The 70210-nt window shown below is 46.4% G+C and overlaps 1 protein-coding gene across 1 annotated transcript; it reads left to right on the plus strand.

Annotated features, from left to right (window-relative positions):
- The first annotated feature begins 26376 nt into the window (after nt 1–26376).
- LOC134575044 (dual specificity protein phosphatase 13A-like) lies at nt 26377–49099 on the plus strand. The gene is made up of 4 exons (XM_063434181.1): nt 26377–26421; nt 45620–45758; nt 46007–46224; nt 48835–49099. Exons 3-4 carry the CDS (start codon nt 46140–46142, stop codon nt 49092–49094), a joined length of 345 nt encoding a protein of 114 aa, XP_063290251.1. The 5' UTR covers nt 26377–26421; nt 45620–45758; nt 46007–46139; the 3' UTR covers nt 49095–49099.
- The last annotated feature ends 21111 nt before the right edge of the window (nt 49100–70210 follow it).

Below are 70210 nucleotides of genomic sequence, written 5' to 3' on the forward strand. Positions count from 1 at the left end.
AATCATCTGCAAAGGCAGAAACTTTGTATTCCCGGTCGGCTATTTGTATGCCCTGGATATTCGGGTTGTTTCTGATCCCCTGAAGGAAGGGTTCTAGTGTTAGGATGAAAAGCAGGGGGGACAGAGGACATCCTTGTCTCGTGCCATTAGAGATATGGACTGTGTCTGAGAGTTGGCCATTGACCCTTATTTTTGCACCCGGCTTAGAGTAAATAGCTGAGAGCCACGACAGCCAATTGGGGCCGAAGCCCATGGCCTGCATTGTGGCTGTTAGCAGAGACCAGTCCACCCTGTCAAACGCCTTTTCGGCGTCGATTGTGAGGATAAGGCTCGGGTCCCCCTTCGTCTGTGCATGGTATATAAGGTTCAACACTTTGGTGGTATTATTTTTGGCTTCTCGCCCTGGCACGAACCCAGCTTGGTCGGGGTGAACTAGTCCCTGCAAGTATGGTTTGAGGCGGATAGCTAGTATCTTTGTAAAAATTTTAAGGTCAATATTTATTAGTGAAATGGGCCTGTAGCTGCCACATTCCGTTAGGTCCTTGCCTGGTTTGGGGATAAGTGTAATATGCGCTTCTAGTGTTTCTCGAGGCAGAGTGTGCCCATGGTTTAAGGAATTGAACGCCGCTAGGAACGGTTTGTTCAGGGTCTTGGAGAAAGTTTTGAAGTATTTGGCTGTAAAACCATCTGGCCCGGGACTCTTTCCTAGTGGTAGTTGTCTTATAATCATGGAGACTTCTTCTGATGTGAGTGGAGAGTCTAGTATTTGCCTAGCGTTTGGAGGGATTGTCTGGGCTAGTCTTTTTGCGAGGAAATTTTGGATGGCTTCCTGATCTGGTGGTTGGGATCTTAGGTTATATAGGTTTGAGTAATAGGAGTGGAATTCTCTCATTATGTCTGGCAGTAAGTGGGTTATTGTCCCTGAGGATTTTTTAATGTGGGTTATGTACGTTAGTTGCCTCTCTTTTTGTATCGCCCTGGCCAACATGCGGCCGCATTTTCCGCTTTGGGTGTAGTACTTGTGTCTAGTATATAGGAGCGACCGTTGAATTTTCGTATTCAGAAGTGTTTGGAGGGTGGAGCGCTTGTCTATGAGTTCTTTATATGTATCTAGGATCGTGTGCCTTTTGTGAGCATTTTCTAAGCGTCTAATGTCCTCCGTGAGAGAGGTAATTTGGGCCTCCCTCGCTTTCTTGTGCCTGGATGCAAGGGCAATTATGTGTCCCCGTACAACGGCTTTATGGGCCTCCCAGATTACTGTGGGTGAAACCGAAGGTGTGCTGTTCTCTTCAAAGTAGTTATTGAGCGTCTCCTGTATTTGGGCAACATGTATTGGGTCGTTGAGTAATGAGTCGTTAAGTTTCCATTGTGATCTAGATGGGAACAGGTTAGGTATCTGGACAGACATAGATAAGGGACCATGGTCGGACCACGTAATGGGGCCGTACTCGCAGGAACGTATGAGGTGTAGGTGTCTGTGTTGCAGGAAGAACATGTCTAGTCTTGAGTATGTGTGCTGAACCGCTGAGAAGAAGGAGTAGTCCCGGGAGGTGGGGTGTGTTATTCGCCAACAGTCAAAAAGGTGACAATTGTCTAGGATTTGAACGATTCTAGATCTGGAGGTCGCATTGTATTTAGTGGACTTGGAAGTTGTGTCTAAGTCAGAATCTAGGGAGATGTTGAAGTCTCCCCCCAGTATGAGGATCCCTTCCGTGGTTTTGTCCACTGCGTTCAGATATTTGCGTGTATGTTTGCATTGTTTGCTATTAGGAAGGTATAAGTTGGCAAGTGTCACTACGGTGTTCCCTATCTTACCTTTGACTATCAAAAGCCTACCTTCTGAGACTGAGTGGTGTGATAGGTACGTGAAGGGTACGTGTTTCCCTATCAGAATGGCTACCCCTTTAGATTTGGAGCTTTCATAATTGCTAAAATATCCTGTTGGGTAGTGTTTATTGCGAAGGGTTGGGGCTGAGTTAGCTTTAAAATGCGTTTCTTATAATATCCCCTTTAATGTTCTTCCCCGATGCAGAACTCACCATAATTAGAAACAATTTATTAACTTGCCAACATTTATGCATACGACCAAACTGTTCAGGAAGGCTAGGATTTCTTTTTAAAGAAATTAAAAGTGTCTCATTCACATGGATGCATTAAACTAATAATGCAATGACTATTTGCAAAATAGGATTTCAAGATTTACAAAGTGTGGTTCCAATGAAATTTGGAACCGTATGCATCTGGCAGGATGCACATTCACACATAATCATTCACTTGCTTTCATGAAAGTGAATGGTAATTTAAAGTACTATTTGCCCGCTGACAGCGCTAGCAGTGTGACGGAGCTCCAGTACTCCGACCGAGTACGTAGTTATCAGGGACCCTGGAGCACTTCAGATCCAGTCGCCGAGGTTTGACTGGGATCCCTGAGGGCCTTTTCCAACCTGAACCAGGCTATTGTGTATATAGCCCTGGACACACTTTCCATCAGCAAATTTCCCAAACACTAGATGTCACTTGGTGAAGGTTAAAAAAGCAACTAACTTTACTAGACATAGCACACATATCTTAAACCCCCAACAGCCTCATTTACATACACTAGGGTTCATAGAGCACTATAGTACAAGGAAGAGTGGGGTCAGACAATAGCATTCCTGATGGGAGATTGAGGAGGGACAAAGCAGCTAGTTTAAACTGGTCTGACAGTGTCCCTGGGACAACGCCCTGCTGGGAAAACAATGGGACAGGAAAAAGGGGGCGGGGGAGAGGCACAGACAAGCAATACATTAAACATACATATGCTGCACTAATACTGGGAACAGGGTGACCAAAACACAAGAGGAATCTGGGGACCTACATATAGTGTCTGTCTTCCATCCCCAGTGACGGTGACTACCGTCATGAGCAGCTAGCAGGCAAATAGTTAAATAAATTTAAAAAAAAACTTGTTATCCAGAGGGTTAATTTGCTAACAGCCGCCACATTTAAAAGTAAAAATTATTTCTAACAAAAATGTATAAATATAACTCCTACAGGCTCACACAGACCCCCATATTATTGTAAGGAAGGTTTCAAATCTCTATATGCCCCACTTGCCATGCGGTGGGTGGAAGCATATTTCATATTAATTTAAAACTAGCGTCTTGGTGAGTGCCGTTAGAAAGGCCCAATGGGGGCCTGTAAACTTACTGGGTAGGGGCGATATGGTCCCCCAATATCCACACCTGTGGGGCTAATTTATAAAATAATGGGAGGACATGGTTAAGACCCCCACCCCATGGTTAGCGGGAGCTATTATAATATTCATCTAGTGTCCCCCCCAGTTCCCCACCCATAATGGCGGGTTGGGGCCCTAGTATTAATAGTAATTGGGGAAGACCTAATTGCAATGCCAATTCCTAACCCAGAACCTGAGAGTGAGAGTGGTACATGTGGACTGCACCTGTCAAGGGTGTAGACCAGACACTAAAACCAACAGATTACCGGGGATCAACTTTTCCCCTTCACTGACCCAAAGTAAGGAAGATGAAGCGGTAATAAACACCACACCAATGTCCCAATCCCACTGCATTACACCTCTACGTCCCATACTACACCTCCAACTACCCAACTACAGCGCCTATTCTCTATACTCCAGTACCTATCCCCCTACACTACAGTCCCTATCCATCTTCAATGCAGTACCGACCCTTCCCTCTACCCTACAATGCCCGTGCTCCTTTACAATACAGTTCCTATCCCACCTACACTACAGATTCTATACCTCTACACTATCCATCTACGATGCAGTACCTATTTTCCCCCTCAATTCCTGTCCTCCTCTAAAATACAGCTCCTATCCAACCTACACTACAGATCCATCCTCCCGTGCCACAGCCTCTATCCCCCACACCTATCCCCCCTATCTTATTCAATGATTCATCCCATATCCCCCTCTACCTATACATCTCTTCCTCCCGAGTCCTCACACTGTAGATGTATCCTCCCACACAGCATCCCCTATCTCTGCACACTACAGCCAGGGCCGGCCTTAGGGGTGTGCGAGCTGTGCGGCCGCACAGGGCGCCATGGTGCAGGGGGCGCCCTGCGGCCGCATAGCTCACACGGCATGTCTGTTAGCCGCAATGCTAACAAGACATTTGCCTTGGGCGGCATTTTCAAATGCCCAAGGCAAATGTCTTGTTAGCCTTGCGGCTAACAGACATGCCTGGCTGCTGGGCGGTCGGGCGGCGCTGGCGGGCGGCTGGCGAGGGAGCACTTCCTCTGAGCTGTATGCTCAGCTCCCTCGCGCGCCGCAGAGTGAGGCTGGGAGCCGGAATATGACATCATATTCCGGCTCCCAGCCTCACTCTGCAGCGCGCGAGGGAGCTGAGCATACAGCTCAGAGGAAGTGCTCCCTCGCCAGCCGCCCGACCGCCCAGCAGCCACTGGACCACCATGGAAGGAAGAGACCCCCCCCCCCCCAGCATTCCCAAAGGTAAGGAGGCTGGGGGGGGTCTAAATAAATGTTAAAAAATGTGTTAATGTGGGTGAGTGTGTGTGTCTGTTAGTGTGTGTGTGTGTATGTTAGTGTGTGTGAGTCTGTTAGTGTGTGTGTGTGTGTATGTTAGTGTGTGTCTGTGTCTGTTAGTGTGTGTCTGTGAGTGTGTTTGTCTGTTAGTGAGTGTGTGTGTGGCTGTCTGCCTGTGTGTGTCTGTTTGGCTGTGTGTGTGTGTGAGACTGTCTGCGCGTGTGTGTGTGTGACTGCGCGTGTGTGTGTGTGACTGTCTGCGCGTGTGTGACTGTCTGCGTGTGTGTGTGACTGTCTGCGCGCGTGTGTGTGTGACTGTCTGCGCGCGTGTGTGTGTGACTGTCTGCGTGCGTGTGTGTGTGACAGGGTGTGTGGGAAGGGGTAAGGAGTGGGGGAGGGGGGACGGGAAGGGGGGGCGCTGTGAAGATTTTTTGCACAGGGCGCCCAAATGCCTAAGGCCGGCCCTGACTACAGCCCTCCCTATCTCTGCACACTACAACCCCTAAACCTCCATACACTACAGCTCCATTCTCCCACATAACACACAAACTATAGTCCACATCCCAACTCATGCATACACTCAATCCCTTTTTCAAATATTTCCTTGAGATGCCCACTTTGGAAGAGGCATGCATGTCATTGGTGATGACAAAATGCATTTAAAGTGAATTTCAAATTTAAAACCAAAGTTGCCAAACTGAAACATAGCCGACTTAGAGAATATTTAAAGTGTGGCTCTTTTGGTCTTAAATTTTAAATTAAAGGACCATCAAACAATCAGGGATATAGACTGGGGGCTTATCTCTTGACACCTCAGGGTCTTGCTCTGCCTCTGCTGCCACTTACTGCCTGTCGCACACCCAACTTCTATCTCATTGCTTAAGAAGCATATCAGCACCTTCTCCATTGCACTTGCACAAATACGTGTTTTTTTTTTTAATGCCAGCTGAAAGGAGGCATTGAAAAAGGAGTGAAAGGAGAGATGGGTGTCACTCCATTGATCTAATCTTCTAGTTAACTACAAGCTTACCATAGTAAAAAGGCAAACAGGAGAACGCCAGGGTTAGGGTTCTCCTGCTTTTCACCTGCCACTCATTCACACTTCTTTGGTATGCATTGTACAACACTGGATAAGCAACAAAAATGTAACTTTCAATGTTTTATTTTCAATGTATTTATATAAAAATTTAATATAAACCCATGTGGTCTAATGTAAATATACTTTGTTTTAAAGTTCTGTTAGCAATAAAAACATAAATATATATTTAACACCATAAGAGCATGTGTATTCTCATCTTTCCTAGGATGATTTATATGAATTCTGAAAGGGTAGGATCCAAGATGTATGACATGAAGTGTGTCCCAGAGTGGGCAAATATGCTCAAGGCATGGTCTGGGGGTACCAAGGAGAAGTCAGTGTTACTTCCTAGTCAGGGCCGGTGCAATGATTTTTGCCGCCCTTGGTAAAATAAAGATTTGCCGCCCCCCCCAATTTGCGCTGCCCACCATGTGACATCACAATGCCCCACCCATATGATCTGTCATATGAACCAACGCCAGTGCTGCACACAGTGTGTGTTTACATTAAAAAGCCTGCAGGGACAGGCTATAGACACCAGAACCACTACATTAAGCCGCAATGGTTCTGTGAACAATACTGTGAGGTAAATTAGAAATTAGTGTCACTAATAATATACTAGATTGCCTACTTACAACCAGATGAGGATGATGGTGGGCTCTGGCCGCAGTCTGGCTCCACTGGTCTAGTGTAGAACAGGCTCTCTGGCTCTCTATGGTCACAAAAATCAATGTTCTGGGGGAACGGGAAGCAGCTTTTTTAGGTCCCTTTATACAGCTCAAGATCTGGGCCCCCATGGCCTTACGGTAAATATGCCCATAAGGCCCTCCCATAGATGATCTAATGTGTGTGCTTATGGAATGTAGAGTATAGGGATACCAGTTTGTGTAGGCAACGCAGTGTGTGTGTGAAGTGGATGCAGTGTGTTTTTGTGTAAAGGATAGAAAGCAGTGTGTGTTTGTGTGTAAGGGATGCATTGTGTAAATCTGTTTATGTGTAAGGGAAGCATGGTGTGTTTCTGTGTGTGTATAGGGATGCATTGTGTGTGTGTGTATTGTGAAAGAGAGTTTGTGGGGTAGGACAGGGGCTGAGAGGGGAGCAGAATAAATATATATTTTTTTTTGGGGGGGGGGGTTGCGTCTTACATCTCCCTTTAGTGTATCTCTTGCAAGCCCCTTGTTTGTCTCTTATCCCCCCTCTTGTATGTCTCCTCCCAACTTCTTTGTGTGTCTTACTCCCCCCAGCCCATTTGTGTGTCTCTTTCTCCCCTACCAGCACTTTTGTGCTTCTCTTTCCCCCTTTCCATAGCCTCTCTGTGTGTCTTCCACTCCCCTGTCCCTTAATAATCTCTTTCACTCCCACCCATCCCTTGGTGGTCTCCTCTTTTCCCCTGTCCCTTAGAGCTTTCCCCTCTTGTCCCTTACTGGTCTTCCCTCCTGTCCTCTAGTGCTCTCTCCTACCCTTTTCTTTTCTTTCCCCGCTTGGTGGTCTCTCCTCTCCTCACCTGTCCGTTAGGGGTCTCTTCTCTCCCCCACCACATTGGTGGTCTCTCCTCTCCCCTCTCCCCCCCTTGGTGGTCTCTCCTCTCCCCCCCCCCCCACCCCTAGTGGTCTCTCCTCTCCCCCCCCCCTCGTGGTCTCACCTCTCCCTCACCCACCCCAGGTGTTCTCTCCCTTCCCCCTCTCCTGGTGCTCTCTCCTCTCCCTCCCCTGGTGGTCTCTCCTTCACCCCTCCTCCCCTGGTGGACTCTCCACTCTCCCCCCCCTCCCCAGGTGGTCTCTCCCCTCCCCCTCCCAGGTGGTCTCTCCTTCCCTCTCTCACGCTACCCTTAGGAACTGGCAGGAGGGAGCGCTGTGCGCTTCCCTCCTGCTGATCCCTCATATATTGCGCTCCCAGGCAGTGCTCTATAGAGCGCTCAGGTGGCTGCAGCATGAGGGAAACTGGCGCTCCTGGCGGTGCCCCTTCCCTTCGCCTACCATGTGTCTTGCGAGAAATTATCAATCAGAGCGTTGCCACGGGTTACCACGGCAACACTCAGACTGAGTCTGGCAAGATTCATGGTCTGACACTCTGCGGAGCTGCAGACCGGATATTGTGGCCACCGGACCACCAGGGAGCCCACCGGACCACCAGGGAGCCCACCAGACCACCAGGGAGCCCACTAGACCACCAGGGAATTAAGGTATTTAGTCCGTCCTGGCCCCCCCCTCCATCCCTCACACTATCACCCCCCTCCCCATCACCTCCTCGCACCATTACCCCCTTTCACATCATCAACCCCTCCCTAGCACCATCACCCCCCTCCCTCACACCATTATCTACTATACAAGCACACACACTGCATCCACTATACAAACACACACAGGTATATGTGTATCTGTATGTGTCAGTGTGTGTATGTGTATCTGTTTGTGTGTCTGTGTTTGCATCAGTGTGTCTGTATGTGTGTGTCTCTATCTGTATGTGTATCTCTGTCTGTGTGTCTGTATGTGTCAGTGTTTGTCTATATATGTGTATGACTGTATTTCTATGTAACTGCATGTGTGTACCTATGTGTCTGTGTATGTGTGCCAGTGTGTGTATATGTGAGTATATGTGTATTTGTGTATGTATTTCAGCATTTTGCCTACATTACACACAAATACAACCCTGCATTCAAATGTCAACACTACATAAAAGAGTGCCAAATATAGGATCTGCCAAATGCTCCAGGTACGCCCCTGGTAGGATCAATAAAGATGTAGAATTCTCTACTCAAAGAGACTGTCTTATCAGATTCTACTGGTAATTTAAGAAAAAAAGGCCTGGATGGGTTTTTTTTGGGCAACAACAGAATATTCAAGGGTATAATTAATATGTACTTTCCCCTTTTTGTAGCTAATAGGAAATTGCTTCAATTTGTTTTTGTTTGCCTTCTTTTGGATCAGCAGCACAGGAATGGGTTTTAAAATTCAACTTTTTTTTTTCATAGTGTGTTCAATTGTTTATTCTTTAGTGCCAATATTACAATATTACATATAAGGCATTGGAGGAAGTTTAGAGACAGACTGTGCAATAGAAAAAAATATGTTTATACTGGAGAAGAGGCCCCTGGAAAGAGTTATGATAACTATATACAAAAAATAGTTAAGGTCAAAGTGTTCCCTCAGAATCTGTTTAACACAGCTTCATGGAGGACATAAGGTTCTCACCTGAGAATTAAAGGGACACTATAGTGACCAGAGCAACTACATCTTATTGAATTTGTTCTGGTGAGTAGAATCATTCATTTCAGGCTTTTTGCTGCAAATACTTTCTTTTCAGAGAAAATGCAGTGTTTACATTACAGCCTAGTGATAACTCCACTGGTCACTCTTCAGATAGCTGCTAGAGAAGCTTCCTAAGGCAGTGCTGCACAGTGACTTGTTTGACTTGTGCTGGCTCTGCACCTGATCTGCCTTCTTGACTGTCTCAGCCAATCCAATGTGGAAGCATTGTGATTGGCACCGCCTACCACTTCTGATGATGTCAACAGACAGGGGCAGCAGCTGTAGACTTGAATACAAATAAGACTTTACCTTGTTTAGGGAGGCAAAAGGGGGACAGGGGGGCTAGATGGTGGTTTGAACACTATCGGGCCAGGAATACCTGTTTGTGTTCCTGACCCTATAGTGTTCCTTTAAGAAAAAAAAGATTTTAATTTAAATGAAAGAGGTTGATATATAAACGCAGAATTATAATTTTATATAATTTAAAGCTTAACCCCTTAAGGATCAAACTTCTGGAATAAAAGGGAATCCTGACATGTCACACATGTCATGTGTCCTTAAGGAGTTAAACAGACACTCTAAGCACCAAACAACTTTAGCTTAATAAAGCAGTTTTGGTGTATAGATCATGACCCTGCAGTCTCACTGCTCGATTCTCTGCCATTTAGGTTAAATCACTTTTGTTTCATTAATGCAGCCCTCCCATCTGTGTCTTATTGAGGGTTATGGGTGCCCAAGGCTCGGTGGTGCAAGTGGGAAGTCAGGGCTAGCCCATCGTAAAACTGGTCATGTTAGAAAGTGTCAGAATACACAGTGCATCGCAGTTTGCTGCATAGCCTAAGCTCCGTCAGAGTGTCCATGATGACCCCTGTCCACCACCAAAAACGCCTTTAATGTGGACTTAAGCATCAGAACTGGATCATGGAGCAATGGAAGAAGGTTGCTTGGTCTGATGCATGTTTTCTTTTAGATCAGGTTGATGGCCGTGTGCATGTGCATCGTTTACCTGGGATGCATGATGGGAAGATGGCAGCCCGTAGGAGGCAGTGTTGTGTTCTGGGCAATGTTCTGCTGGGAAACCTTGGGTCCTGGCATTCATGTGAATGTCACTTTGACACGAACCACCTACTTAGAGATTGTTGCAGACCACATACAGCTCTTCACGGCAATGGTGTTCCTTAATTGCAGTGACCTCTTTCAGCAGGATAATGCACCATGCCACATTGCAAACATTGCTCAAGAATGGTTTAAGGAATGTGACAAAGAGTTCAAGGTCTTGCCTCAGCCTCCAAATTCCCCAGATCTCAATCCAATTGAGCCTCTGTGGGATGTGCTGGAACATCAAATCCGATCCAAGGAGGCCCCACCTCGCAACTTGTAAGACTTAACGGATCTGCTGCTAATGTCTTGGTGTGTCTTAGAGTGGCCTTTTATTGTGGCCAGCCTAAGGCACACCTGTGCAATAATCATGCTGTTTAATCAGCATCTTGATATGCCACACCTGTGAGGTGGATGGATTATCTCGGCAAAGGAGAAGTGCTTACTAACACAGATTTAGACAGATTTGTGAACAAAATTTGAGAGAAATAGGCTTTTGTGTACATAGAAAAAGTCTCAGATCTTTGAGTTCAACTCATGAAAAATGATGGCAAAAACAAAAGTGTTGCGTTTATAATTTAGTTTAGTGTAAATTAACCTGGTCACAAACCCCTGTTTTTCAAGCAGACAACCTGGTTACTTCCTGGTAAGGTAAGTTCAGTGGCCTTGCAAAGCCTTCTTAGTGAGCTGCCTTGGGAAATCTGTGATTGGAGAGCCACAGGAAGACTGGGCAGGGTTAGAAGGGGAGGGCTTGTAAAGGCTGCAGATAAGAAAACTACAGGTTTTGCAAATTGTTTTTAGATGTACCGCCGATTAAATTTCTTACTCCAAATACATAATAATCAAATTTTTTCAACATAGTCATTGCAAAAACAGCTGATACTGTGAAGCCATTAGGTCAGGCAGTGTTGTAGCCATATCAGCACAGTCATAGTCCTTAGTCATAGCCATCAGCAAGGTTCAGCTGAACCCAAAAGTGATAGGGAATAAAGTCTGTGGACCCGAAAAAATTTGTATTATTTTTTTTTTAAATTCTGCTTTGGTATTTAAAAATGTTAATGTATCACCCTGCACAAGTCTAGAAATAATGCAGAACGGGAAATGAGACTCATAGATGAAAAAGTGGACAGACATACACAGGGAAAGAAAAAACGGGTCGCAAGAGTATTCTGAGAACGGACAGCAACTGAAATAGCCTGCCCTTCGGTAGGTCCCCGCTCAGAACTCAAGCTGGTTTTAGCTCATCTTGTGCCATTACAGAGAGAACATATCTGAAGCATATCAGACTGGTCCCACCCATACGGGTAGTCCAGATCCGAATTGCCAGCAAGTTCTCTCTGCACGAGAGATACAGCAACCCCAGACGATCGTTTCAGCCTTGTTAGGCATCATCAGTGAGGCATAGCTAATATCTCTCTAGGCACCGTGAGCAAGGGGTCCACGTCTGGATTACCCTTTAAACTTATGGAGAGAAAAAACGGGTCGCAAGAGTATTCTGAGAACGGACAGCAACTGAAATAGCCTGCCCTTCGGTAGGTCCCCGCTCAGAACTCAAGCTGGTTTTAGCTCATCTTGTGCCATTACAGAGAGAACATATCTGAAGCATATCAGACTGGTCCCACCCATACGGGTAGTCCAGATCCGAAATGCCAGCAAGTTCTCTCTGCACGAGAGATACAGCAACCCCAGACGATCGTTTCAGCCTTGTTAGGCATCATCAGTGAGGCATAGCTAATATCTCTCTAGGCACCGTGAGCAAGGGGTCCACGTCTGGATTACCCTTTAAACTTATGGAGAGAAAAAACGGGTCGCAAGAGTATTCTGAGAACGGACAGCAACTGAAATAGCCTGCCCTTCGGTAGGTCCCCGCTCAGAACTCAAGCTGGTTTTAGCTCATCTTGTGCCATTACAGAGAGAACCTATCTGAAGCATATCAGACTGGTCCCACCCATACGGGTAGTCCAGATCCGAAATGCCAGCAAGTTCTCTCTGCACGAGAGATACAGCAACCCCAGACGATCGTTTCAGCCTTGTTAGGCATCATCAGTGAGGCATAGCTAATATCTCTCTAGGCACCGTGAGCAAGGGGTCCACGTCTGGATTACCCTTTAAACTTATGGAGAGAAAAAACGGGTCGCAAGAGTATTCTGAGAACGGACAGCAACTGAAATAGCCTGCCCTTCGGTAGGTCCCCGCTCAGAACTCAAGCTGGTTTTAGCTCATCTTGTGCCATTACAGAGAGAACATATCTGAAGCATATCAGACTGGTCCCACCCATACGGGTAGTCCAGATCCGAAATGCCAGCAAGTTCTCTCTGCACGAGAGATACAGCAACCCCAGACGATCGTTTCAGCCTTGTTAGGCATCATCAGTGAGGCATAGCTAATATCTCTCTAGGCACCGTGAGCAAGGGGTCCACGTCTGGATTACCCTTTAAACTTATGGAGAGAATAAACGGGTCGCAAGAGTATTCTGAGAACGGACAGCAACTGAAATAGCCTGCCCTTCGGTAGGTCCCCGCTCAGAACTCAAGCTGGTTTTAGCTCATCTTGTGCCATTACAGAGAGAACATATCTGAAGCATATCAGACTGGTCCCACCCATACGGGTAGTCCAGATCCGAAATGCCAGCAAGTTCTCTCTGCACGAGAGATACAGCAACCCCAGACGATCGTTTCAGCCTTGTTAGGCATCATCAGTGAGGCATAGCTAATATCTCTCTAGGCACCGTGAGCAAGGGGTCCACGTCTGGATTACCCTTTAAACTTATGGAGAGAAAAAACGGGTCGCAAGAGTATTCTGAGAACGGACAGCAACTGAAATAGCCTGCCCTTCGGTAGGTCCCCGCTCAGAACTCAAGCTGGTTTTAGCTCATCTTGCGCCATTACAGAGAGAACATATCTGAAGCATATCAGACTGGTCCCACCCATACGGGTAGTCCAGATCCGAAATGCCAGCAAGTTCTCTCTGCACGAGAGATACAGCAACCCCAGACGATCGTTTCAGCCTTGTTAGGCATCATCAGTGAGGCATAGCTAATATCTCTCTAGGCACCGTGAGCAAGGGGTCCACGTCTGGATTACCCTTTAAACTTATGGAGAGAAAAAACGGGTCGCAAGAGTATTCTGAGAACGGACAGCAACTGAAATAGCCTGCCCTTCGGTAGGTCCCCGCTCAGAACTCAAGCTGGTTTTAGCTCATCTTGTGCCATTACAGAGAGAACATATTTGAAGCATATCAGACTGGTCCCACCCATACGGGTAGTCCAGATCCGAAATGCCAGCAAGTTCTCTCTGCACGAGAGATACAGCAACCCCAGACGATCGTTTCAGCCTTGTTAGGCATCACAGGGAATGATTAAGGGAATACTCCAGTTTCCATAACAACCTCATCTAAATTAAGTTGTTATGGTGCTAGGAAGTCCCCAGCACACGCTTACCTTAAGGGGTTAAACTGTTCTCGAACAGTTTAACCCCAAAATGGCTTCTGTGCCGTTCTGGTACCCCAGACGGCATTCAGCTTCTGGAACACGGAATACTGCCAGGCAAGGGTGCCGCTGATTAGCTAGATCTTTCAGCTGACGCTCTAATCAGTAGTTCCTCATTTATATAAAAAGTACTTTTCTTGTCTTGACTGTCTGGGCTATTCACTAATGTCCAAATGTCCCCAGTTTAAATTATCATAATAATCTGAAACTATCTGGGGGCATTCAGACACCAAAGTTCAGACATTCTTTTCTAGATCTCTCAAAACATTCTCCGAATTAGATTGTAACCCTATGGAACAAGCGCAGCTTAGTGGAATATGGGCTTGACAGAGCTAGGAGGCGGGAATGGGGGCAAGGCCCCATTTTAGAAGCAGGCACTTTTAATCTGCTTACCTAGCCTACGTTGTGTGCAATTTCAGCCTGCAGCTTGGGCCTGGTAGGTTTTATGCCTTCTTTTGCTGCAAGTTAAATGCCCAGAGGATGGATCCAGTGGAGCAGCTTCTGGCTGAAGTGAGAGCAGCAGCGCGAGATCGTGGAGCAGTATGGGTGCAGGAGCGCCTTGGACCGGCCCTGGCGAGGATCCGTAACGGCGGCTGGACCGGCCGCCTGGCGCGGAGGAGAAGACCGCCACAGAGGCTTAGCCTGGGCCGAGATGTCAGGCCCACCGGCGGAGATGGTGCAGTGGCGGCAGATCGGAGCCGCAAGGTCGGAGGCCCGCGCATGGGACGTGGAAGCACGCGGCCGGGGGAAGCCGGGTGAGACACTGGCTCTGCTGCGACCGGCAGGGGGAGCCCAGGACTGCTGATCACGGGGCCGCGCTTCAGAGGTACAGGGTGGCAACGAAGGGTCCCTGGCAAGGCCGGTGGGCCGGGCTGGTCGCACTTTTGGGAGCAAGGAGGTACGGCCCGGGAGGTGTGAACGGCGTGGTAGACGCCAGTCTCAGAGGAAGGCGGGCTTGTCCAGGGAAGTGTGGCCCCCAGCAGATCCAGGAGCATGAGGGGGAGCCCGGCGAGCTCTGAGGTAGACAGCCTGGGGTCGGTTGGCAGCAGTGCCCCATGTGATTCCCACTCGCGGTCTGGACACCGGTCAGACGCTGCTGAATCTTCCGGGGGCTGTTTGGCAAGTTCATGGTCGGAGTCCTGCGGGAGTTTCCATAGTTATACGATCCGAAGTCGTAGCCTCAGGGGTGGATTCGGCGGAGCCTCAGGTGTTTGCAGCGGGGTGGCCAGGAGAGAGGGCGGGGTGGCCAGGAGAGAGGGCGGGATGCCTCGGGGCCCGGCAGCCGATCCCAAGGTCACGGCAGGGGGGTCTCTGGTGAACGGTGCACCCTGCCCAGGAATGTCTCTTCTCATTGCAGGTCACGGAGCCGATCTTCTTCGCGGCGATCAAGACATCAGGTGGATTGCCTGGTTGGCGGAGTGTATGCACGGGTGGTAAGCCCTGGCCCCGTCGGATCCGGTAAGGCAGCGAGTTGATGAGTTAGACACTACACAGCACTCACATGGTTTTATTGAATCACTACAATCTTTAATTGACTCCTGGGGCCAGTGTGGATCTACAAAAGGAGATGTAGCTAAGGTGTGGGCTCCGGGTTCTGGTTTGTCGGGTGCGGGGAGCTCCGGCGGGCGCTCCGAGTCGAGTGCTGGGGCGACAGCAACAGCAAGGGTAGAGGTGGCAGCTGAGACGACTGCGGTAGCCTCGGAATTCGGTATTGAGAGGGCAGAACTGTCCAGCGGCATTCCTGATGCAGGGCGGCAGCAAGCATACGCATCCTTCGCGGGCCCGTTGAAGGTGCATTTGAAGCTGAAGGTGAAGGAGAAAATATGGAAAGGTAAGTTGTGCAAAATCTTCTCGCTCATGCCGCTGGAGGACTGCTTGGACCTCAAGGAGGAGGACAAGAAGGACGCAAAGAAGGAGGAGGAGGAAAAACGTAAGCGCTATCGGAAGATACCTAATTCCTTCGGGAACTGGCTGCGTGCTTTCTGCATCTTAGCCAGTGTTATTGGGGAGAAGTCGCAGGGTCTGTGTTCCTCGTTATTCTGCTACCTGGATGGGGTGTGGGAGGCTTACCGTACGTACGGTGGCCTGGCGTAGTGGAAATACGACAAGCAATTCTGGCAGCGACTTGCGGCGATTCCTGGGATGCAATGGGACCAGATGGACCTGCCGTTATGGATGAAGCTTTTGATGGCGCAGAAGTCGACACCCTTTCAGTCGGCAGCCAGCACTGGAAGTCAGTCCTCTTCGTCGGCCGCGTTCAAGCAAGGTGTTTGCTGGATCTTTAATGAAGGCCAGCGCAAGTGGGGCACTGGGTGCAGGTTTAAGCATGAGTGCTCGGGCTGCGCAGGAGCCCATGGCCTCAATAGATGCTTTAAGCGAAGTGAGTCTGGGGTGTCCTCCGGTGCGGGTTCTGGCGGGGCTGTTCGGTTGGTGGTCCACTACGCGTAAGGTAATGATGCGGCAGCTCCAATCGCTCATGGGCAAGTTGAATTTTGCTTGCAGGGTGGTTCAGATGGGGAAGGTTTTCAGTAGAAGTCTGGCCAGGCCCACGGTCGGAATCCGTTTGCCTCATCACTTTGTTAGGATTACCTCCGCAATGAAGGCTGACTTGGAGGTCTGGGATGTGTTCCTATGGGGGTTTCACGGGATGGTGATTTTTCGGCAGGCAGGGGTTACAGCCGTGGATCTGGAGCTGTTCATGGACGCTTCGGGTAGCATGGGCTTCGGGGCGTACTTCTGAGGACGGTGGTTTCTCGAGCCATTTCTGCTTCTAGTGGCGATGTTGCTTTGGGGTCACTAGCCGAAAGATAGGAAGGTGGTTTTTCACACGTACAACATGTCCGTGGTACATGCGGTCAACTGGTTGTCGGCGGCGGTGGTGCGGCTTTTGCAAAAATCTGTCCTTATGTGTATGTCTCACAATGTGGTCTTCAGCGCACAATATGTCCCTGGTTACTTGAACATTGTGGCTGACACTTTGTCTCGCTTTCAGTGGTCACGGTTCCGAACGGCGATGCCCGGAGTGCTGGAAAAGAGGAAAGATTGCCTGGAAGAGACGTGGTAGCTCAGAATAGACTGTTTGGGGGACTTATGAAGGCTTATTTGGCTCCTGGCACGTGGACGGCATACTGTAAGATTTGGGAGTTATGGGAGACTTCGTGGGCCTGGCTGGAGCTGGAGACATGCGGGGAGGCGTGCATTGATGCCCTATTGTGGTTCACGTTTGAGCTCATGGCTAGGGGTGCTTCCCCGGCAGTAGTGGACAGGAACATGGCGGCACTCGCATTTTGGTTCAAGCTGCGTGGTTGGGGGGGACTTGACAAAGCATTTTGTGATACAGCAAGCATTACAGGGTTTCCAGAGGAGGCGCACGGTTCCTCATGTGCTGCGACCAGTATCCATCAATGTTCTGGAGAGCCTGGTAGGTGTGCCGCCCGAGATTTGCTTCTCGGGCTTTGAGGCTGGCCTGCTTGGCGCGGCGTTTGTTTTGCCCTTTTTCGGGGCTTTTCGTATTGGGGAACTGGTCAATGCGAACAAGCAAGGTCGGGGCGCCATTCAGGCGTCAGATGTCTCTACGGGGGTGGATAGAGTGGTGATCCACTTATCTAGGTCGAAGACAGATGTGTGGGGGAAAGGGACAGATGTGGTGTTGCACGCTCTCCCAGGCTCACGGTTGTGCCCAGTTACCAGCTTGGCACAGTATCTGGCGTTGCGACCAGTGGGTGAGGGCGCCTTTTTCCTACATGAGGATGGTTCGGCACTGTCGTGCTTCCAGTTTGAGCAGGTTTTTCGCTTGGGGCTTTGAAGGTTGGGCCTGAGGCCAGAACAATTCGGGACGCACTCCTTCCGGATTGTGGCAGCTACGGAAGCCACACGATTGGGAGGTGGGCAGGTGGGAATCTGCTCGGTTTCGCTCCTATGTGCGACTGGGGATGCTGGTGTGATTCAATTAAGGGATTTCGGGAGTCTCTGCTTGGGTCTCTCGGCTGATGGTTATGTTTTGTTTCCACAGGTCAGGTAGCTTGGATCATGGGACATTCATTCATGTTCGGGGCTAAGAGGAGGGCTGCAGCTCGTATACAAGGATAGCAGCTTGGCTTTCCAATCGACCAGATCGCAATAAAGTGGTTTGGTTACTGTGGAGCTAGTTGGGAAGATGTTATTGGGGTAGTGTTTAGGCTCGTGGAAAGGGGGAAGGTCTCCTGATTTCCTGCTATTACATGCTGGGGGGCAACGATTTGTGCTTGGTGTCCCAAAGACGATTGGTAAAGTGGATGAAACAGGACATTAACCGGCTATGGGACTTGGTCCCTGGGGTTTTGGCCGTCTGGTCCAAAATGGTCTCCCGACTTCAGTGGCATCATGCCAGGGATACGACCGCTATCAAGCACTGCCAGGATAAAGTGAATAGCCTGATGGCCAGTTTTGTTAGAAAGGTCGGGGGGTGGTGATTCGACACAAAGAGCTTGAGGACAGGTTGCCTGGGTATTTTAGGCAGGATGGGGTCCACCTCATGGACGTGGGGTGGGATCTCTTGAATCTGGGGTTCCAAGAAGAATTGAGTAGGGCCTTGTTACTTAGGGGTGGCGGAGCTCAGACTGCTTAAGGGATCAAGGCCTGCAAGAAACACAGATAGACCTAATTACGCCACCACCTACGCAGAGGTAGTACGCAGAAAAACACCATCAAGAGGGAGAATCAATTCTAAAACTCTAGCATCACCTAGAGATCACTATAAAAGTCATAATAGAAATCAAACGACTAACCGCCTGCCCTTAAAAAATAAAGAAATGGGAAATCAACAAATAAGAGATAAGGAAAGATCCCCTATCCTCACGAGAAATAGGAAAGAATTAAATGATAGACACCTACCACTACAGAATAGATTTGAAGGCCTTTCAGATAGAGAGGATTTTTTTCAAGAAGGAAGGAAAAGGGGGAAATTCAAAGCTACCCAATTTCAAGAACTGACGCATGACAGAACTTTATATCAAAGATCACCTTTGAAAAGATGGAAAGATATAGAAGTAGAGGAAAGAGAGGAGGGAAAAAGATGAGAGAGAAATAGAATAAAATGAAAGAGGCACCAACTAAACCAATTATTTTTAATTTAACAGGAACGTCATTAACTAATATAGAAGAAAAAATATTAAGTAAGGGTTTACAATTTGTCCCAACTAAACCAATGGATCGTTTTGAAGTCTTTATAGACCTAAATAAATTTAAACGAGTTATGTTTAAAGAAATGCTTCCTAAGAAAGGATAATTATCCAACTCAGTTGCCTCAATCAAATTATGTTCACACTGAATTAAAAGACAAGTCTACCTTTTTTCCCAATAATTTTATCTCCAATGAGATGATTTCCTTTGAGAAATCAGTCATGCAAGACATAAATAATATTAAAACAAATAAAAGGCAGATGAACTTAAACAAATCAGAATGGCTAGCCCTTAAAAAACTCCAAAAAGATCAGAGTAAGGTAATAAAACCAGCAGATAAGGGGTGGGGGGGGAGGGGTGGGGGTATAGTAGTCATGGACGCTGCTAAATATATTCAAGAAGGCCTAAGACTAGTTGAGGACCCAGATACATATTGTAAATTGACAGGTGACCCAACTAAAGATATTCTAACAACATTTGAAGAATTATTCACACAGGGAAAGGAAATGGAGATTTTAAATGATAATGAATATAAATATTTAAACATTAAAAAACCTAAAATTCCAGTACTATACCACCTCCCTAAAATACATAAGGATCTTAATAACCCCCCCCAGGTAGGCCAATAGTCTCGGGGATAGATTCAATCTCCAGTAGATTATCGGAGTACCTGGATCGTTGTCTCCAACCGACAGTTCAGAGTACATCCAGCTATCTGAAGGATACTTTAAATGTCATTCAGATTTTGAAAGAAATACAATGGGAATCTAATTTAATCATAGTCACGGCAGACGTAGGATCACTATATACCATCATCTCACATGAGAAAGGTATGGAGGCCATGGATTTCTTTTTGAAACAAGCTAAAGTTTACCCAGAGGAACAGATAGCATTTATATTACGAGGGATCGATTTGATTCTTCGGAACAATTACTTTTGGTTCCAAAATGACTTCTACTTACAGAAGTGTGGTAGCGCTATGGGAACAAGGTTCGCACCCAGCTATGCTAATCTTTTTATGGCATTTTGGGAACACAAGTTCATTTTATCCAGTGCCAGCTGGAGTGCGAACCTTGTTACCTATAAGCGGTACATAGACAATATATTTTTTATTTGGAGGGGGACGGAGGATGATTTGAAAGATTTCCTCTGTTTCCTGAATGACAATCAATGGGGAATAGTACGTACTACCAACTACAGCCCATTACAAGTCAACTTCTTGGATTTGACCATCTATGTAGAAGATGAATGTATTAAAACCAAGACCTACTTTAAAAGTGTAGATGTTAACAACTATATACTTTTAAATAGTTGCCATTTCTTGCCGTGGCTGAAAAACATCCCAAGGTCCCAATTCATGCGTATACGCAGGAATTGCACTGATGTTAGCAGCTTTCAAGAACAAGCCCATAGGATTAAAAACCAATTTTTAGAAAAGGGTTACGATGATGGAATATTATCAAGCACCTTAAATGAAATAGACATTTTGGATAGAGAATCTCTCTTAAAATATAAACAGAAAAAAGAAAAAGACAATGAAGGAGTACCCTTTATCTGTAACTATAACCAGGAAGAAAAAAGAATAAGAAAAATAATTAATAGACAGTAGCCGACTCTAAGAAGTGACCCTCTATTATATAATATACTGACAGAAAAACCACAGATTATATATAGGGGAGCACCTAATCTAAAACAATTATTAACCCATAATTACATAAAAGAGGAAAAACCTAATCCGTTTTTCCAAAAAGCGGGTTTCTTTGGATGTGGCCAGTGCTTGGCTTGCAGAAGCACTAACAGTAACAAAAGGCATGTTACTTCATTCATAGACCCTCAAAACAAAAGAGAATACAAAATTAAACAAATGATAACATGTTTCTCAAAGAAGGTAATTTATGTTCTGAGATGCCCATGCCAATTGTACTATGTGGGGAGAACCAAGCGTCCCCTCCACGTAAGAATAAATGAGCCTGTTAGAAACATTAGGAAAGGCTATGAGAAGCACCACGTATCTCTGCACTTTAAAACATTACATAATAGTGAACCAAGTATATTAGAATTTTTTGCTATCCAAAGGGTTAATTTAAGTTGGAGAGGAGATGATGAAATTAAAATACTGGGCAAAACGGAGATGAAATGGATTTTCAATCTTAATACCCTTACTCCATTTAGCTTAACCCCTTAAGACCGCAGGACGTTCTATGCCGTCCTTATTTAGATGGCTCTAAAATCCGTAGGACGGCATAGAACGTCCTGCGGTCTTATGTACTTACCCGGTCGCCGGCGATCCCACGCCGGCGATCGCGGTATGGGGGACTTACCTGGGAGCCCAGGGAGTCCGCCTCCGTCCTCTTCGGCCCCCCAGGGCCATGTGATCGCGAGGTCCTTGCGAGGACCCCGCGATCACATGGATGGCATAGCCGTCCAAGGCAGTGCCAGCAGGGGGAGTGCCTGTAATGACAGGTACTCCCCCTGCTGTCTGAAATTCAAGTAAAATCCGTTAAAACAGTGTAAAAATAAGATTATATATACTTAGATCATATATATATTTATTATATATATGATCTAAGTATATATATATACACATATACACATATACACATAAATATACATACACTGTCTACATGTATTTTAATATTAATATATACATAATTATATATATATATATTAATATCAAAATACACGTACAATGATATTGATTAAATATATATATAATTTTTATTATATATATATTTATATACAATAAAAAATAAATAAATATATCAATACGTTAAAAAATAAAATAAAAAAATAATACAAAATAAATAGATAAAAAATATATAAACATGCGAAATTTCGTTCTAACTGTATTTTAAAATTAATATATATATATTGATATCAAAATACATGTAGAACGAAATAATATATATATCTCTATACATAAGTATATACGTATATATCACTAAATATATACCTATATATAAATAAAAATAATAAAAAAATTATATACATATATATGCACACATATATATATACACACCTATATATATAATAATTCTACGCATATATTTATGTAATAATTTTACATAATTAGGTCATTTTATTAATTACAATTAGCGGGACCTGCCTGACAACCCATGCTGAAACTATAGGGAATTTAATTTGCTAGCACTATATTTAACCCTGTAACTTTCCAAGACACCATAAAACCTGTACATGGGGGGTACTGTTTTACTCGGAAGACTTCGCTGAACACAAATATTAGTGTTTCAAAACAGTAAAATATATTACAACGACGATATCGTCAGTGACAGTGACATTTTTTGCATTTTTCATACACAAATGGCACTTACACTGACGATATAATTGTTGTGATACGTTTTACTGTTTTGAAACACTAATATTTGTGTTCAGCGAAGTCTCCTGAGTATAACAGTACCCCTCATGTACAGGTTTTATGGTGTTTTCAAAAGTTACAGAGTCAAATATAAGGTTTGCATTTCAGTTTTTTCACATTAAAATTCGCCAGGTTGCCTTTGAGACCGTATGGTAGCCCAGGAATGAAAATTATCTCCATGATGGCATACCATTTGCAATAGTAGACAACCCAGGGTATTGCAAATAGGGTATGGTTGTTTTTTTTTAGTAGCCACTTAGTCACAAACACTGGCCAAAATTTGCGTTCAAATTAGTTTTTTGCATTTTCAAATATTAACACTAACTTTGGCCAGTGTTTGTGACCAAGTGGCTACTAAAAAAGACTGGACATACTCCATTTGCAATACCTTGGGTTGTCTACTTTTGCAAATGGTATGCCATCATGGGGGTAATTCTTATTTCTGGGCTACCATATGGTCTCAAAGGCAACGTAACCAATCTGGCGAATTTCAATGTGAAAAAACTGAAATATGTAACATGCTATATTTGACCCTGTAACTTCCCAAAACACCATAAAACCTGTACATAGGGGGTACTGTTTTACACGCGAGACATCGCTGAATACAAATATGTGTATTGTATTGCAGTAAAAGCAAACAGTATTATGACATTCACAGTTAGAATGTCACGTAGAACTAAAAAAATGTAAAAAAAATCTTATTTTCTCTCATTTTTGTAATATTTTTTTCATATTAAATTATGTTCCATACCTAAATATTTGATGTTAAACGAAAGCCCTGTTTCCCCTGAATAAAATGATATATAATAAGTGTGGGTGCATTTAATATGAAAGAGGTGAATTACGGTTGGACAGACATGTAGCGCAAATGCCAGGTTTTGTTTACGTTTTTTTTGGATCACAACTTGTACATTTGCCTGCGGTCTTAAGGGGTTAAATGCAGATTTTGAGTTATATCACTTTTTATAAAATCTTTTTTATAATAATTTTTTATTACAAATATATATATGACTTTTACAATATATTTTTTAATTATTCAATAAAAAAATATAATAAACTAGTTTCCTTACATATATTATACTTTTTTATATATGTTTCTATTTTTTCAAGATTGACATAATATTAAAACACATTTGAATATACTATGCTAGATAAAAATATGCATTCTTTTAATGCTATTTTAAAATACCAGTATATTAAAAACAGCATTATTAATGTTTCCTACTTTAGACTATATTTGTAGAATCACTACTTTTAAATTGATATATATACATAAGTTTAATATATTCCCGTCCGGAAAATGATGCTTTTCCCTCTCTCTTCCTATCCCCATAAATACACCCCTGTGTCTTTACGAGTCACTTCACACTCGTTGAGGTGGAGTGAACTTTGAACTTTTAACGCCGCCAGAACTACAGAGAAGAGACTTTTTGGGTAATGTAGTTCCGGAAGGCGAACCGGAAGTGACGTAAACGGCAATTAAAAGCCGCAACTAAGATCACCTGATATCGGATGAACGATTGGACGCAGAGAGGAAGGGCGGGAGAAACAATTTCTTTTTAAAACCGGAAAGCAGGACATCAACAGAATACCAATTGAGAAAGCCGACGGAGAAGGCGAAACGCGTCTTGGTATAACAGGAGAGGAAGGACTTCGTCACATATTGTATTTATTTATATTTTTTATCACTATTTGATATTTTAACTATCTTTTATTTTACTTGATATAATAAATTTTGTGTTTGAATATACTTACCTCTATCTTGAATTCCTGGATCCGGTTAAGGGTAGTGTCACCCCTAATATTAGACACATATACTATCTATACTTAGAGCCAGTTACTAAAAGGCTCTTAAAAAGGTGAGCACGTTCTTCTTTTCACCTTTAAGAGATATTGCACTGCATGTTAAGGGTAAAACAATCTGCACCCAGAAGTCTGTTTTTTCTCTTTTATTCCATCTTGTTTGGAGTCTTCACCTTGACTGAAAGGAGGGAGGAAAAAGCAAGCTGAATCAATACGGTCTCGCTGCCTACCTTAAAGGCACGGATACTTAAGTGTTTAGAGCCTATATCCATATAAAAGGCTCTAATAAATGTGAGTTTATCTGTATACATTTAAATCCACTTCAATATAGGCTTTACGTTATCACCCTATGTATGTTTTCTGTGTTTTTTTCCTTTTTATGTCTACATTTTGGTATTACTTTGAGTGGTAAGTGTATATTTGTATTCTTGAGCACTTTGTAAATACACTTATTAGCGCTACACTCTTACCAACAGTGGGAAGGTGTTTACACTGACCCATTTGAGGTTTATTGTTCGTTTTTTGCTTAACCCCTTAAGGACACATGACATGTGTGACATGTCATGATTCCCTTTTATTCCAGAAATTTGGTCCTTAAGGGGTTAAGGGATCAAGGTCTGAGCTTGTGACGGGGCTAGAGAGAGAAAAGTTAGGGGACAAACAGGCTTTTGGGGTAGTGTAAATAGAATAGGGCAGTTAGACTGCTGGTGAAGAGTTTGTTTAAATGGTTTGTTATAAACTTTGGTAGGTTTTCGAGCTCGTTGGTGGCTCAGAACCTGGTGTGTGGTAGGGGTATCCGGGTATGCCCCTACTATGGTTATTTAACAAAGTTTGGCACTTATATTATGTTTATGATGTTTGTTATTAATGTTGTTGATGTTATTTATATTTAGAGAAAGAATGGGTCATTGTCTTTTGTTTTGGGGACATATGATGTTATATGGCAGGATGGGGGATGGGCAATGACTTTAATTTGTTGTTATCAATATTTTTTTTTTTTTTTTGACAGTTTATATGGTACACAGACAGTATATACAATTTACACTTTCAGCATTGTGCAGAGTTGTGTCTAAGCATATACATCTGATAGTTGATTTCGTGATATTTATATCCTTTATTCTTGTGGTATATTTCAAGTCCATAATACCTCATGTCATTCTTATGGTCGGTATTGGGAGTTTCAACTCTGTCGGGTTTGTTGTTTTCTCACTGTCAGTTTGTACCAATTTTATATTGTATAGTCATGCTATAGGGGTAACTTAGGATAAATGGTTAGACGGGGAAGGGTTGGCGAGGAGGGAAGGAGGGGGGAAACTTGGAAGGGGGGGGGTCTGTTGTTCCTATTGGTTTAGCCTTGTCTCTATTGTTGTTGTTGGGCGAGCTTTAGGGTGTTGTGGTTTATCTCTCACTGCCCACGCTTTGGCCTCCGGTCTGGAGAGTCTTGTAGTTGTCCCATAATTCCCACGCTTCCATGTTGTTATCAATATTAATAATGCTGAGGATATATTGGCCCATACATCAGTGTCAGTGTGTTTTTGGGGTAAGTTTTTTGGGGGGGGAATTCCACCTGCCCATATGGCGACAATGCGCCTGTCATGAATGCAATCCATTTTAAGTCTGCCTGTACTAAAATGAATGAAGGGAGCCTCGCTTGATAAAGGCAATTCTGCTGAAATGTTGGGGGCTTCTTATTTATTTTCGCCCTCTTCTCACTACGTTTGGTATTTTTCTATTGATGGTATGTATTATTTGTTGGGTAGCTTTTTCCTTGTATCTATATGATTTTGTTTTTGAAATAGTATTATTGCCTTTTCTAGCTATTTATCATGTAAATATGTAACTGTGATAAATTGTGTATATTTTCTGTATTATCATTGTGGCATTATTGCTAAGGTTGCTTTTGACTTGCATCTTGGGATACCTGTTATATTGGACCCAATTAATAAAGTGTGTTGTATATCTACGGTTGTGCTCCTCATTCAGTATTACTTGTAGATTACTTAGGGCCTTGGGGAGATAGGTCCTTTGAGTGAGCACCCTATTTTGGTTACTTTGTTTTTGCTAATACACTCATACGTATGTCATTTGACTAGTGTGCTCACCTTTCCCTAAATAATTTGTAATTAACTGAATGTCTGACTGAAATCTGTAACCAAATAATGGAAATGCACAACTGCTTAGATTCAACAGAATGTGCCACTATGTGCCTGGAAATTAATTTATATTAACAGAATTTGGGTAAACTGAATTTGCAGGCTGATAGTGACTATTTCCAGGATAATTGCAAAAATATGTCATTCACTTTATTTCAGTAATTAACTTTTAGGGATAAATGGTCTCATCAAAGCATTGAACCAGTGGTAGAAAGTATTTTGCACATTAATACAATGTATTATATCATTTTATGAGGTCATTCCCAGGACTCAAGAACTGTCTGTTGTAAAAAGTTCCCCTGGCAACTAAACAGAAAATTATGGCTATATGTCATTATCTAAGCATACTAAGTGCTCAACAAACCCAACACATACAGACATCATGTTTACTTGTCCTGTAAGGACTGACATCACAATAAAACCACAGAGCTCATCATGTCCTTACTTAGGTGAGGGTGTCATTTGTCCTGTGCAGCCCTGCTGAAGGAGAGTATTTTCAACACTGCCAGTGAGTAGACTTTCTATTATTAATTTAATTAATTTATGGAGTAAATGATTCTGTACATTATTCTGTAGTTGTGCTTTCAGTGATGGACAGGATCAATAAAGGGAAATGACCCACCTCTACTACCTGTCATTGCTCTGCTGGTCAATAATCACCCTTGATGAAGTACTTTCACAGTATCAAAATAGCTGAAGTAAAAGTGAACTATGGGTGACAAGAGGCCAGTTTTTTTGTTAAATCACTCAAAAATTGGGGAGGGTGGGCAGCACCATACCTTGCAACAATTCAAACAGACAAAGAGAAACACTTTACTGTTAGGCGAGTGAGTGGAGGTATGGGCATGGTTGGGGCTGTTCTGAGAAATTGCAGGTGTCTTACTAATAACAATGTATGCTACTAAAATAAAACAAAAATAATGTATCTTATGTACACATACTGAATGCTAACATATAAATTATAGCTTAAAAGCACATTACTGTGAGTATTATTACTGTGAAACTCTGTTATAAACTCAGACAGGCCAACAATATGGAGCTACTAGAAAAGAAACATTAGAATAGAAAAGATGGACAGAGGGGAATGGGCACTTAATAGGACTGTCCCAACTAAATAGGGGCATTGTAGAGGTATGCTGTACCCATAGATTTATAGCTTCACAACCACTACAATGAACTCCAGAGGTTATGGGCGATGCTTAGGATACATCAATTTCGTCTGTTTTCATATTTTGTTGCTATCACAAAATTGCTTTCTCATACCTGTTAAAGGTCAACTATTTTTTAAATAATTTTTTATTGAGGTACATGTGTGAAACACAAGGTAGATAATACCATGAGAAATCAAATAAAATAAAAATAGTATTGCCAGTACAGGTAATGGAGAAATGTACAATCAGGGCAAAACAAAACAGAGCAATACACTATTCATTAGTATAAAAGAGTGTAAGACACCTAAAAAAAAAAAAGAAATTAAAGGCCTATAAAGGCCTAAAGAAGGGTCAGGAAACTGCATTCGGAATGTAGTTGGCCAATTTACAGACTGGGTAGAGGTAACACAAATCCACAAAGTCCAGGTGGTAGAGCGCAGTGGTGGAGCAGAGAAAATACACCATACTAGCCCCAGGATTGACAAGGAGACACCACTGTAACACCACCAGGCACCCAAGGGGCATGTGTGGTGACTTCTGGAACAGACTACAGCATTCCCGTTGTATCCCTTGACTGGCCCTCCAAATATGTGGGTGGTGTAAAGGGGACAAATCCTGAAAGGCTTCAAGCTCAGGTGGACATGTTTGTGAGGAAACTGATTGAAATGGCGGCTATGGTTACTCCAACCCTTTTTTTTTGTCAATCTTTCTTTTATTAAAGGCATATAAGATGGGGTACAGAAGATAAATTGGAGGAAACGGTTGAGGGATTTACAGTATTGGGTTGATACATCAGTACACAAAAGTAGATTACATTTCCAGAAGTACGATGCCTCATTTTTTAAATTTTTTGTTGTTAAACGTCAGTTGAAAATACAAGCTATGGACCATAAGATCCGGATGGTAACTCGCTAAATTATGATAGTCAGACATCTGGTGACACATGGGTAAATAGTAAGTTAGCAATTTAAAGAAACACAAGAGTCAAAGAAAAAAAACGGGTAAAGTTTTAGGCAAAAGCATTAGACTAAGTAAGATTGAATGGGAACAGGCGATCTGAACACATGCCTAATGAATGCTGCAGAGGGTTAGAGAGCATAACCGTACAATATAAAGAGCTTTGTTTTTGTTTTAACATGAAAATAACCAAGATGTAAACAGGCTATGGGACATCTGCATTTTGCAATAAACACGCCAGGCTACGTTTGTACACTGCAAAAATATTCTCGCTTAGTGGTATGGTTAGGTGTGCAGCCCTGTAAATTACATGCCCTAGGTCTGCATTATAGCAAGTTAGGTTCTCGCTGTATTAAGTATGTGTGTCGCGTTAAGTCTCGCTGCTATGTGGTTGCTTGTTTGCGTGTTGCTTGCGATGTAGTGAGACCTTTGTGGGTGCATGTTCTTGTGTGCTGTGCAGATTTTGAGTAGGTATGGTCACTGTATGGTGCGTCTAGCAAACTCAGTGTAAACAAATCATAGGACCTTGGAGGAGAACGTCAGAGCAATATTACAGTGAAATAATAACGCTTTTATGCTGTTATATTATTATGCCGCTGAGCCAGCAGTCTTGAAACAAAATAGTAAAACATATGCTGCTATAGTATAACAATGTTGAGTGTGTGAGAGGGAACAGCAGATTATGGCTCTGACTTATCTGGTGTCCCCTTGTGCTTGTTCTGCTCACGAAAGGAGGCATGCAATAAGTTCTATAGATCAGTTCGGCATAAGGTTAGTCTCTGCGGTTTGGGCTGGGTTGTTGATTGCAGGGCGGGGCCTGTATAAGTCCAGCTTGCCTCACCCTATGCCCGTTCTGATAGCTCTTTTAGTGCGATCGGGCGCGTGTCGGCCGTTCGGGATCTCTCTGGTCCTGGATTCCGGAATAGATTTCAGGTGGGACAGCGGGGAGTGGAGGTGATTGCGGCAGGGGGCTTCTCCCTCTTTCCTGGCAGCAAGTGGGGAAAGCACCATGTGGCCACAGACTCGGTTGCCACTCGGGGCCGGGTTTTTCCCATGACGGGTGCTGCGGAGGGCCCAGGTGGTAGACCGCCGCCAGCGGCGGGTGTCTCTCCTGCGGTGTGGCCGGTGTATAGTAGGGGGTCTCCTTCTGTTCCCCTTCCTGGTTGGGTGGGCCGTCTGTCGGTGCACAGTGGCTGTTCTCGAGGTCAGCCCGCCCTGCCTCTCTGTCTGAGACCGTCTCACCTCTTCTCCGTGTTGCGGGGTTAGATGTGCCATCCGGCTGTTCAGCTTCTCCCAGAATCGGCGGAACAGTGCGTCCAGTCGCTCATTTAGAGGCTGAGTGGGAACGTGCTCTGCAGCATGGCCTGTGGTCGCCATTTTATGTGCGTATGCTTGTCCTTGTGTCTCGTGCGTTTGGCAGCTTACTTTTGTTGCAGCTCAGTTTGGATTAAGGCAATTGCTTGAATGGACCAGGATATCCCCCACTGGTCCCAGGGGGGGGGGGGGTAGAGGGGCCCGATGCTGCGGGTGCCGCTTGATTTGGTAGGTTGGGAGAGCGGCCGTCTCTCCCCACCACCGTGCGTTGTAGGCCCCAAGGTCTCAGCCCAGATTCCCAGCGGGTTAGTGAGTCTTTAAAGTGCCCCTCCGTACCCCAGTTGTCACAGTGCCAGTTGAGGTGTGTTGAGGGTCCAGATTGGGTGGGTTTCCCCTCGTTTTCCGCCGAAAATCGGGCCCAGTCTCGGGAGCTCTCGAAAAGCGTGTCTGCTCGGCTCCCCGGTCAGGCCCCGCCCCCCCAACCCTTTTTTAATGCTATTATTAAGTTATTAACTAACCTGGAATTTACCTCTGAGGTGAAGCTCCCGGCATGATTTTGCACACCTCTTTTTGACGTCAGGGCAGCCACGCAGGGTACCTGGGGATATAGAAAAGCCCTTGACTTGACCGTTTAGCCTGTGCTAGCTCATTTAGCGCGTGCACACTGTGAGCCGACGAGGGGAGCCATAGAGGGAGGGTGGAAATATAAAAAGTAATGGAGGGAGGAGGGACATACACTTTCCCAATCACTTTCCCTGGCAAGGGAGGGTGGGGAGCCAGAGAGGGAGCACAAGAATATAAAAAAAAAAAAAAAAAAGAACAGAGGGAAGGGAAAAGCTGATTACACTTGTCAACGGCTCACAACAAGTGCTACAAGAGGCAGGGCCGGTGCAAGGATTTTGGGCTTCACAGGCGAATATTAATGTTGCCGCCCCCCCCCCCCCCACACACACACACAATAAGATGTATCTTTAGTGGTGTCTCATATCCAGGCTTTTGAAATCCCCATGTAGTGTATTGTACCCCCCTTTAATGTGTCTTACACCCCCTTGTATGTCTCTTACAACCCCCATATGTATCTCCTTTCCCCCCCAGCCCCTTTGTGTGTGTGTCTTTCTTTCCCACAGCCCTTTTCTGTTGGTCTCTCCCTTCAGCCTGTTTTTTGTGTGTCTTTCTACCCCTCAGGCCCCTTTGTGTAACTTTTCCCTCCCAAGCCATATAGACATAGATATATAGCTACACACACATACAGGCACAGTCACAGAAATATGCAGGCACACAATCAATCAAACACAGCCATACAGGCACACAGTCATACAATCAACACATACAGGTACACAGACATACAGTCATACAGACACACACACAGAGACATGCAGACACTGGCATATAGATAAATAAAGACAGTTATACAAACACAGACATACAGAGACATAAAGATGCAGGCATACAGAGATATACAGAACAAGGCATACAGATACATACAGGCATGCAGAGACATACTTACACAGGCATGCAGGGACATATATACACAGACAGTCACACGAAGATATACAGAACAAGGCAAACAGAGACATATGGATACGGTCATACAGAGACATACAGACACAGGCATACAGTGACATTCAGAAACACACGGACACAGTCATATAGAGACATACAGACACAGACATACATACACTTTCATAAACAGACATACATAGTCATACAGAGACATGCAGACAGGTATACAGAGCAGGGGCAGATCCAGAACCTAATCTTGAGTGGGGGGGGGGTGGTAGTGAGTTTTAGTGGGGTAATAGGGGCTCTAATTGAGGAGTTAGGGGATGTAGTAGGGGGACAGGGGCTGTAGTTGAGAGTTAGGGGCTGTAATTGGGGGCTTAGGAAATGTAGTGGGGAATTGGGGCTGTAGTAGAGGGTTAGGGACTGAAGTAGGTTGATGGCTGCAAGTGGGAACAGGGGCTGTAGTGTGGGGGATATGGGCAGCAATTGTGGGAGAGGGGCTGTAGTGTGGGTAATGACTGTAGTAAGGGAATAGGGGCTGTACTGGAGTTATGGGGTGTAAAAGGGAGTGGAAGGGATGTGAAGTAAGGGAGTTAGGGGCTGTATAAGGGAGTATAGGGGATGTGGTGGGAGCAAAGGGGCAATGTGGTTGGAAACGGGCAGTATGGTGGGAAACGGGCAGTAGAGGGGGACACAGGGGCAGTATGGTGTGGGCACAGGCTGTAACGAGGGACACTGAAGCATTAAAGTGGTGTCGCAGGGACAGTATGGTGGGGGTAAATGGGAAGTAGAGGGGAGGACAGGGGCTGTAGAGGCGGGTAGGGGAAGTAGAGGGGGGAGACAGGGGCAGTAGAGGCGTGTGAAAGGAGGGCAGAGGCAGGGGGCACAGGGTATAAAGAGGGGGGCACAAAAGCAATAGAGGGGGGGCATTGGCAGTATAGTGGGGACAGGGGCTGTAGAGGGAAAGAGGGGCTGTAGAGGGGGGGCATGGGCTGTATAGGATGCGCATGGGCAGTATGGTGGGGCAGAGGCCTTAGAGGGAAATAGAGGAGCTGTACACAGGGCAGGGGCTGTAGAGGGAAATAGAGGAGCTGTAGAGGGGCAGTATGGTGGGGCAGGGGTTATGGAGGTAAATAGAGGTGCTGTAGAGTGGCACATGGGGCAGTAGAGGAGGACAGGGTCAGTATGGTGGGGGCAGGGGCTATAGAGGGAAATAGAAGTGCTGTAGAGGGGCACATGGGGCAGTATGGTGGGGCAGGGGCTATAGAGGGACGTAGAGGGGACATGGGCAGTATGGTGGGGGCAGGGTCTATAGAGGGAAATAGAAGTGCTGGAGAGGGGCACATGGAGCAGTAGAGGGGGGCTGGGGCAGTATGGTGGGGCAGTATGGTGGGGACAGAGGCTATAGAGGGGTTGTTAAGGGGCAGGGGTAGTATGGTGGGGCAGGGGCTGCAGAGGGGGCAGGGGTAGTATGGTGGGGCAGGGGGTATAGAGGGGACAGGGGCAGTATAGTGGGGCAGGGGCATAGAGGGGCTGTAGAGGGGGCAGGGGCAGTATGGTGGGGCAGGGGCTATAGAGGGACATAGAGGGGCGGGGGCTATAGAGGGGGCAATGTGGTGGGGGCAGGGGCTATAGAGGGAAATAAAGTGCTGTAGAGGTGCACATGGGGCAGTAGAGGGGGCAGGGGCACTATGGTGGGGGCAGAGGCTATAGAGGGGCTGTAAAGGGGGCAGTATGGTGGGGGCAGGGGCTATAGAGGGGTTGTTAAGGGGCAGGGGTAGTATGGTGGGGCAGGGGCTGCAGAGGGGGCAGGGGTAGTATGGTGGGGCAGGGGGTATAGAGGGGACAGGGGCAGTATAGTGTGGGCAAGGGCATAGAGGGGCTGTAGAGGGGGCAGGGGCAGTATGGTGGGGCAGGGGCTATAGAGGGACATAGAGGGGCGGGGGCTATAGGGGGGGCAGTGTGGTGGGGCAGGGGCTATAGAGGGAAATAGAAGTGCTGTAGAGGGGCACATGGGGCAGTAGAGGGGGCAGGGGCACTATGGTGGGGGCAGAGGCTATAGAGGGGCTGTAAAGGGGGCAGTATGGTGGGGGCAGGGGCTATAGAGGGACATAGAGGGGCAGGGGCTATAGAGGAGCTGTAAAGGGGGCAGTATGGTGGGGCAGGGGCTATAGAGGGAAATAGAAGTGCTGAAGAGGGGCACATGGGGCAGTAGAGTGGGCAGGGACACTATGGTGGGGCAGGGGCTATAGATGGGCTTTAAAGGGGGCAGGGGTAGTATGGTGGGGCAGTAGAGGGAGCAGGGGCAGTATGGTGGGGCAGGGGCTATAGAGGTGGCAGGGGAGTATGGTGGAGGCAGGGGGAGTATGGTGGGGGCAGGGGGAGTATGGTGGGGGCAGGGGGAGTATGGTGGGGGCAGGGGGAGTATGGTGGAGGCAGGGGGAGTATGGTGGAGGCAGGGGGAGAATAGTGGGTGCAGGGGTTGTAGAAAGGGGCTGCAAAAAAACGTTTTGATTTAAAAAAAAATAACAATTTCTTCCCCCACCCCCTTCCCCTCCCCCTCCCAGAGGCTTACCTTGGGCCAGGGAGGGAGAGCCTTACCCCTGGTGGTCGGCTGGGACAGGCTGCACTGGAGGCTGGAGCCGCAATCAGGACCGCTGGGGACTGGAGTCTGGGAGCAGTAGAAGTCCCGCCCTCTTCTGACATCATCAGAGGAGGACGGCTGACTTCACTGCCCTGCTCCTGCTGTGTGCTGGCTGCAGGGAGAGAGGTGAGTTTAAAAATCCGAGTCTCCAGCCAGAGGCAGGGGATTCGGATTTTTGCGCCCCCCTGCTCTGGCGCCCTAAGGCGGCCGCCTGTGCCGCCTTATGGACGCGCCAGCCCTGACAAGAGGCGTCATTTTTGCATACAACTGATATTCAATTCAATGGGTAATTAGCGCCCAGCACAAAAGTGGAGATTACTCTGTATGTGCAGTCTTTCAACAAGTAATATCTAAATCAGGGCTTCCCAAACTTTTATGGGCCGAGACCCACTTTTCAAAATGGTAATTTTTCGAGACCCACTTGCTTTTAATGCGTATTTTAAAAAGTGAACACCATGGCAATCCGCTTCAGAGGCATACGATTGGCACACCATGGCAAACCGCTTTAGAGGCATACAATTGGCAAACTATAGCAACCTGCTTTAGATGCATACAATTGGCACACCGTGGAAATCCGCTTTAGATGCATACAATTTGCACACCATGGCAATCCGCTTTAGATGCATACAATTGGCATACCATTGCAATCAGCTTTAGATGCATAAAATTGGTACACCATGGCAATCAGCTTCAGAGGCATACAATTGGCACACCATGGCAAACCGCTTTAGAAGCATATAATTGGCAAACTATAGCAATCCGCTTTAGATGCATACAATTGGCACACCATGGCAATTCGCTTAAGATGCAAACAATTGGCATACCATTGCAATCAGTTTTAGATGCATACAATTGGTACATCATGGCAATCAGTTTTAGAGACATACAATTGGAACATCATGACAGCTTTAAATACATAAACTTGGCACACCATGGCAATCAGCTTTAGATGCATAAACTTGGCACATCATGGCAATCAGCTTCAGAAGCATACAATTGGCACACCGTGGAAATCCGCTTTAGATGCATACAATTGGCACACCATGGCAATCCGCTTTAGATGCATACAATTGGCATACCATTGCAATCAGTTTTAGATGCATACAATTGGTACATCATTGCAATCAGTTTTAGAGGCATACAATTGGAACATCATGACAGCTTTAAATACATAAACTTGGCACACCATGGCAATCAGCTTTAGATGCATAAACTTGGCATATCATGGCAATAACTTTTAGATGCATAAACGTGGCACATCATGGCAATCAGTTTCAGAAGCCTTCAATTGGCACACCATCGCAAACAGATGCATAAAATTGTCACACCATGGTAATCAGCTTTAGATGCATAAACTTGGCATATCATGGCAATCACTTTTAGATGCATAAACTTGGCACATCATGGCAATCAGCTTCAGAAGCATTCAATTGGCACACCATGGCAATCAGCTTTAGATGCATAAAATTGGCATATCATGGCAATCACTTTTAGATGCATAAACTTGGCACATCATGGCAATCAGCTTCAGAAGCATACAATTGGCACACCGTGGAAATCAGCTTTAGATGCATACAATTGGCACACCATGGCAATCCGCTTTAGATGCATACAATTGGCATACCATTGCAATCAGTTTTAGATGCATAAAATTGGTACATCATTGCAGTCAGTTTTAGAGGAATACAATTGGAACATCATGACAGCTTTAAATACATAAACTTGGCACACCATGGCAATCAGCTTTAGATGCATAAACTTGGCATATCATGGCAATCACTTTTAGATGCATAAACGTGGCACATCATGGCAATCAGTTTCAGAAGCAGTCAATTGGCACACCATTGCAAACAGTCAGATGCATAAAATTGGCACACCGGCATAACATGGCAGTTTTAGAGGCATAATTTTGATATATCATGGCAGTTTTAGAGGCAGAAACTTTACACATCATGGCAATCAGTTTTAGAGACATACAACTGCTTACTCACAGACTCAGAATCAGAAATGTTGTTGTCCTGCTCTTTCATCCAGGCACCTCACGTTGATTATCCTAGTGGTGGAACTAATGTAGAGAGGACCGTGGTGCAAGTATGTTTTCTGGGCCCCCATCTAGTGAAAGTGTGGCCAAAAGGTAGATCTCCATCTGTCGGAGAACTTCAACAATTATATGCCAGATGGAGATCTACCATTTGCACATCATTGCAGGGTTATATTTGTGAGCAGTGTTTGAATGTAAGCATGTTTTTGTATTAAGTATATGTGTGCATGTATGGGTGTATTTGTATGTACTGTTGCTATTGGAATGTAGTGGTGTACTTGTTTGTAATGCTTGCGTCTGAATGCAGGGGTGTTTGTATATGTAGTGTAGGACTTTAAATGCAGGTGTGCTTTTTGTGTGTAGTGTTGGTGTTTGAATGAAGGGGTGTTTGTAGATCATTGTAGTGTTTTAATGCAGGGGTGTGTTTGTATGTAATGTTTGCGTTTGATTGCAGTGTGTGTGTGTGTAGTGGATGCAGTGTGTGTGTATATTGTGTTTATAAAATATACATATACACAATGTGTGTTTCAATGTAAGCATGTTTTTTGTATGGAGTATGTGTGCAGTGTATACACACACACAGACACACAAATACACACATTGACACAGCGATACACACAATGACACTTAGTTTCCCACACACAGATACACAGACACTCATGTACACAGATACACACAGACACACAAATATACACACACACACCGACACAAAAGGACACGCAGAGACAGGAGGTGAGGGTGACAGTGTGGGAGGGAGTGTGTACTGGTAACAGTGTGGGGGGGCAGTGTGAGAAAGGGTTACAGTGGGCGGGCAGGGGGAGAAAGGGTTACAGTGGGCGGGCAGGGGGAGAAAGGGTTACAGTGGGCAGGCAGGGGGAGAAAGGGTTACAGTGGGCAGGCAGGGGGAGAAAGGGTTACAGTGGGCAGGCAGGGGGAGAAAGGGTTACAGTGGGCAGGCAGGGGGAGAAAGGGTTACAGTGGGCAGGCAGGGGGAGAAAGGGTTACAGTGTGGGGGGGCAGGGGGAGAAAAGGCGACAGTGGGGGGGCAGGGGGAGAAAAGGTTACAGTGTGGGGAGAGGGGCAGGGAGAGAAGGGGTTACAGTGGGGGGTAGGCAGAGAAGGGGTTACAGTGGGGGGTAGGCAGAGAAGGGGTTACAGTGGGGGAGGGGCAGGGAGAGAAGGGTTAGTGGGGAGAGTAGGCAGAGAAGGGGTTACAGTGGGGAGGGTAGGCAGAGAAGGGGTTACAGGGGGGGAGGGCAGGCAGAGAAGGGGTTACAGGGGGGAGGAGGGCAGGCAGAGAAGGGGTTACAGGGGGAGGAGGGCAGGCAGAGAAGGGGTTACAGGGGGGAGGAGGGCAGGCAGAGAAGGGGTTAGTGGGGGGAGGGCAGGCAGAGAAGGGGTTACAGTGGGGGGGAGGGCAGGCAGAGAAGGGGTTACAGTGGGGGGAGGGCAGGCAGAGAAGGGGTTACAGTGGGGGGAGGGCAGACAGAGAAGGGGTTACAGTGGGGGGGGAGGGCAGGCAGAGAAGGGGTTACAGTGGGGGGGAGGGCAGGCAGAGAAGGGGTTGCAGTGGGGGAGGGCAGGCAGAGAAGGGGTTGCAGTGGGGGGAGGGTAGGCAGAGAAGGGGTTACAGGGGGGAGAGGGGCAGGCAGAGAAGGGGTTACAGTGGGGGGTGGAGGGCAGGCAGAGAAGGGGTTACAGGGGAGGAGGGCAGGCAGAGAAGGGGTTACAGGGGGGGGAGGGCAGGCAGAGAAGGCGTTAAAGTGGGGGAGGGGGGCAGGCAGAGAAGGCGTTACAGTGGGGGAGGGGGGCAGGCAGAGAAGGGGTTACAGTGGGGGTGGAGGGCAGGCAGAGAAGGGGTTACGGGGGAGGGCAGGCAGAGAAGGGGTTACAGTGGGGGAGGGGGGCAGGCAGAGAAGGGGTTACAGTGGGGGGAGGGGGCAGGCAGAGAAGGGGTTACAGTGGGGGGGAGGAGGGCAGGCAGAGAAGGGGTTACGGGGGGAGACAGAGAAGGGGTTACATTGGGGGGGAAGGGGGCAGACAGAGAAGGGGTTACAGTGGGGGGGAGGAGGGCAGGCAGAGAAGGGGTTACAGTGGGGGGGAGGAGGGCAGGCAGACAGAGAAGGGGTTACAGGGGGAGGGGGGCAGACAGAGAAGGGGTTACAGGGGGAGGGGGCAGACGGAGAAGGGGTTACAGTTGGGGGGAGGGCAGGCAGAGAAGGGGTTGCAGTGGGGGGGAGGGTAGGCAGAGAAGGGGTTACAGGGGGGAGAGGGGCAGGCAGAGAAGGGGTTACAGTGGGGGGTGGAGGGCAGGCAGAGAAGGGGTTACAGGGGAGGAGGGCAGGCAGAGAAGGGGTTACAGGGGGGGAGGGCAGGCAGAGAAGGGGTTACAGTGGGGGGTGGAGGGCAGGCAGAGAAGGGGTTACAGTGGGGGAGGGGGGCAGGCAGAGAAGGGGTTACAGTGGGGGGAGGGGGCAGGCAGAGAAGGGGTTACAGTGGGGGGGAAGGAGGGCAGGCAGAGAAGGGGTTACGGGGGGCAGACAGAGAAGGGGTTACATTGGGGGGAAGGGGGCAGACAGAGAAGGGGTTACAGTGGGGGGAGGAGGGCAGGCAGAGAAGGGGTTACAGGGGGAGGGGGGCAGACAGAGAAGGGGTTACATTGGGGGGAGGGGGGCAGGCAGAGAAGGGGTTACATTGGGGGGAGGGGGCAGGCTGAGAAGGGGTTACAGGGGGGAGGGGGGCAGACAGAGAAGGGGTTACATTGGGGGAGGGCAGGCAGAGAAGGGGTTACAGTGGGGGAGGGCAGGCAGAGAAGGGGTTACAGTGGGGGGAGGGGGCAGGCAGAGAAGGGGTTACAGTGGGGGGAGGGGGCAGGCAGAGAAGGGGTTACAGTGGGGGAGGGGGGCAGGCAGAGAAGGGGTTACGGGGGGGAGACAGAGAAGGGGTTACATTGGGGGGGAAGGGGGCAGACAGAGAAGGGGTTACAGTGGGGGGGAGGAGGGCAGGCAGAGAAGGGGTTACAGTGGGGGGGAGGAGGGCAGGCAGACAGAGAAGGGGTTACAGGGGGAGGGGGGCAGACAGAGAAGGGGTTACAGGGGGAGGGGGCAGACGGAGAAGGGGTTACAGTTGGGGGGAGGGCAGGCAGAGAAGGGGTTGCAGTGGGGGGAGGGTAGGCAGAGAAGGGGTTACAGTGGGGGAGGGCAGGCAGAGAAGGGGTTACAGTGGGGGGAGGGGGCAGGCAGAGAAGGGGTTACAGTGGGGGGAGGGGGGCAGGCAGAGAAGGGGTTACAGTGGGGGAGGGGGGCAGGCAGAGAAGGGGTTACAGTGGGGGGCAGACAGGGAAGGGGTTACAGTGGAGTGGGGGGGGGGGCAGAGAAGGGGTTACAGTGGAGTGGGGGGGGCAGAGAAGGGGTTACAGTGGGGGGAGGGGGGCAGGCAGAGAAGGGGTTACAGGGGGGGAGAGGGGCAGACAGAGAAGGGGTTACAGTGGAGTGGGGGGGGCAGAGAAGGGGTTACATTGGGGTGGGGGGGGCATTGTTTGGGCTCTGTGCCCTACCTTCATTAGACATCCCTGGTGGTCCAGTGTCTCCCTGGTGGTCCGGTGGGTTAACACTCCGGTCTGCAGCTCCGCCGGGTGCAGAGCTGCAGGCCGTGTAATAAAAGTCTCGCGAGCTCCCTGAGTGTTGCCATGGTAACGCTCTGGGAGCTCGCGAGACTTCTATCACACGGTCTGCAGCTCTGCACCCGGCGGAGCTGCAGGCCGGTGTGAGCTGCTGGGCAGACTGATTGGAGGGAGCCCGGCGGCATACAGGGCAAGCCGCCGGGCTCCCTCCTGGTGTCAGTCTGCCTGACTGCCCGGCGGCCCTGGATGTGTGGGTCAGCGCGACCCACTGGGGATCGCCCTGCGACCCACCAGTGGGTCGCGACCCACACTTTGGGAACCGCTGATCTAAATGATAAAGCGTTTCAAGCAGAATATTAAAAAAAAATTAATTTGGGCTATTGCTATTGTCTGAAATTCAGACGGGAATTTCGGCTATTTGTTAATTCAATAGAAATTACAGAGAACGAACGGTTTTCGTTTGTTCAGTTTATTACAAGGAGGGAACTCATGGGTAAGGGCTGGGGAGGACAGAAGGTCCCCCCCTCCCCCCCTTTTGTCATTAAAGAGCCCCCACCTGCATCCCAGGGGTGCAGGGTGGGGGAGACAGTCCCCTCCCCTTTGCCACTTAAGGGCCCCCACCGTGTTTTTGTAGCTAGCTCCCTAACATCATGGGAATTAGGAAGCTATCTACTAAGCGGCTTCAAGGTGCAGCTGCAGAAAAAAAAGTACAGGAATTCGTCTTAACACGGATGGACAAACTGTACTCATTCTATTAAAAAATTCTGACAACATTCGGTAGTTTCAGGAGGCATCTTAAGATCATGGAGGAAGGTGAGTATTGTGCCCCCCACTGTAACCCCTTCTCTGCCTGCCCCCCTCCCCCACTGTAACCCCTTCTCTGCCTGCCCCCCTCCCCCCACTGTAACCCCTTCTCTGCCTGCCCCCTCCCCCCACTGTAACCCCTTCTCTGCCTGCCCTCCCCCACTGTAACCCCTTCTCTGCCTGCCCCCTCCCCCCCCCCATACACTTAACGGACCACTATAGGCACTCAGATCACTTCAGCTCAATGAAGTGGTCTGGGTGCCAGGCCCCTCTAGTTTTAACCCTGCAGCTGAAAACATAGCAGTTTCAGAGAAACTGCTATGTTTCACTGAGGGTTAATCCAGCCTCTAGTAGCTGTCTCACTGACAGCCGCTAGAGGGGCTTCCGCAATTCTCACTGTGAAAATCACAGTGAGAAGACACTGGACGTCCACAGGAAAGCATTGAGTAATGCTTTCCTATGGACGGTTTAAATGCGTGCGCGGCTCTTAACGTGCATGTGCATTCGGAGCTGAGAGGTGGATCGGGGTGGAGAGATCCCCAGCGCCAAGGGAGCCCGGCGCTGGAGAAAAGTAAGTGCTGAAGGGGTTTTACCCAAACAATGGTCTACATATCGAGCTAGAACTAAACCTACTACCCCTGAAGGGGAAACCGTCAGCAAATACTTAAGTTGCATGTTAGTTGCATGTGCCTCTTGGAACATATGTATTGGGACAGTGGCGTACACACGATCCCGCCCCCTCCCCGCCCCCTCCCCCCCCCCCATACACTTAACGGACCACTATAGGCACTCAGATCACTTCAGCTCAATGAAGTGGTCTGGGTGCCAGGCCCCTCTAGTTTTAACCCTGCAGCTGAAAACATAGCAGTTTCAGAGAAACTGCTATGTTTCACTGAGGGTTAATCCAGCCTCTAGTAGCTGTCTCACTGACAGCCGCTAGAGGGGCTTCCGCGATTCTCACTGTGAAAATCACAGTGAGAAGACACTGGACGTCCACAGGAAAGCATTGAGTAATGCTTTCCTATGGACGGTTTAAATGCGTGCGCGGCTCTTAACGTGCATGTGCATTCGGAGCTGAGAGGTGGATCGGGGTGGAGAGATCCCCAGCGCCAAGGGAGCCCGGCGCTGGAGAAAAGTAAGTGCTGAAGGGGTTTTACCCAAACACTCTCACGAACAGACACCAAACAGACTCACTAACAGACACACACAGACACACACAAACTAACATGCTCCAGGGCCAGATTAAGAGCCCAGTGGGCCTGGTGCTGACAATTATGACAGGCCTAATTACAGAATCATATCGACCAAAAACAGTAAAACACTCCTAAGCGTCATGTATCTGATGGAGATGGTGCTGGAGAGAAAGAAAAAAGCAGCTATAAGAAAACACATAACCTAGGCTAATCTCTCTCTAATTTATGTTTTCATCTAACAGCAGTGTCCAGTCAAGCAGGAAGTCAATGGGCATGGTAAAAGGGTGTGCCACTGACACAAATCACGTCACCTGCCAAAAGGGGCGAACATGCACAAATAATTAGAAGGCCAGCCTGGCATGAATGCATGTCAGGCTGCCTGCCAATCATGCAGCTGGCCAACTAAGGGCATACTATGCAGACAGCACCCTGAGCTTGGCATAAATGCATCTAATGATGCGCTCGCTTAACGCTTTCTAAGGACTGTCCCCTGGCACTCGCTGGTCCACTTGTCTCCTTACCTTCTTACTAGCAGGCAGAAGCTCCTGGTATATAGTCTGGGACAGAGAAAAGCTGTATGTAGTGAGTTTAGAAGAAAGGGAACATGCCATAGTGTTAGAGAGACCAAAGTCAGCATTACCTTAAAGGATCACTATAGGGTCAGGAACACAAATATGAATTCATGACCTTATAGTGTTAACAGGGCCGGCCTTAGGTGTTCAGGCGCCCTGTGCGAGCTAATTTTGTGGCGCCCCGCCACCCCCACCCTTACCTAGTCCCCTGCCCCCCTTAATTAGACCCAGGGTCACCCATATCCAGTCCCAGTCCCCTGCCCCCCTTAATTAGACCCAGTGTCACCCATAGCCAGTCCCAGTCCCCTGCCCCCCTTAATTAGACCCAGTGTTACCCATAGCAAGTCGCAGTCCCCTGCCCCCTTAATTAGACCCATTGTTACCCATAGCCAGTCCCATTCCCCTGCCCCCCTTAATTAGACCCAGTGTCACCCATAGCCAGTCCCAGTCCCCTGCCCCCCTTAATTAGACCCAGTGTCACCCATAGCCAGTCCCAGTCCCCTGCCCCCCTTAATTAGACCCAGTGTCACCCATAGCCAGTCCCAGTCCCCTGCCCCCCTTAATTAGACCCATTGTCACCCATAGCCAGTCGCAGTCCCCTGCCCCCCTTAATTAGACCCAGTGTTACCCATAGCCAGTCCCATTCCCCTGCCCCCCTTAATTAGACCCAGTGTCACCCATAGCCAGTCCCCTGCCCCCCCTTATTTAGACCCAGTGTCACCCATAGCCAGTCCCAGTCCCATGCCCCCCTTAATTAGACCCAGGGTCACACTTACCTAGTCCCCTGCCCCCCTTAATTAGACCCAGGGTCACCCATATCCATTCCCAGTCCCCTGCCCCCCTTAATTAGACCCAGGGTGACCCATATCCAGTCCCAGTCCCCTGCCCCCCTTAATTAGACCCAGGGTCACCCATATCCAGTCCCATGCCCCCCTTAATTAGACGCAGGGTCACCCTTTCCTAGTCCCCTGCCCCCCTTAATTAGATCCAGGGTCACCCATATCCAGTCCCCTGCCCCCTTAATTATACCCAGGGTCACCCTTACCTAGACCCCTGCCCCCCTTAATTAGACCCTGCCCCCATTTAATAAAAATAAATAAATAAGAAATAAATAAATAAGAACAGCGGTACTTACTTTGAAGGCTGCTGCTCGCCTGCTCCCCCCCTCTCCCTGTCTGCAGAGCACCGGCCGCCGCGCCGCCCTCACACATTGAGCGGATCCTTCCGCGGCTCTTTGTGAAGGCGCAGCACTTGGACCCTGCGCCTGTGCATCTGCGCCCCCAGCTCCTCCTCCACGCTCCGGAAACTGACCGCGGGCGCGGCTCAGTTCTCACAATCTCGGGCCGGCCAGTGACAGAGCGACTGCGAGCTGTGTCGGCCGCCCGGCGCCCCTGTTGCCATGGCGCCCTGTGCGGCCGCACAGCTCGCACACCCCTAAGGCCGGCCCTGAGTGTTAACACCACCATCTAGCCCCCCTGGGCCCATCATGCCTCCATAAATATAGCAAAATCTTACTATATTCAAGCCTGAAGCTGTAACTCTGCATGCTGTTTGCCTCAGAAAAAAGCAGTCTGCTGACATCATTAGAAGTGGTGGCCTGATCCAATCACAGTGCTTCCCCATAGGATTGGCTGAGACTGACAAAGAGTCAGGTCAGAGCCAGCATGATTAAAACACAGCCCTGGCCAATCGGCATCTCCTTAGAGAGATGAATTGAATTAATGAATCTCTATGAGGAAAGTTCAGTGTCTGCATGCAGAGGGAGGAGATACTGAATGTTTGGATGCATTTTAGGCAGCCATGACCCAGGAAGGATCTCTAACAGCCATCTGAGGAGTGGCCAGTGAAGTTATCACTAGGCTGTAATGTAAAGACTGCATTTTCTCTGAAAAGACAGTGTTTACAGCAAAAAGCCTGACAGTAATGATTCTACTCACCAGAACAAATTCAATAAGCTGCAGTTGTTCTGGTGACTATAGTGTCCCTTTAACTATATTCACTGTCAGCCAGTCCACACAAGTTTTATTTCCATACATCCCTATTAAGTTTCCATACTTAAGTAAGAGTATGTGAAAAGTAGTTAGGGTTGCCACCTTTCGTGGAAAAACTAATTACTAATTTGCATAATTAAATATGTATGGGTGACATCACATGATGTAAATCACAAGGAGTGACATAAGAGAAAATGCTGTAAAATCACCAAAAAACTACTTAGTTTGATTCTGCTGTATAGATGGATTCCTCCCAGGTCCCAGGTTACTCCAGGTCTCAGTGTTTCTATGTATCAGTGTCTCATTGCCCCATGTCTCCCATTGTCCCCTAGTGTCGTGTCCCCAGGTCTCCCAGTGATCCTATGTATCACAGTGTCTCAATGCCCTATGTCTCCCTGTGTCCCCATGTATCCCAGGGTCCCCATGTCACTAGGACACTAGGAAGATGGGGAGACCTGGGGACACGGGGAGACCTAGGGACACGGAGACACCCGTGACACTGGGAGACTAGGGGACTCTGGCTGGGACACATGGGGACACTGGGAAAATAGGGGACACTTGAAGACATGGGGACGCAGACACCAGGGACACAGACACTAGAGACACTGGCTGGGGGACATGGGGACATTGAGACATGGGGACACAGACACCATGACCACAGACACTAGGGACACTAGCTTGGAGACATGGGGACATTGTGACACTTGAGGCACTGAGAGACATGGAGGCACTATGAGACATGAGGACAGTGAGACACTGGCAGACTGGGGGCACTGGGAGACTAGGGTGCACTGAGACACCAGGGACACTAGCTTTGAGACACTTGAGGCACTGGGAGACATGGAGGCACTAGGAGACAGTGAGACACTGGCAGACTGGGGGCACTGGGAGACTAGGGACACTGTGTCCCCATGTGTCTGTGTCTCCCAATGTCCCTTAGTGTCTCAGTGTCTGCCATAATGTCTCCCAGTGTCCCTTAGTGCCTCAGTGTATGTCTCCTTGCAGCCTTTCCCCCCATTCCTTACTTTGCTGAGCTGTAGGCTGTCTCTGTAGGGTGGGTGTTGCTGTCTGGACTCTCTGTAGCTGCACCCCTGCAGATCATTGAGTAGAGATAGGCAGGGAGGGATATGCTGGAACTTCCTATCCCTGCCTGTCTCCACATACAGCGACCCCTACTGGCCAGTGCTGGTATTGCAGAGTAATCTCTTGTTTATATTGAGATAAATACCAGCATTTGTATTGCTAGTATCACTTCAATATTGGCACCAGCCTGGCAGTTTCAAATACTGGCTGTGCCAATAAAATAAAAGAAAGGTGGAATCCCGAGGGGGGGGGGGGGGCCTATTCCATGGGCCTGGGCCTGGAGCTGCAGCTCCATCAGCCCCTATGTTAATCCGGCCCTGGCTCCATCACAGTAGGTCGCCGATATTGGTGGTGGATGGGGGTTTAATCATCCGGTGTTTCTTACTTTTACGCCCCATATTGTTGGCAAGGTAGAATGCACACTATGAGGGCAGGTGCGGTACGTAGAAGAGAATTTCAGCAATTTTATTCCCTGTTATCACGTAGTGCTCCCGAGACACATCCAGTCAGTAGCAAAATTTCATATGTTAATATGAGGTAGTTGGTCAGAGAAAAGCTCAATGGTTGTTTCTCATGTATCTAGCTTGCCTATTATAGACATTATTCTCTTGACATTTTCCCTATCTGATTATTTTTATTGTATTTTAGCACTGGATAAGGGAATTTTAGAACTTAGTGGCAAAGTTACAATGATGGTAAATAAATATTTCTAATGAAGCCCTCTAGTGGCTACTTTTGAATACTACAAATATATATATTTTTTATTTTAGATACAAAACATCAGGATGTCTTCACCTAATCTCACTGCATCTCCCCCAAAACATGTCCCAGATAGTGAGGAGACAAAGCCCGAAGACACTGAAGACAGTGAAACATGTGATGTCCAAGAACCCGAAGAGCAAAATTTCACATCCCCGACACCCGTTAACCACATTGATGAAGTGTGGTCAAATATCTACGTGGGAGACAAGTAAGTAAAAGTACACAACACACTGCACACTGACCTACAACAGAATGATAAAATGTGACAAGCAATATAATAAGTTTGTTGGAACAGGGAATGAGTTGCAACTGGATGGAACTCTGCTATTCCCTTAATTATGCTAATTTACTAATATCTCCAGAACATGAATATGAGATAAGTGTTTCAATGTCAGCTGTGTTGTATTACGTCTTTAGTTATAATTTAATGAAAAATTTAATTTTCTCAATGTACAGAGAAGCAGCCAAAGACACAGCCCTCCTACAAGACCTAAACATTACTCATATTTTGAATGCTGCCGAGGGTGATGTGAATAACCAAGTGGACAGCACAACATACGATGATCTATCCATCAGATACAAAGGGTTTATGATTCTTAATGAACCACGCTTTAACATCAGGCCCTACCTAGAAGCTGGTGCCCTGTTCATCAATGAAGGAGTGTCCTCTGGTGGTAGGTAACCATGTCTGGTAGAAAAATATAAACAGCCAGACGTCCCAGTCCAAGCAGAGATTTGGCATTATTCACACATAGGGCTTCATTTTACTTACTGTCTGTGATATGGATTCTCACAAAAACAAAACAAAAATAAAGAACAATTCAATAACTTATGGGTCTGGTGCACAGTAGGTATAAAGACTACAGGTGAATATTCCTCAGAGAAACATTGCAGCAAACCCATTTACCGCTTAAATTATTATTAATTTTCTTGCAAGTAGTCAGCAGACAAACCACAAAAAATGTATGAAAAGGAAATAGATGAAGTATTTGTAAACAAATGAGAAAAACCTGTTCCTACCTTTAGTGTATGACAGGATCCTTCAGCCTTATACATGCACCTTGGGTCAGACAGTGAAAGCCAACAGTTAGTTTCTATGGTCTTCCCTGATTCTATGCAGCGAGTGAAGCAGAGAAGACCATAGAGATTAACTCAATGTTATTCACAAAAGTGAGAATTGTAACAAATTCAACGTGAATTTCAATTTTCAGGCCAAAATAGTCCAACTGAACACAGAGTTGAATTGGAGAATTTTTCCATTTTGAACATATTTGCCTAACTTTTGAAATTCACTTTTAATTCATAATTTCAATAACCCTGTAAAGGTCGACTTTTAAACACTGTCTGACCAAACCTGCATGTATATGGCTGCAGGATCCTAACATATACTACAGGTATGCATGTTTTTTTTCCTCATTTTAATTGCACATACTCCATTAAAAAATCTATTTAGGGGGGGCGTGGCCGACTGAGAGACTGAGCGGACGTCTCTGTGTGAGGCTCCGTGCTAAGGAAACTTTAGCAGACTTCGGCTACCACAAAACAAAGACATAACGGATCAGAAAACTCACCCCCCACCTTGGGAAGTTATGGGGCGAAAAAATAAAAAGATTCAGCGCCCGGAGGTACGTCGTCTACCCGATATCCGTCTCTCCTTTGAAAGGCCGGTGCCGCGACCGCCAACAAAGATGGCGCCGGAAGCCACTTCGGAACAGGAGATGTCGGACGACTCTCCCGAGGAGGAAGAACCCCTCACACCACAGTCGGGCAGGGAGTCCAACTCATCTGAGTCAGACGAGGACTCAGCCCCAGCCACGAAAGGGGACATAAAGAGACTCCTGCTGGACCTCAGGAAGGTATGGAAAAAGGACCTGCAAGAAGTACAGGCAGAGGTGGGGATAGTGCATAACAAAGTCAGAGTTATGGAGGCAAACGATATGGCCAGAGACACTCAGCTGCAGGAGACCAGGTCACAAATGGAAGGACTGGTCTCGCAGGTGCAGAGGTTGAACCGTACAGTGACAATGCTGGAAACACGCCACAGGCGCAGAAATATACGTCTCAGGGGAATCCCAGAAGAGATTGCCACAGAGAAGCTGCTGCAATACACACAACGCCTCATAGACACGCTAGGCATCAGAGAGGGGTTTACCCTACCACTAATCACTTCGGCGTTCAGAGTCAGGAAATCCCCAGCAGCGCCAGAGGGAACCACCAGAGATGTCATTGCGGTAACGCGTGATGTAGCGGTCAGGAACGCAATCATGACCCTCTCTAGAACACAGGGGAACATAACCTTTGAGGGAAGCAAAGTGGCAGTATACGGCGACATCCCGTTCCCTGTGCTAGTGGAAAAACGTAAACTAGTACCGGTAGCAAAGAAATTAAGAGACTGCTCTATAAAATATCGCTGGGGAGTTGAAGGGACCCTGGAAGTAGCGATCGGTGACACGATCCATATACTGACATCGGCAGACGACCCCGAAGAGCTATACAAACACTTAGACATGCATCCTCAAAATCTAACAAGCACACCCTCCAAGCAACACCGAACCGGCGGAAAAGCGACCGACACCAACACGGCACAGAGGCTGACCAGGCCACTAGGGGGGAATTCCCCCCGGCGTTGATCCAGAGACTACATCTCGCACCCCCATTCCCTAGCAGGGTCTCACCCAGCCCCAGAGTCAGAGTCTAGGACGAACCAGGGCCAGGTTGAAACTCAACAATTGCCCAGTTATTAAAGTGGAATATCAGGGACTTACAGCCAAAGTTAGAGCACTATAGCGATACCCCTCAATATATGCCATTCAACAGTAGTAGTTAAGAGTACACAATGGCTCATTATCGTATAAACACTGTTATATTGTATGCCTGCTTTACTTTTGTTAATTTGTATAAACTGGAAAAGTTATACTTAATTCATGATAACTCAATAAAAAAAATATAAATTGAAAAAAAAAAGAAAAAAAAATCTATTTAGTTTCAAAACTTGCTAAAAAGGATTATCATATTACAAAACTGTTTTGAGGTGACAGTTGGCCTTAAAATGAGGGGATCTCGTCTCTCAGGAACATTTGGGGTTGGAATGCAATAAAATCATCGCAAACCCCCCCTCCCCTCCACGTAAATCAATAACAAAAACAAAACACAAAACAAAAAACAACTTGTATGCTATTGTGCACACTAGCATAGGCAAACTTTTTTTTTTTTTTTTTTTTTTAAATGTAATGTTAATATTACTGACAATTCTTTGTGAAGACGTTTTGTTATGTTTTTCGCAGGCAAAATTCTGGTTTTCTGTCCAAAAGGTGTCAGCCGAGCAGTAGTTTTTGTACTTTCTTACTTGATGTTGCACCAGAAAATGAAGCTCAAAGACGCCGTCAGTACAATTATCCTTCATCGTACTATTAGTCCTAACTGTGGCTTCTTGAATCAGCTCCTTGATCTAGAAAAGGAGCTTACTCATCAGAGAACCTGTCAAAATGCCTCATGTAGAGAAGGAACTTGCTCACCAGAGTGCCCGTCAAAACACCTTACGTAGCCCCTAGGTATTTTTTACGATAGTCAGGGTAATAAACATCTCAATCAAAACCACACGTGTCTGTTTATGGTCTACAAAATAATAGAAATCACATTTTGGTAGGTCATATTTTCTAAAGTCAAAGTATATTTTAAAATTTCTAATCCTGAAGAGGTCAACCAATTCTGCAACATAGTCTTTAACTTTAGATAAAGGCGCTAGAATTTGGGTTTGTATTTAAAATTAGGGTAAAAAGCAATACTGATGCAGGGCCAGCGTTACCATAAGGCAGTACAGAAGGTCGCCTTAGGGCGCACCGGCCGGGGGGGGGCGCAAAGTTTGGGTGACCGTCAGGAAGGAGATGCACAGAGCTCCTTCCTCCCGACGGTCATTCTGAGACCACCGGGATACAGAGAAATTGCCTGGTGGGTAGCTATTACCTGGGACTGGCCTGTGCTTGGTATAATCTTTTAGTGAGCTTATGCTGTGAGATGTAGGAGGAGCGAGGAGCAACAGTACACAGAGTTAAAGCTGCTGAGATACAGTATGTCCTATCCGGCAGCCTTAGCTTTGTGAATGGGTATAGGGAAGTATCAAGCTGTGTCAGACTGTGTGTCCATGATGAGTGTGTATTTGTGTATGTCAGTGTGTTTGTGTGTCAGACTGTGTGCCAATGATGAGTGTGTTTGTATGTCAGATTGTCAATGATGAGTGTGTGTTTGTGTGTGTCAGTGTGTTTGTGTGTCAGGCTGTCTCAATGATGATGCATTGTGTTTTGATATGTTGGTGTCATTTTGTCAGTGTCAATGAGATTGTGTTTTTGTGTCCGTGTGTCTTTAAAACATCAAGTTTCAATAAATTAAATAAATATGTATATACAATGGTATATTAAAATAAGTGTAACATTTGTGTGTATCTATTATAAGCATATATTTATATGTATATATTTTATGCTTATAATATATACACAAATATTAATATAATACACATACATTTGAGGAACACTCCAACGTTAAAAGCCGATATTTGAATCGCCTGAACCGGCCATGCGGCCTAAACCAGAGCGGAGCCTGAAGCCTGGGGGAGGCGGCGATAATCGCTATATATAAGTGCACTTAGGGAATGTGGGGCCCGGGACTCCCAGAGCAGTCTGGGCCCCCCAGAACCACCTGGCCCATGACAACTGTCATGGTTCTCATGCCGTGATGGTGACCCTGCTCAAAGACCAGGGACCCGGTTACAGCAGAGCTGCTCAAAAGTATGTTGGCAGACCTGCATCATCAAGATTACACTGCTTGAGGCCACCATGAGCACCCATTACACCAGACTAACAGCAGTGGAATAAAAAGTGGCTGAGCAACATTGCCAACAACTCCCCACCAAGGATAGAGAGGACACATTGGAGGACCAAAACTCAGGTGAATTTCTCAATCTGTGGGCCTCACTGATCTACCCCACTTCATCAGATGCTTGCTAGCTGTCCTGCTGCCACCCAAACAATCGGAAACTGTGAGGCTGGAGGTTCACATTTTTTTATTTAATTTTTTTATTTATTTATTTATTTAATTTATATTAGTGTTTAGTGTTTACAATCTTAGAAATGTACGGATCGAAACACGATCTACTTGGCTAGCAAATCCTAGCTGGACAAATACCTAAACACCCAGATATTACATGGTTCATAGGGTCACTATAATAACAGACTTAAGACAACACAGGAGACCCGAGTCACAGATGTTAGACAATGAGCTAAATAAGAAGAATGTATTAATATTTATAATTAGCCAAAACTGTTTTTGATGTCTCAATTCTTTATGACACTATGCCAGTACTGCGGAATATGTTGGTGCTTTATAAATACCAGTAATAAATAAATATGTAACACTTTACATGTGAAACTATGTACTATTTTGGAAATAATATTCCTGTCGGTACCCACTGACATTGTTTTATTGCAATGTGAACATCCAAGTGTGTATCATTTAAACTGGACGACCGTGAGTACAATAATCTTCAAGTTTCAAAAAATAATAAAACTAAGCTCTGCCACTTCCTTTATATTTTTTTACTCCACAGACATAATAATCTAATTTTGTCAACATAGAATTGTCATTGCAAAAATGGATGATATTGGGTAGCCCAGTAATTGCCAAACTTTTTAGGTTCAAGGCACCCGTAATATTTAATTTCTTTTCCCAAGGCACCCCAAGTCAAAATTTCTAGGTTGTGGATCTGTACAGCGCTGCAGCATTTACTGGCGCTATAGTGCAATGTACAGTGTTGGTGTTTGAAGAGGTACTTATACATAGTTTTAGTGTTTTAATATAGGTTTGTATTTGTATGTAATGTTTGTGTTTGATTGCAGGGTTGTGTTTGAATTTAATGTTCACTTTTAAATGTGGATGTACATTTGTGTTAAGTATTTGTCATTAAGTGAAAGGGTGTGTTTGTATATCCTTTTAGAGTTTGAATGCATGGGTATGTTTGTATGTAATATTTGTGTAAGATTGCAGAAGTGTGTTTGTATGTTGTGTTGGTGTATGACGGCTTGGATGTATGCACATACACTACCACATACATACATACAAACATATACAGATATACATACACACAAATTCATATAGACACCGACACATACACACACCTTAACACACACATACACCGACACATACACACACACACACCCTGACACACACAAACATTGATACATGCACACACCATGATACAAGTACACACACTGACATAAAAACACACACAATGACACACAGATGCTCATATCCTGACACAACCTAACACACAGAAATGCACAACCTGACACACACACACAGATGCACACACTCATAAATACACACATACATACACACACTCATACATACACACTCATACATACACACACTCATACAAGCACACACACACTCATACATACACACACACACACAGCCGCGCATACATACATACACACACTCATACATACATACGCACACACTCATACATACACACATATACACACACTCATACCCCCCACACATACACACTCATACATACACACACTCACACACTCATACATACACACACACACACACATACATACACACACACACACACACTTATACATGCACACTCATACATATACACACACACAGACACTCATACACAGGGCCAGCACTTCTTTTAGGCGACTTAGGCAGTCGCCTAGGGCGCCCCTTAGGAAGGGGCACTGCCAGGAGCGCCAGCCCCCCTCATGCTGCAGCCTCCTGAGCACTCTGTAGAAAACCTCTGGTGGCTGCAGCACTGCCAGGGAGGGCGCGTCCATGAGTGTGCAACGGCCCGGGGGTGCAAGATATAAGGGATCAGCAGGAGGGAAGCGCACATCGCTCCCTCCTGCCTGTCCCTCAGTATAGCGTGGCCGTGCTCCGCTACTTCCTGTCAGTCTTGCCCAGGTACAGGAAACAGAAACACCTGTACCGTGGACAGGAAACACAGGGTAGGAGGGGGGGGGTGAGGAGAACGGAGGGAGAGACCACTGAGGGAGGGGGGGGTAGTGGAGAGACAACCATGGGATTGGGAGCTGGGGGGGGGAGACCACTAAGGGAGGGAAGGGTGAGGAGAGACCACTAAGGGAAGGAGAGGGTGGGGGTGAGGAGAGATCACTAAGGGAGGGGGGTGAGGAGAGACCACTATGGGAGGGAGGGGGGAGGTGACGAGAGGCCACTAAGGGAGGGAGGGGGTGGAGGAGAGACCAGTAGGGGAGGGGGGGAGAGGTGACGAGAGACCACTAAGGGAGGGAGGGGGGTGGAGGAGAGACCACTAGGGAAGGGGCGGTAGCATTGTAACAAAGCTGTGTGATACAAAAAGTGAATACAAATACAGAAAGATAAGTCCTGCGCTCACTCCCTTCATTCCTGGGTGGCAACAATGACTACAATACACATCAGCCCCAATTTATAGTAAAAACCAAAGAAAAACCGTTACCTGCGCTCTCTCCTTAATCCCTATGCATATTTAAACAAATGGAGGTAATTTAGTTACTCCAATTGCCATTGCAGGGAATGCCCGCCTGCCAACGTCAAGGCAGACCCCCCTAAGTGGGTCCTAACACTGCCCCTTCAGCTTGCTTCCTTGAGCTTTTGGCAAAAATGTCTCAAATGAGACAGAGGGGTATTTTTTATATACACCCCTATATATTTATTAACCCTTAATAGTGAACAAATGGGATGGGCGGCAGCATTGTAACAAAGCTGTGTGATACAAAAAGTGAATACAAATACAGAAAGATAAGTCCTGCGCTCACTCCCTTCATTCCAGGGCGGCAGCAATGACTGCAATACACATCAGCCCCAATATATAGTAAAAACCAAAGAAAAACAAGTTACCTGCGCTCTCTCCTTAATCCCTATGTATATTTAAACAAATGTAGGTCATTTAGTTACTCCAATGGCCATTGGAGGGAATGCCCGCCTGCCAACGTCAAGGCATAGTATCACAGAATAGTATCACACCTAGAACTTAGGATAACGTCTAACGTTTAAATAACCCTCTTGCAGATCTGATTGGCCGTACCTAGCCTTTGACCACAAAACATGCGTGTGCGTCTTTTGAGTGATGTCACCAGTTTTTAGTGTCTTTACCGTGGATGGACTTGGGGCTATATAATAGTGTGGGTCCGAAGCGGCCGGCCTCCACCGGCATGTCGCAAAAGCCAGGCATTATTAATTCTTAATCTTAGGAAGGTAATTATCTCCATGTTTGTCACATGGAGAAGGATACGTGACACATACTCACCGTCAGGCCCTGGGGGCCCAGACCTTGAGTTGTGCAAGGGGCAAAAAAAAAACGCTTCACGTTCCCCCAGAACATTGACTTTTGCCACCAGAGGGCCTGTTCTACACCAGACTGCAGCCAGAGCCCATCATCATCCTCATCTGGTTGTAAGTAGGCAATCTAGTATATTATTTGTGGCACTAATCTCTAATTTACCACACATTAAAGGGACACTATAGTCCCCAGAACCACTGCAGCTTAATGAAGTGGTTCTGGTATGCAAATAAGTGAAAAGTATACCCTTTGCCTCTAGAAAAATACACAAATAAAACGTCAATAAAATTACTCATGTAATAAATGCAACAGACTAAATAATAAAGTCCAATAATAGTCTGTGTAGGTCCCTTTGTTCCCGATGTTTTCTGGTGTTACTCCATGATCAAATAAAATATGAAAATGCAAAGAAAAAAAGGGGGTAAATTAGTGATACACTATTTCACTACAAAAAGGGAATCCTTTGTACAAATAAAAATATTAATAAATTGACTTTATTTGAATCTTAGCTGGAAGCTAAGTATCAGTGTAAAAAACTTCACATAAATTAAAATTGGAATTAAAACAAACTCCAGATATCTTTAAATGAATAATAGTAGGGCTTCGTTACGGTATGCCTACTAGTTAGTACAGAAAGTGCTGGGTGCAGACCTTATGCTGTTCTCGGCGTCCCGAAATCAGCAGTTCAGATGTTGGTTTGCTGGTAACAGTGAAGGTGAATGCTCCCCAGGCGCTGGCTTTCTGTGATGTGAGTTGTGTCCCTCCAAACGCGTTTCTCCGTTCCAACGGCTTTATCAATGGATGCGGACTTTTCAGGTAAATGCCGCTTTTATAGCGGACTCTGATTTTCATTTAACACTTAATCAAAAACGATGTTTCAAACTTCTGGAATTCCATAACATTCATTAATAATACAATGTGAATAGTCTAACACATATTTTCAAATTCTTATTTGCGATCATGCTCACAATGTTACATTTTTGTTATTATGTGTCGCCATGGTTACTCCCGCTGGATACAAATTCAAACGTAACTGTCTTTCTTTTAACTTTCAATATATGGACATAATTCACAGGGCATTTCTACAATATACAGTCATGTATCGGTACACTTTTTATTGTTAGTGCTTTCTAACCAAGGGAGTAATACCAGTGCACTAAAAATTAAATGTATAAAAATAAATGTATTTAAAAATAAATGTATTAAAAAATGTATTAAAAAATGGTATTCACAATCCGATGTTTTGCAGTGAGTACTATACAAGTAGGTATAACTCTCTACCAATTGCTAATATTGATTCACAACAATATAGATCCATAAAATATGCTCAACAATAAAATAATAATCATAAAAATAATATGAAAAAAAGAAGTAGTTTACTAGATACAATTACGAATCTATGTTCTCTGATTTAAAGGTGTATACATATTGGAAAGTTGTGTTTTGTCACTGGAATGCAGAATGGGGTTATAAAGTGAGATCACCTATCACATAGGGAATCTAACAGTTTATTAAACTAAAGATCATGGAAAATAGATAGAGCTATGCCATAATTAATGCAAAAGAATAAATTGCATGAGGGGAGATAAGTATGATGTTGTACCTCTTAATTATATATTATTATTGTACTCCTATGAGGCACTATCATTATTATTATGATTCGAGATAAATACTATTATGGATCAGTGAGTGACCGAATTACTATTCTTTAGGAAGTGATAGGTTATTATCTATCGCTATTTATCCTAAAAAATGGCATAATTCAAATTCTGCATTCAAGCCATTTGGTTGTAGTGTATTTAAATTATATATCCATTTCATCTCTTGTATGCCTAGCTGTTTCGTGTGGTCTCCACCTCTCCAGTGTTTCTTTACTTTGCATATGGCTTTAAAGTTCAAAAGGCTCATATCTGCTCCATGGTACTGTGCAAAATGTGCCGATACTGTATGTTGCATAAATTTCTTTTTGATATTTAGCATGTGCTCTCTGACTCTTATATACAACTGTCTTTTTGTTCTGCCCACGTACTGGAGTCCACATGGGCATTCCAGTACGTAGATTAAATTCACACTTTGACACGTAATGAAGTCCTTAATTTTAAATACTTCATTACGATTATTGACTTTTCTGTTAGAGATTTCATGTACTCCTTTCAATGTAGTGTTTCTGCTGGTTTTGCAAGCAATACACTCATTGCAGTAGAAGAAACCCTTTTTTGTTCTTTTTCCTTCCTTCTTGTTTCCTTTCAGATGATTATTTGTTAATTTATTTTTGAGGTTCCTAACTCCTCTAAATATTATCCTGGGTTTTTCGGGTATGGTACTAGTCAAAGATCTGTCTCTTTTTAGTAGGTGCCAGTGTTTCATCAGGATCTTTTTAAGTTGTATATTCTCTTTACTATAATCCAGAATGATGGGTGGAAAAAGGTTAGTTTGCTGTGGTGTTGCTCTGTCATTTCTTTCCTTTTCTCTTAGCAGGTTACTGCGTTCTATATCCTTCACTCTCAGTAGGTCATATTCTACTTCCTTAGGATCATAGTTTTTAGCCAGAAAATTTTCTTTTATTTTCTCTGCCTGTTCTATATATACTTGTTGGTCTGTACAATTGCGCCTTAATCTTCTAAATTCATTGTATGGTACATTTTTCAGCCATGCTGGAAGATGGCAACTTTCCTTTAAGATGAAACTGTTGACATCAACTTCCTTGAAATGTGTCCTTGTTTTCAGGATACCTGACTCAATATAGATGGTAAGATCAAGGAAATCCACAGATGTAGTGCTGTGGATTGTATTGAGTGCTACTCCCCAGGTATTATTGTTGATGTATACAAGAAATTTATCCAGTTCTTCTATGCTCCCTTCCCATACAAGAAAGATGTCATCAATATACCTCTTGTACCTATGGATATTTTTATTCCATGAGTGGGTGTTCCAGATATAATTGTTTTCCCATTCGCCCATGAATATATTGGCAAAACTGGGAGCAAATTTTGTCCCCATTGCATTCCCTCTCTTCTGTAGGAAAAATTGGTCTTCAAAAAGGAAATAATTGTTCTTAAGTATAAATTCAATGCTTTCGATTATAAACGTGATTTGTGACTCTTCTAGATCTCCAATCCTCCTCAGGGTGTTCTTAACTGAATTGCACCCTAATTCATGTTCGATTATGGTATACAGTGATGTTACGTCCATGGATACCAGGATGAGATTTTCCTTCCATACCACGGAAGCCAGTTCCCGAATCATCTGCGTTGTGTCTTTTAGATGTGATTTCACTCCAAATACATATGGTTGTAAGAAATGATCAATGTACTGAGACAAGTTTGAAGTGATGGAATTAATGCCAGAAATAATAGGTCTGCCTGGTGGTGTTCTCAGGTTTTTATGTATCTTTGGTAAGAAGTAGAATGTTGGAGTTTTCGGAAAATTTATATCCAGGAATTTGTATTCTGACGCTTTTAGGATTCCTACCTCTTCAGCCTGTATAAGCATATTTTTCAGTGCTCTTTGTATCTTTTCCAATGGATCCTTGGGTAGCTTTTCATAAGTTTCCCCATCTCCTAATAATCTATATGCTTCTTTTAAGTAATTTTCTTTAGTCATAATCACGATTCCTCCACCTTTATCCGCCGGTTTAATGCATATCTCTTCGTTATTCGATAGGTTCTCCAACGCTTCTATTTCTTTTCTCGTAAGATTATTTCTTTGGTAGTTATTTTTCTTGATCTTTCTTATGTCTTCTGTGACAAGTTCCTCAAACATTTCCATTCCAGCTGAGACTTGGTTATAGGGGTAGAAAGTTGAGGTAGGTTTCAAATTGCTATGTTTGAAGACATCCACTGTTTCTTCTTTTTTAGGTATGTCTTGAATTTGTGCAAAATGCTTCTTAATGCTGACTTTCCTAATAAATCTCTTAATGTCGATCATGGTATTGAATTTGTCGACATGCGCTGTTGGAGCGAATTTCAAACCTTTATTCAATGCTGAGATAGTTCTGGTGTCTATAGTCTGTCTCTGCAGGCTTTAACACACACTGTGTGCAGCACTGGCGTTAGTTCATATGGCAGATATTATGGGTGGGGCATTGTGAAAAATCCTTGCCCCGGCCCTGCTCATACATTCATACACTCATACATACACACACACACACTCATACATACACACACTCATACACATACACTCATGCATACACACACACTCACTTATACACACACACACACACACACACACATAAGTGATATTTTTAATATCTCCAGCCACCCACCTGTTGTTTTACGTTGTGTCTCCAGGAGGGTGGCTTGGAGTCCAGCTGCTGTCTGGTGGGAGTGAGGGGTCTGGGGCTCTTTGTGCTCGTCTCCCCGCCTGCTGCAGCTGCCTCCTTGTCAGGGTACCTGAAGCCTCTACCTCCGAAAGAGGTAGAGACTTAGTAGTTTACTCCTCCAGCAGGTCGGCTTCCTCCATCCCTCGCGGCTCCCCTAGACACTCTCACGCCGGCCGCGAGGGATCCGTCTCATTTTATGACGTCACGCACGCTGCCCGACGTCATGACGTCAGTCCGGACCGATCTGTCACTCAAGTGACTGGAAGCCACTCAGGACTCGTCGGAGGCGGGTATACTCACTGTAACCAGGGTATTTAAACCTGTTTCTCCCATTCACTCATTGCCCTGTCGTGGTTCTAGCCTGTCTAGTCACACAGTGCTCTGGCGATTTCAGTTATTCCTTTGGTTCTGACCCGGCTAGTTTGACTTACTCTGTTTCCCTCTGGTATCCTTGACCCGGCTTGTTCCTCGCTCACCTGTCCTCTCGTTCCCTCGACCTCGGCTTGTTTCTGACCATTCTCTTTACTCTCCGTACGTTAGTCCGGCCATTCTAAGGTCCGGTATACGTACCCTGTCCTGTTTGTACTTTGCGTGTTGGATCCCTGTCCCGATCCTGACATTACGACAGGGCCAATGGATCCTGCAGGTACAAACAGTCAGGTTGGTCCCTCTGATTCCAGGTTTGACGCCATGGAACACAGAATGGACCAGATGGCACTAGCACTACAGGCGCTATTATCTCGTGCCAATAACCCACCTGAGGAGATCCGTACTACTTCCATCTCTCCTGTAAGTTCTGGTCTAGAGGTAGCCACTGTAGGTGCCTCTTCCCGTATTACCCCACCTGTACGTTATGGTGGTTCACCGGAGAAGTGTCGTGGTTTTTTGAACCAGATTAGTATCCACTTCGAACTACAACCCCGCTCCTATCCCACAGATAGGGCGAAAGTTGGATTTATTATCACCCTACTCATTGAGAAAGCTCTGAGATGGGCCAACCCACTATGGGAGAATGATAACCCATTGGTATATAATTATAATGCCTTTGTAGCTGCATTTAGAAGAACTTTTGACCCTCCTGGTAGGAAGGTTAATGCAGCCAGATTACTGTTGCGCCTGAGACAGGAGAACCGAACACTTGTGGATTATGCACTAGAGTTCAGGTCTCTGGCGGCAGAAGTCAAGTGGAATGAGCAGGCTCATATAGATGTATTTTTGAACGGGCTATCAGATATTATCCTTGATGAGGTTGCTACTAGGGAGCTTCCTGAGAATTTAGAGGACTTAATTTTGTTCATTTCTCGTATTGATGAGCGTTTAAGAGAGAGACAGAACACTAGAGAGAGGAACTTCAGACCTGTCTTTAAATTAGCCCCTACATTTCAAAGTCCTGATTCCAATACCTCACTGTATCCTGAACCTATGCAGATAGGCAATACTCGCCTCTCTGAGGAGGAGAGGCAGTACAGGAGAAGGGAGGGTTTATGTATGTATTGTGGAGCCAGAGGTCATTTGCGTCTGAATTGTCCTACTCGCTCGGGAAACGCCCGCACCTAAGTTTCTCTAGAGGACAGGCCTTGGGTGTTTCTATTTTGTCCTCTACGCATAATTATAAAGATCACAGGCTTCTGCTACCAATTTCTTTAACGTGGGAGAAGGGAATGCTAAAGACCATGGCCTTGATAGATTCCGGAGCTGCTGAGAATTTTATCGACCAAGTCTTTGCTACTAAACACACTATCCCATCCCAGTTAAGGGATACACCCTTGGCCGTTGAGGCCATAGATGGTAGACCTTTACTTGAGCCTGTTATCTCTCGTGAGACTATACCCATTAACTTAACTATTGGTATCTTACACGAGGAGAACTTATCACTTATGCTCATTTCATCTCCTTCTGTTCCCATAGTCCTGGGCTACCCATGGTTAAAGAGACATAACCCTATTATCGATTGGGAATTAGGGGAGATAATCTCATGGGGCCAGGGTTGTCAGGAGAGGTGTTTACGCAGGGTGTCTCCATTGGCTATGATTAACACACCAGATAGTTCTACCCAGTCTACAGGGAGACAGATACCTCCTCTGTACATAGACTTAAAAGCAGTGTTCGATAAGAGGAACGCTGATACACTACCCGCACACAGGACCTTTGATTGTAAAATTAATCTTTTGCCCGGCACCATGCCCCCCAGGGGTAATGTATATCCTCTATCCATTAAAGAGAATTCTGTTTTAGAGGAGTATATTCAGGAGAATTTAGACAAGGGATTCATTAGGAGATCCTCTTCTCCCGCCGGAGCTGGATTTTTTTTTGTTAAAAAGAAGGATGGCTCACTCAGACCATGTATTGATTACCGAGGTTTGAATAAAATAACCATTAGGAATGCCTATCCGATCCCCTTGATTACCGAGCTCTTTGATCGGCTAAAAGGTTCTAAGATTTTCACCAAGTTGGACCTCAGAGGGGCATATAACTTGGTGAGAATTCAACAAGGTCACGAGTGGAAGACTGTGTTTAATACCCGCTACGGGCATTATGAGTACACGGTCATGCCTTTTGGCCTTTGTAACGCACCGGCAGTATTCCAGGATCTGATTAACGAAGTTCTTAGGGAATTTCAACAGGATTGTGTTATTGTATACCTGGATGACATTCTCATACACTCTAGAGAGATTGAGACCCACCATAGACAAGTCAGAAAGGTATTACACAAACTTCTACAACATGGCTTATACTGCAAATTGGAGAAATGCAGCTTTGACCAGACCCAGATAGATTTTCTTGGATACGTGATTTCTGGGGAAGGCTTTAAGATGGATCCTGACAAACTCCAGTCTATTCTAGATTGGCCATTGCCTAAGGGACTCAAGGCTATCCAGAGGTTTATTGGGTTCTCCAATTATTATAGGCGCTTCATTAAGGGTTACTCTTCTATTATTGCACCTATTACCAATATGACCAAACAAGGGGCTGATACTAAGACTTGGTCTACTGAAGCTCTCGTTGCTTTCAAAAATCTCAAATAACTTTTTGCTTCTGCTCCAATATTAGTCCATCCTGATACGTCCTTGCCGTTCCTACTTGAGGTCGATGCCTCTGAGACAGGAGTAGGTGCCGTTCTCTCACAAAGGTTGGGGGTGGATAAACCGTTACATCCTTGTGGTTTTTTTTCCAAGAAACTTTCTGGGCCTGAAAGCAGGTATGACATCGGAGACAGGGTGTAACGGATCACCTGGCACCCCGACTGAGTACCTCCGTTAATGGATGCTCCTAGTGCTTCCTGAGGACTCCAAGCACTCTGGCAGACACCACAATCACCGAATCCGAGAAACCTTTTAAATTCTCCCAAGCATATGAATGCTGTAGACCATTGAATAGGAACCATACGAATAGGCTTGTACTCCTAGCAGTCAACTGGAACAGCATGCAATCAATCCTTCCCCCAATAATGAGACGACACATCACTTTGAGGGTAAAACAGGAACTCTGGACTGGCTCATCCAGCCTGGCTTTTATTTCCAACTCACACATACAGGCCACACCCAGGGGGAGGCATAAAAGAACCAATGACATAGATGTTACCTCCCACACATCCCCTCCCCTTAGTGTGACACATAATCCCATTATTCATACAGTTTAAAATATACTTTTTACACAATATTTTTTTTTTTTTTTTTTAATTCTTTATTTTGGTTGTGCACTGATTGAACAAACAGCCGGCGTGAGCCACAACAGCGACATCCGGTATAGAAGGCAAACACTGGTATGACATGTTATGGCATTTGAAATACAGGCACATTTTTATAGTATTTGAAAACAGTAGTTCAGGATCACGTTTGGTTTTGAGTATGATAGCATATTACACATGTCATGGAGAAACAGTTATAGAGGAAACATATGCTGGGAACATGACTTGTGCTTAAAAATGTACATATATTATTAAATAATAATAAAAGAAAGTTAACTGGATAACGGTACTCCTTACTAGCGTATATGTGTTAACGTTTAGGGTAACTGATTATTAGATCGCTAGAGTCAGGCGCAGTTTTAAGATCAAAGTACTGGCTGATTTGGAAATATTTAGGCATACTGAGTTAGCTGTAGTGTGGTTCAGGCTAATACAAATCGTATATAAAACCTAATATGCTAGGGTAACCAAGCGTGTTTTGAGTTAAACGTATGTTTGTTAGGACATACTAAACTAGCTATGGGCTAAGTTGGCAATACATAGTAGATTCTTACTAAACAAAACTAATAGCTTTAAGACTTGCATTGCATGTCTGTTCTGGTACCCATGTTTACACCGAGAATAGTAATAGTTATAGATGAGAAAAAGAGAGAAAATAACAATATAAAGAGAATAACAGCAGCCCCTATGGTGGTTATTTGCTGAGAAGGGGGGACCTGTAGCCTGGTCAGCCTTTGCCTGTTCGGGGTAGGTCATCGCCCCATGGTGCAGTCAGTGTCCAGAGAGCCTGCAGTCCAGACATGGCAACATGCCAGGTGTAGGCAAGGTGTTCGCTGGGTTGTAACGCTGTAAACCTGCGCCATGCTTTACTTAACTGACTGTATGCGTTTTGGTTAGTCCCGATTGCTGATCTCCTTGCTTGGCTCGGTCGCGGGCTGCCTGGTTTCCTGCGCGGTCGGTCCGCTGTGTCCGCCATTCTGGGTCTGTCTCGGAAGGCTGTGTCTCTCCGGGGCTTGCGCCTGGAGTTGGTAAGTAGGCGTTGTGGCCTCTGGTGTTTGTTTGCTGGTCGCCCCATGATGGACTTTTTCAGGCCATGTCTGCTCTTTGTGGAGTTCTCTTTTGCCACCTTTGGAGCGGTCCAGTGTGGATGCCTGCTCGTCTTGGGAGTGGGGTCCGGGAGGGGAATTACTCCCGTCCCTCCGGCTTCCTCTATTGAGCCCTGCGGTGTGCTGTCTGGTGGCGTACCTTGTGTTGCTGGCCAGAAGAGTGCCTCCAGCTTCTCCCATAGAGCGCTGAATAAGCCATTGAGACGGAGCTCGGTTTCTTCACTGGCGCTGTACACGGCTACGGCGTGTGGGCTAGACGCCATTTTGTAGGCCTCAGTAGCGTTTTCTCGGTTAAGAGATCTTGTCGCTTGGGTACCCTTCGTTAAGGAGATTGTAAAAGGGCGGTCCGCGATAACCCCCGTCGGACCATGGGGGGGGGAACAAGGGCTCTGGGTCAAAGTTCTCGCCGTCGTTGGCGGCAGGAGAACGGCCGTCTCCCCTGTGCCCGCCATGCTAGTAGGCCTCGCTGGGGTGTCGGGTGCGTACCGGTGGGAACGTCGCTTAACGGGTATCGATTTGTGCACCCCGTTGTCCAGTTGCTTTTGGTGGCCTTTATGTGACTGTGGGTCGCCTTTAGAGTGGCACAGATTGCCGTTCAGTCGGTTGGAAGCAGGAGCTCATGCAACCTGCGACCGTTCAGCATGGCCTCCAAGCCCCGCCCCCCTTACACAATATTTATAACTTCAAAACCATACATCACATTCACACAAAATTACATATCCACAATCAATCCATTCAGGGGAACAACATATTAAAAAATGGCATGGATCAGACCAGGGGTTCAAAAGTTACTAAAAGTATCTTTTAAAACCCCTAGCTTTCCAGGTTTACAGGGCCTTCTCTGTGCTGGAGAAGTAATTCAATTATCTCCCATCACAGAGACAGACTCCATTAAGCACATGGGGACACAAAGACAGTAAAACACTTTAAAATACATAAATTCACCTTTTACACATAACACACAGACATTTCACCTATCCCCAGATAGCTGGGATCTGCGCGCACAAAACTACCGAATAGCGCGCAGATCCTACTCACACAGTACAATTGCCATGGAGCTAAAGTCTTTCCCATAGTCTTTCATTATATGAATAGGCTCCATGGTATAGCTATCTGGGGTATCACATTCCCATAAAGTCTGGTCCATAGTCCAAAGGCAAGAGGCGGGCAATCAGCCCCCTCCAAGGACACGTGGCGAGGTCGGTTTCGCCACAATCCCAAAAAGTCTCAATATGTCCATCGATGATTTTAAAAGGGCCAGTAGCAGCAATATAAAGTACAATATGCCCCAAATAACCCAGGGGCCATAGTCAGCAGGTAGGAGGCTAGCAAACAGGCTTCTCCAGGGCCCAGTGGCGAGGTTGGTTTCGCCACATTTCTCCCCTTTTCCAAACAGACTAACAGGGTACCTGACCTCTTGCCGGTCAGTGCCCTTGTTAGTCCAGCAGCCCATCCACAAGACAGAAACAGCAGTACAGCCCACCCGCAATAAATGGTTACTACACCTGGGTAAGGGAGAATCTTGTCCATGTCCAGGTGCCTTACCACGGCTGTGTGGGGGACTGGTAGGCTGCCTTGGTGGGTTGCTGAGGGGGCAGAGACCAGCGGTACTCTGTCCTGGTGCCAGCACTACCACGGGAGTAGTCTGGTTGGAGCCTGGTTGCTGGAGACCGACTGTCTCCTCTTTAGCTGCACAGCTCTGCTGCTGGAGACCGACTGTCTCCCCTTTGGATACATAGCTCCGCTGTTGGAGGGGGAGACCGACTGTCTCCCCTTTGGCTAAGCAGCCTTGTTGCTGGGGGACAGGACTGACTGTCCTTGCCCCCTGTGCTGTAGGTGCAGAGACCACAGTCCCATCTGCACAGTTGTGGGGCTTACAGTCTCCCCCTGGTACATTAAGCTGCTGCTGGGGAGAGGTGGTAACCAGCTCCTCTCCCATTAGAACACTCTGCCGCTGGGGAGAGGTGGTAACAATCTCCTCTCCCACGCATCCTTTCAGTCTTTGTGGAGGGAGACCGACTGTCTCTCCTCCCAATGCAGTGTCCTGCTGCTGGGGAAAGGAGACTGGGCTCTCTATTCCCAAAAAATCACGCTGCTGCTGGGGGGTAGGACCAACTACCTCTGCCCCTTGTAACTCAGCCTGCCGCTGGGGAATGGAGACTGGGCTCCCAATTCCCAATAAATCACGCTGCTGCTGGGGGGTAGGACAAACTACCTCTGCCCCCTGTAACTCAGCCTGCCGCTGGGGAGGGAGGACGCTGCTCTCCTCTCCCTGCACTTTACTGATCCGCCGCTGGGGAGAGGTGGTAGCAAGCTCCTCTCCCCTACATACTTCTATACTCTGTGGAGGGAGACCGACTGTCTCTACTCCCAATACAGTGTCCTGCTGCTGGGGAAAGGAGACTGGGCTCTCTCTTCCCTGCTGGACACTCTGCTGCTGGGGAATGGAGACTGGGCTCCCAATTCCCAACAAATGACACTGCCGCTGGGGAGGGAGGACGGCCCCTTCAGCTCCCTGTAACTTGGGCACAGAGACCACGGTCCCATCTGCGCTGGTGAGGGGCTTACTGTCTCCCCTTGGTGAGCTGCGCTGCCGCTGGGGAGAGGGAATAACAGGCTCCTCTCCCTGAACCGTAGACTGCCGCTGGGGAGCAAGGACGACCCCTTCCGCTCCCTGTAGCTTAGCCGCAGAGACCACGGTCCCATCTGCGCTGGTGAGGGGCTTACTATCTCCCCTTGGTGAGCTGTGCTGCCGCTGGGGAGAGGGAATAACAGGCTCCTCTCCCTGAACCGTAGACTGCCGCTGGGGAGGAAGGACGACACCTTCAGCTCCCTGTAACTCACACTGCCGCTGGGCAGAGAGACCAATTGGCCACAGGCCCAATCTCCGCAATCGGCACTCACATTCCCATGCCGCTCGATTCTCCGCATCCAACTTGCGCACGGTTGCCATAACCGCCTCTATTGAAGGATTCGGGCCATATCTGGTTAATCGTCTCATGACCTCGTCCCGGTACGCGTCGCCCTCAAAGCGATAGGTCATGTTTGCTGTGACCAGGGGTGCTGTATGAATACTAGCGTTACCCTTACTTTGTAACTCCAAACGAACTGTGTCTCCGAGCTGCTTTACCTCACACTAGGACGCCATCCCACCGCTTGCCACCAATGTAACGGATCACCTGGCACCCCGACTGAGTACCTCCGTTAATGGATGCTCCTAGTGCTTCCTGAGGACTCCAAGCACTCTGGCAGACACCACAATCACCGAATCCGAGAAACCTTTTAAATTCTCCCAAGCATATGAATGCTGTAGACCATTGAATAGGAACCATACGAATAGGCTTGTACTCCTAGCAGTCAACTGGAACAGCATGCAATCAATCCTTCCCCCAATAATGAGACGACACATCACTTTGAGGGTAAAACAGGAACTCTGGACTGGCTCATCCAGCCTGGCTTTTATTTCCAACTCACACATACAGGCCACACCCAGGGGGAGGCATAAAAGAACCAATGACATAGATGTTACCTCCCACACATCCCCTCCCCTTAGTGTGACACATAATCCCATTATTCATACAGTTTAAAATATACTTTTTACACAATATTTATAACTTCAAAACCATACATCACATTCACACAAAATTACATATCCACAATCAATCCATTCAGGGGAACAACATATTAAAAAAATGGCATGGATCAGACCAGGGGTTCAAAAGTTACTAAAAGTATCTTTTAAAACCCCTAGCTTTCCAGGTTTACAGGGCCTTCTCTGTGCTGGAGAAGTAATTCAATTATCTCCCATCACAGAGACAGACTCCATTAAGCACATGGGGACACAAAGACAGTAAAACACTTTAAAAGACATAAATTCACCTTTTACACATAACACACAGACATTTCACCTATCCCCAGATAGCTGGGATCTGCGCGCACAAAACTACCGAATAGCGCGCAGATCCTACTCACACAGTACAATTGCCATGGAGCTAAAGTCTTTCCCATAGTCTTTCATTATATGAATAGGCTCCATGGTATAGCTATCTGGGGTATCACATTCCCATAAAGTCTGGTCCATAGTCCAAAGGCAAGAGGCGGGCAATCAGCCCCCTCCAAGGACACGTGGCGAGGTCGGTTTCGCCACAATCCCAAAAAGTCCCAATATGTCCATCGATGATTTTAAAAGGGCCAGTAGCAACAATATAAAGTACAATATGCCCCAAATAACCCAGGGGCCATAGTCAGCAGGTAGGAGGCTAGCAAACAGGCTTCTCCAGGGCCCAGTGGCGAGGTTGGTTTCGCCACACAGGGAATTGTTAGCAGTCATTAAAGCCTTGAAAGAGTGGAGACATCTATTGGAGGGCACCTTACACCCGGTTACTATTTTGACGGACCACAAGAACTTGTCCTATATTGGGGAGGCCAAGCGTTTGTCCTCTAGGCAAGCTCGTTGGTCCTTATTCCTGACTCATTTCAATTATGTACTTACTTACAGACCTGGCTCTAAGAACTCTAAGGCCGATGCTTTGTCTCGACAATATGAACCTTTCACCGTATCTGAACCGATTCTTTCTTCTATAGTTCCTAAATGCAAGATTGTTGCTAATACGAATCTCAGGATTCATTCCCCGTTACTGGCCGAGATCATTAAGCTGCAACATCTAGCACCTAAACAGACTCCTGAGGGTCGACATTTCGTTCCTCCTACTCTTCAACTGGAGCTGTTGCAATGTTTCCATAACAGCAAGATGGCGGGACATCCTGGTATCCGCAAGACGTATGCTTTGATTTCTAAAGACTTCTGGTGGCCTGCTTTACGTAAGGATACTAAAGATTTCATCGCTGCGTGTGAAGTGTGTACTAAGACCAAACAACCTCATACGCTCCCAAGTGGATTCCTGCATCCCTTAGAGGTACCAGAGAAACCATGGTCTTGTTTGGCCATGGACTTTATTGTCGATCTACCTATCTCTAAAAAACAGACTGTTATCCTCACCGTGGTTGACAGATTCACCAAGATGGCCCACTTCATTCCCTTGCCTAAACTTCCATCCTCCCCAGAGTTGGCAGAGATATTCACTAGGGAGATTTTTCGCTTACATGGGATACCTTCCCAAATCGTATCTGACAGAGGGTCCCAATTTGTTTCCCGTTTTTGGAGATCCTTTTGTTCTCAACTAGGTATTAAATTAAATTTCTCTTCTGCCTATCATCCCCAGTCTAACGGAGCTGCTGAACGTACTAACCAAAAGATTGAGCAATATCTACGTTGTTTTGTTTCCGAACGCCAGGACGATTGGGTCGGTTTGATTCCTTGGGCGGAGTTTGCGCACAACAATGTCGTTTGTGACTCTACTCATTCAAGCCCCTTCTTCATGAACTATGGCTTTCATCCATCTATTCTTCCCTCGGTTTCTCCTTCCCAAGGTGTACCGTCGGTTGATGTACATGTTGCCAATTTGAGGAAGTTGTGGGATCAGACTCGACAAATTCTTCTACACAATTCTATGCTGGTTAAGAAACACGCCGATAAACGTAGAAGGGCGGCTCCGATTTTCGTTCCAGGCGATAGAGTATGGTTAAGCACTAGGAATATTCGGCTTAAAGTTCCTTCCATGAAATTCGCTCCTCGATATATTGGTCCTTACAGGATCTTGACTCGAATTAACCCAGTGGCGTATCGTCTAGCTCTCCCAGCTGCCTTACGCATCCCTAACTCCTTTCACGTTTCATTGTTGAAACCCCTAGTCTGTAACAGATTCTCCTCCACGATCGCCCCTCCTCGCTCTGTTCAGGTGGAGGGTCAGGAGGAGTATGAGGTTAACTCCATCATTGATTCTCGTATCTCTCGGGGGAGAGTACAATATTTGGTCGACTGGAAGGGATATGGTCCTGAGGAGAGAAGTTGGGTACCACAAGAGGATGTTCATGCTCCTCGCCTTCGCAGGGCGTTTCACTCACGCTTTCCGTCTCGTCCCGGTTCCTTCCGCCCGGTGGGCGTATCTGAGAGGGGGGGTACTGTCAGGGTACCTGAAGCCTCTACCTCCGAAAGAGGTAGAGACTTAGTAGTTTACTCCTCCAGCAGGTCGGCTTCCTCCATCCCTCGCGGCTCCCCTAGACACTCTCACGCCGGCCGCAAGGGATCCGTCTCATTTTATGACGTCACGCACGCTGCCCGACGTCATGACGTCAGTCCGGACCGATCTGTCACTCAAGTGACTGGAAGCCACTCAGGACTCGTCGGAGGCGGGTATACTCACTGTAACCAGGGTATTTAAACCTGTTTCTCCCATTCACTCATTGCCCTGTCGTGGTTCTAGCCTGTCTAGTCACACAGTGCTCTGGCGATTTCAGTTATTCCTTTGGTTCCGACCCGGCTAGTTTGACTTACTCTGTTTCCCTCTGGTATCCTTGACCCGGCTTGTTCCTCGCTCACCTGTCCTCTCGTTCCCTTGACCTCGGCTTGTTTCTGACCATTCTCTTTACTCTCCGTACGTTAGTCCGGCCATTCTAAGGTCCGGTATACGTACCCTGTCCTGTTTGTACTTTGCGTGTTGGATCCCTGTCCCGATCCTGACACTCCTCTCCCTCCCGCACTGTCTCCCTGCATGACGCTGGGAGGAAGTGACAGGCTGCCCGACATTACAGGTGCATGGTCACGGTCTTAAAGGACTGCGGCACCCGACCGGGCCCCTGTTCAGTAGTAATGTTTCACCATTGCTATGATCATAGGCACCCCTGTGAGCCAGTTGCGACGCCCCAGGGAGCCGCGGCACACACTTTTGAACCGCTGGGGTAGCCATTAGGTCAGGCAATATTGTAGCCATTTAGCATATCATAGCACAGCTGAAGTTGTTCAGGTGACTATAGTGTCCCTTTAAATTAATTTGTTATAGTGCTATGAGGCTCCCGGATGCACTCTTACCTTAAGGGTTTAAACCATTCTCGAACAGTTTAACCCCAAAAGTTGCCTCCAGCAATGATCTCCAGGTACCACAGGCAGAACCCAGCTTCTTAATCTCAGGCACAGGAAGCATGGAGTGCCACCAGGCAGGGGCGCCACTTATTGGATAGTTGTCAGCTGACACTCTAAGCCAATCAGTAGCTCGCCATTGATGAAAAAGATACGTGACCATTTCCAGGATATTTGCAAAAATATGTCAAAATATGTCAAAAAACTTATTTCGGTAACTAACTTATAGGG

The sequence above is a fragment of the Pelobates fuscus genome, chromosome 10 (genome assembly GCF_036172605.1).
Source record: "Pelobates fuscus isolate aPelFus1 chromosome 10, aPelFus1.pri, whole genome shotgun sequence".
Classification (NCBI taxonomy): domain Eukaryota; kingdom Metazoa; phylum Chordata; class Amphibia; order Anura; family Pelobatidae; genus Pelobates; species Pelobates fuscus.

What these genes read in the sequence shown, in the direction of transcription:
- LOC134575044 (XM_063434181.1), top strand. Translation starts at nt 46,140, where the DNA reads ATGATTCTTAATGAACCACGCTTTAACATCAGGCCCTACCTAGAAGCT. An exon ending in TGAAGGAGTGTCCTCTGGTG is followed by an intron (nt 46,225 to 48,834) that starts GTAGGTAACCAT and finishes TGTTTTTCGCAG; the next exon opens with GCAAAATTCTGGTTTTCTGT.